Below are 72,089 nucleotides of genomic sequence, written 5' to 3' on the forward strand. Positions count from 1 at the left end.
ATCAAGGCTGTTTACACCTGTCACAAACTTTTCACATAGTCTGTCAGACAGCGTGTCTCCGAATTCACAGAATCTACTTAAATGACGTAAAGCAGCAACATATTCTGATATTGACTCGTTTGGTTGACGAGTCCTACTGTCAAATCTAGCTCGACATAGAAACTTTGATGGGGTAGGCGCATGGTGGTCTGTTAGCAATTTGCTCAGCTCGTTAAAGCTCTTGGTAGTTAGACTAGCTGGTGCGCATAAGTCCTTTAGTAGCCTAAATTGTTGAGGCCCTATGACTGTTAACAAAACAGCTCTCTTTTTGGCTTCTATCGTCACGTCGTTTGCTTCAAGGTAAAAGCTTAACCTATCTAGGTAATCCTGAATGATTTCATCATTCGAATCAAATTCTTTTATTTGGCCGTACAGCGCCATTATTCTAGAAATACTTAGCTAATATGCTCTAGCAAACCTCTTTTTGAATAATTAGGTGCTCTTTCTAGTGGATTATTTATCCTTCGTCGCCAATGTGATGGATTGGAATCACTGACGAGAAGCCACATTGGTTGTTAACAGTAGTTTATTCACACCATGAGGAAAGAGAGAGAGAGACGGAAGTGACGAGACACTTATATACATAACATGTAAGGGACATCACTCAAGATAACAATATAAATATAATACTAATACAGAAGAGTGAGTTCCCTTGACTTCACAAGTCTCACTATATTACAAAAACAAAATTGTTTTTCAAATAGCTTTGCATCCATTCTTTAGTAAAGTACGAAAATAACGGACACGATTTTAAAACCATATTAATTATAACTACGCAGCGAATGATTTTAAAAATTTTAATGGACCGATGGAATAACTTTGAGACTTTTCTCTCTTGGGTCCATTGATAGTCGTTTGATATTTTTTTTACTTTTTTTGCACAAAATAAATGTGTGAACTTGTGTGTCGCATGTTTGTCAGATTACATTAAACATTTAAAATTGCAAGTAGAAATATAATGATCGTAGATTTCTAAACCATTTATTGGCAAGTGGGTAGTGGCGTCGCTAGGTCACCCAGTGCGGCATATATATATATATATATATATATATATATATATATATATATATATATATATATATATATATATATATATATATATATATATATATACATGTGTGTATGGCTTTTTTTGTCGGCCTTCGTAGGCCCATATACACGTGCAATTTTATCTCGTCTATTAAAAATTTTAATCTATAGGAAATTGAGCTATATCGCGACCAAAGACTGGCAAAGATATTTTTGCAACGTTTGAATCCACTAGAAGCTATTTATATTTTATGGGTAAACTTTTAATGAAGTTAATACAAATTCAACCTATGCCATTATACCTAACAACAGTCAATGTTACTTAGAAATTCAAACGGATTAATTATCTATTATGCTATCAGAAAAAGATCTAATATTCTATGCCTTATGTCTAATTTTTGAGTAAATTCCGTATACCAGAAGTAGTACATTATACTATATCCGATTTCTCAAAAATCGCATATTAATTTATAAAGTACTAATATTGCTTTTTCAACGAGATTATATTCTATTTTAAAATGTTTAAATATTAAAAATTGATTAAAAATCATGTCTATATCTTGAGTTGCTATCCCCGTAGTGTTATATAAGAATGTTTGAGAAAGTTTAAGGGAGATCACTACCGCTTCATTTTACTGGTGTCGCAACAACCCACCCCCCCCCCCCCTCCACACACACACAACACACACAGGCTGTTTATTTGGAATTGAGTTTTGGTAGTTTTTTAGCAGTCACGCCCGAGCTTCAAACGATAAGTTGATTTTTAATTTTCTAATGCGGTGTCATCCCAATCCACTATGGTGGATGTTTTTTGTTCTTATCAGTTTGTACATATATCATGTTATTATTAATCGACCTATTTAATGGAGTGAAAAAAAAAACTTTTCATTTTGAATTATCAGATGTAGTGTCACCCCCACCCCGGTTGTTGATTATCGTATCAGATATTGAAAAAATTAAAAATAAACAATTTTCCCTTTGTAAATATTCGATGTAGCAACTCTAACCCTATAGTTAGCAAGTTTACCTCCTTGTGTCCTGCATTATCATAATTTAAAAAAAAAAGGATTTAATTTTATTCTTTTTAGTGCATGAATAAAATTGTATAACTAAATACATATGTTCAGGGTTTTTAAAATATATTAGCCGTTGGTCTACTTAATTGACAAATTCAAACATTTAATAAAAATTTTTAAAGTTATCTAACATAACTTTAACTGAAATGTTATATTTTAGCGTTTGACAATTTTACAACTCTTTTTTTTACTTCAACATCATTTGTATGATGCATGATGATATTTGAGCATTGGTTTTTTAATACTAATGTATGATTGTTGAAAACAAACATTTTTTTTTATTATATAACTTACTTTGTTTGCATCTATAGTATGACAGTACATTCAATTTGTTCAATTTTCATGCCATTTATAAATAAAATTATTCCTATTTGTTATCTAACTTTAAAGTAAAATTTTGTCCTGCTTTTATCAATATTATCACATTACTAATTGTAAAATGTAGATTAGAAGACGTAGGCCAATAATTGTATTTTTTTTTCATGTTCAGCTTAGCCTAATAAAAGATACGAAAAAATTATATGTAGATGCTGCTTTTTTTTTTTTTATCATGGCTGAGTAACAGTGACATCTCTTTTTTAGGAAAAGTAACTGGTTTCTGAAGTATTTATTGTTCTTGTATCATGCGGAAATTAAGTCACACATCTCGCTTTCTTCTTTGTTCTATATTGTAATGTTGGACGTGATGTCATTTAAAACAAATAAATATTACGTATCAACTTATTATGCGTCGTACAGGTTGTTGCTTCCGAATTCCGAATTATATTAACACGTCTAGATAAACAAGAGTTCGCGTATTTTACAGCAAAACTAATTAAACAGGAGATAACACAAAAATATATATGGTAGCCACAACGAAATATACCAATAGCTTAGACAAAACAATTGAATTAATAAAAAAAAAATTTAAAAAAATCCATAGCTTAGACGCGTACGCGATCGATTCCAGATATTTGTTTGGTTAAACTGCTCTTAGATTACAATAATTTGTTGTCTTCAAACACTTTATTGTTAGAGCCTTATGTAATCAGAAACAATTGGAATACTTTGGACAGAAACCGCATTGCATGTGTCAAGAAACTGATAAGGCTGGAGCTTTCTCTTCGAAAAAGCTATGGATGGATGATTTTAAAATGGCGATAAATTACGACTACAAAGACAATGTGGTTGAATGCATTAAGTTCATGAACGAGCTTACGGGAAGTTTGAATACATGTATCCTTAATAGTGTACCGCATTTTTTTGAAAGAACATAGGCGCCCTAGTGCTCACGCGAAAGCAGGGGCGAAAAATTTTACCCTGTCAAGGCAACACCCTTTAGAAAATTTTAAAAACCTTTCACAGCATCATTCTCAATAGTTCTAAATTTGATGGCGATTGGATGAAAAGTGTAGAAATGCAGAAAAGAACATACAGGCACACTATTACTTACATTTTTACAAGCTTTTATTTAACTTGCTTCCTAAAAACAATTAAAGTGCTAAAAATGAATTACAAACGTTTTAATAACAAGTTTTTTATGTAAAAATACACCAAAAAGGAGAAAATAAACGAGTTTCTTTAAATATATTATTTACTATTTATATATATTATATACTATTTAAATTACTATAAAGAAAATATAAAGAAAATCGTGGGTTTGATAACGCACTGCAGCAACCACTTCGTGTCTTTATGGACTAAAGTTTGCGTGTGAATGTGTTAGTCTGGGGTATATTATTGGCCAACTGCCAGGGATTTCGAGAGAATTTGCATTGGGTTTTCTGTTGTGTCAAACGTCTAGATAATTATAATCACTTTACTTTCATTCTTATCATTACAATACTTAAAACAAATATACTCATACTGCCACTACTAAAATTGAGTCGATTTGATCTTTAGATAAAGAATATAGATGCAAATACTTTACACACTTGGTGTTTCTATTTTAAAAATTCAAATATGAATTTTATCAATACAAATATAGCTGTTTTTGTATTAGGCCTTCATATTTAAAATAGCTTGCAAAAAAATGGTTTGGCATTTGTGCGTTTAAGGCTTTTTAACATACAGTTTCAAGTATTTATCATTCACACAAATACACACAGACGCACATATACACACACAAATATGATGAATTTAAAAAGAGCAGCAAATTATTGAATGAAAAAGACTAAACAAAAATATGCTACTGATAAATATTGAATAATATTAATAAATAAATTGTACATGTGATTTATAATTCTAGTTATTTTAACACAGAATTAAAACGAAAAAAAATGTGAATATTTTTGTTGGCCATTTCAAATGCCTGAAAATATTTTAATCAGATTGCACATATACTTCTAATGAGGTCTTTTGTCGTTCAACAAAATTCTATTTTCTGACTAAGCCCCAGAGCCAAACGCACACTCTAATGACGTCTCCAATCAAAATTAAGCCCAGGACCAGAGTGACCAGGGCCACGCCCAAAACACCCAGCCCAGCAGAACTAGGTCGGGCGTCCATCACACTTATCAACTTTCTCTGGTTGGCGGACACGTTTTTCACATCCATGGCCAAGCCCTGTTTCACCTTATCAGCAATGACCTTGACCTCGTTCACCGTTAAGTTTTCAATGGACTTCAGAAAGGTCACTCTCTCCAAACATTTTTGGATCATCTCCCCTTGCTCTGTTGGGCGTGATGTTGATTCTGTGTAGTTATTTACAGTAGGTGTACTGGATGTTGTCGATGAAGTGTTGGCTGTTGTCATCTCTTGTTCTACCATAGAACAGTTCATCTTGATCAAAGCTGGCATGCTGATCTGACTCGATAGGGGAGGTATCGTGGTGTTCTGGTTTATAATGTTTGTATCAATTGGGGGCTTGTCAAAGATTGAAAAGTTTCCTCCCTAAAATGAAAATACATTTTTTCTTAAAAGATATAAACAAGTAATTCGTTTTATAGTTTCATTTACATTAAGACGATATAAACTACATTTTTTTTGTAAAATATATTTTGTTCTAAAATGAAATTTAAATGATGCCTTGGGGCTCATAAAGTTTTCGCTGAAAGATTTTTAAAAATATTTTAACAATTATTTTCAAATTCTTTAAAATATATGTTCTTAAACATCTGGGTATAGTTACTTTTATTACGCGACATTTGGCGAATACAATAACCTGTTTTAGTTATTATCTATTAGGTTCTAGTTCATCTAACAACAACTTACAACGTGGGCTATGTCCACTGCAGTACAGAACATCCCATTATCCTTAACCACGTAAATCTCTAGATAGAAATTCATTGCGCTTTTTGTAGAGACCGTATGCATACCAACCGTAAGATTTCTGAAGAGATTTTAAGTAAAATAGTTTAAAATGTAAGTTTATTGCTTTAATATATCAAGGTTGTTATAATTATCAGCTGTTCGGTTGACACAACTTAATTCAAAATGCTATGTACAATTCTAATTGGTAATAAATCGAAACTGGCTTAATATTTTCAAGTAGTTTATGAAGGAAATTAGTTCTTAATTTACCAGCAGTTTATGAATTTAATGTTAGAGTAAACGGTTTATCATATGTGAACCAATGAGCTATACCAATGGGAGCAAATATTTCATGTTACCCCTGGTGACACCATCTAAGCTGTAAGTCTTGCTAGTATGGTATTTTGATAGTTTTGTTCTTATGTGTATATTGGGGCACGGGTTAAATATATCTGTTTATTTATTAGTTTTGTTACGTTAATTATGTAGAAATTCGAGTAATAGGGGTGGGGGTGTTGGAAACCTAAACTAAGAGTACACTTCTTAGAGACAGCACTGTATGTACATCCGTAAACAAAGTACTTGTACCTATATCTGATTTTGTAGGTAACGATAGTTTAAAGTCTTAAATTTAAAAAAACACGCGATAAAAAAATCGAAATGTTGTAGTGAGAACTCACTCTTTCGTCAGCACTATGTAATCACTCTTGCAGTCAACATCCTGTGCGTTATCTTCTTGAAAGGTATTTCGATTTAACTTCAAATAGCTTTTGTACCCCTGGAGAAATATATGTATATATATATATATATATATATATATATATATATATATATATATATATATATATATATATATATATATATGTATATCTGCCTATAAATATATATATATGCCTATAATATATATATATATATATATATATATATATATATATATATATATATATATATATATATATATATATGTATATCTGCCTATAAATATATATATATGCCTATATAATATATATATATATATATATATATATATATATATATATATATATATATATATATATATATATATATATATATATATATATATGATACTATTATAATTTACGAGCCGAGCCGCGGCGTAAAGTACGCCGCTATTTATTTTGTTTTATTTTCTACTTTTCAGTAATTTGTGAATTCGACACTAACACTGCTGTGGCTGTAAATATTTTGCTTTAAAACACTATCACTAGCTCGTGAAAGACGAGCCCCGTTGAAAATAACCGTCCCTGACGACAGTTTACAGACGACAATGAAAAAATCAAGCAGAACATGTTACCTCCCCTTAGTTTTAAATCGTGTATAAACTAAATTATCTGCCGCTAATAGCCGTCACTAATTCGTCCCGGCATTCCAATTGTAAACATTCGGCGTGAACCACAGCTCACCAAAATGTAAGCGGTAGGGGTGATAACGAATTGGTCTGATGCGCATGCCTTGAAAGCGGGATAGGGCTGGAGGATAGTTAGAAATACGGCGTGCGTGTTGGTGGTGTCGCGCAGGGTTGGGCGACGTAGAGCAGTGGCGTAGGCAGGGGGGGGGTTAGGGTGGTCATAACCCCCTACCATAGACTCTCGGTGTATATATAAAAAGTATGAGTGAGGGTGCAAATCGAAAGTTTGAGGGGGGGGGTGCAAATTGAAAGTTTGAGGGGGGGGGTGCAAATCGAAAGTTTGAGGGGGGGGGTGCAAATCGAAAGTTTGAGGGGGGGGGGGGTGCCAATCAGAAAGTTTGAGGGGGGGGGGGGGGTGCGCATCGGAAGTTTGTCCCCGGGTAAAAATTGGAACCCCCCCCCCTTGAGACGATCCTGGCTACGCCACTGACGTAGAGAATTATTTAAATAGATAGACTTGATTACTACCTACTGCACATACCTTTAGTATCGTAACTGTAATTTTGTTGTTCAAAAACGGCTGACTGATCTGCAAGATGTACGCGGCTCGCCACAAACTGGGGTGAGGGACGGTGGAGGCACAAGCCACGGTCCTGTTTAACATAGTTATGCCTCTTAGAAACTTCAAGAAGGAGATGGCTTTGGTGTTGTTGATGACCACGTTGTTTAACAACGTGAAGAACGTCGAGTCGCCGGCCTTGTTGAAAACTGCGTACGAGTTCTTTTTGTTCCCAATCTATTGATACGAAATAGTTTGTAATTTATTCAAGTTTTGTAATTGCTCAATGAAAAAAGGATACAAAATAATACTTATTATCACATTAAAAATATTTCTATTTTATTTTCGTACCCTTATAATAACTGTTTATATGTATGTTTATTTATTTTTGGGATAAATCTAAAATTAACGTTGTTTTTATTTTTTTACGTAAGTAAAGTAGTTTCCCTTTCAAACCTGACGGTCTATGGGGCAAGTGAAGTAGAGTTCACTTGTTTCTGTGACCTCGGCATATGAAGAGATAGTGTGGTCAGCACTATGCCCAGCCGCCTTTACTTTCCCTAACGTGAGTTAGGTACCCATCAGAGTTGGGTCACGCAGGGACGGTCTACTGACTTGAACCCGGATTCGAACTCGAGACTTACGGGTTAGCAGTCCAGCTCTCTACGGCTAGACCACTCCGTCCCTTATTTTTTTTACGTATTACTCGTTAAAGGCTTGTTTAGCGTCATTGATCATCAGATGAGGATTCCTGATTTCATTTATTCTTGTTAAATTGACATTGATAATAAAGATATCAAATGATGCATCGTTACAATAAATAGAAAATTTTAAAATTTTCGGCTTTAATTTTCGATCATTAATTTAATATTTATAACGAGCCGACCCGCTGCGTATCATACACCGCTATTTAGTTGTTCTATTTTCTATTTTTCAATTACTCATAATTTGTGAATTCGACAGTACCAATGCTGCCACTGAAAATATTTGCTTCAAAACACTATCAGTAGGTCGTTAAGGACGATACCTCACCCTCCTTTTCCCAACCCCTACGCTACCATCCCCCCCCCCGTGAAATCAGCCTCCTCTTAGTTACCTCCCCTAAGTTTAAAATCGTTTCAAACTAAATTATCTGCCCCTAATATGCCGTCACTAAACCCGGCTCTACGATTGTAAACATTTAGCGTGAACCACAGCTCACCAGACCATGTAGGGGTGAGGGGGCATGGGATATGCTTTGAGAGAAAGAGAGGGGGCTGCTAGGAGGCGCGCTTACAGCTTCATGTTTTCTAGGGTATCCAAGAAGAGAATTATATATATAGATTAAATTACAGTTTACGATCATCTTAGAATCCACTATTCTCTCGAGGCTCCATTTAAAAATATTCCTGTGTTTAGATGAATTACTGTGATCCCACTTTTAAGTACCAATTGCCAAATGTAGAACCTACCCATAAAACATTTGCATCATAAATGCTGGCCACAACATAGACAGCGTCTAATCTCCCTGTTAAACCAGACAAACTAACTCCTTGTGTCCACACGTTTAGCGGGTCCCACTGGTTGCTAGCGGGTAGCAGTTGTTCAAAGGAAATGTCGTTTTTCAACTGGTGTTGGATACATTTTTTTTTACATTAAATTACAATATAGGTTTACTAAAGAATATATTTTTAATTAAAATTTAATTTAATAGGCTAAACCTGAGCTGAAAATTTCAATCCGAAAGTTGACTCGGCTTTTGATTCAGCTTCGCGGCTTTGGTATCTCTCATTAGCCGATTGGCTGTAGTAAAATTCTTTACAAATTGAGCTATAATGTTATACCCATATTTTAGATACAACATTAATTTCAATGTTAAGAATCCTTAATCACATTATATTTAAAAAAATAAACGTAAAATGTTCTTCAGACATTACCCTATGAAGAAAAGTTGTATTTTGAAAACGATGATCGGTTTTTTTATATTTCATTATTTCTTGAATGGTAGTATTATTATTTACGAATATTGGATTTCTACAATTAGGTCAGGTGGGTTTATAAGCAAAAGTGTTATTTTTCTTTAAATAGACTACTTGAATTCATTGAATTGCCAAAATTGATTTTCTAATATTTTTTTTTGGGTCAAACTTTTAAATATGTTTTAAAAGGAAATATGATTAACCATTAGTACTGAATTTCATTTTTTTTTTCTTTTTAGAAAATTTAAGTGAGAAATCAATGTTTTACCTCATACATACTCACGAACACCGCAACTTTGTACAATGCCATGACCTTTGAACCGGTCAGGTCACCAGAGGTTTCCAGAAAGAAAACCTCTGATTGGTCCAATGTGAAACTAATCGCTTCAGGGGCGATAACTCTCGTCCCGTTGATGATAAACGCTACGGGCTGAGAACTTTCACGGATCGCAAATCTGGAACAAAAAATTTCATCTCGACACCTTTGTATTGCTGGTTTTGATTGAGCAGTAAAGTATGAAAATAAATAGTAAAGAATTTCTTGTTATGAAATGACTTATGCATGCGAAATAAGTACAAGTATAAAAAAAACAATTTTTATAAAATGCATATATATATATATATATATGCATATATATATATATATATATATATATATATATATATATATATATATATATATATATATATATATATATATATAATTATAATTATATATATATATATATATATATATATATATATATATATATATATATATATATATAATTGTCTATTTATCACCAAGTAGAAAATATCTTTCTACGACCTCAATTTGCAATTCTAAAATGTAGCAAATTTTAAGATGAGAATAAAGAGGGTGTGAAAAAAAAATATTTTCATATGTTTATATAAAAGAGTTTTACACTGGTCCATTATCGCATATATATATAGCTTGAACTTTTACAAGTCCATCCTCCCCCTTCCTCCCAACACACCCTTCCTAGAAAAATAACTTCTTATTATGTAAACATACTTTATGTTAAACCAAAACACCAACAGTAACGTTAAACCTTACTATATACATCTAGTTATGTAAAAGCTAACATGAAACACTCCGATCAGTTTAATTTACAACAATATGAATATAACTGTTGTCTTAATCATTCAAATCAATTAATATTGTTTAGAGCAGGTTTGAGTAAAAACAATAAGTTGGGCATTATTGTAGTTTAAAGAATAGCAGAAAGCGTTGATGAAACCACTGGTGCTAGATGGATACACTCTAGTAGCTTTTGATTGTTTTATACGTGTTTCTGATGTCTGACCTTCATGCTCGAGTTATCTTGACAGACATAATCATTGGCATTTATTTTTGAATGGAACTCGGTGCATTATATTTGTGTTCAACATAGAGGTTAGAATAGACATTCAAAGGGTACGTAAATGTATCCTGTAGGCTATATAGTATGTACTGAGGTTAATATGAAATTTTAAAAAAATGCACCGTGTTTCAATTATTTGGTAATGTTAGAATAAAGCCAATCAAATTTAACCTGAAAATGCACCGTGTTCATTTTATACAGCAGGTTAGAAAAGACAATAAAAATAACATTTAAATGCATTGTGTTTCTGCTGTATAGTAAAATAAGAATAATACACAAAGTGAACCTAAAATTTACTAGTACATGATGAGGTTAGAATAGACATTGAAAAGGAACGTTAAATTTGCTATAATATTGTGATTTTATAATAGACAAATAAACTGAACCTTAACTTTATAATATTCTGATGTTATAGTTGACAATGAAACTGAACCTTACATTCACTGTAACATTATTATGTTATAATAGACAATTAAACTAAACCTTAACTTTAGTACATTGTGATGTTATAATAGACAATTAAACTAAACCTTAACTTTATTACATTGTGATGTTATAATAGACAATTAAACTAAACCTTAACTTTATTACATTGTGATGTTATAATAGACAATTAATCTAAACGTTAACTTATCACATTGTGATGTTTAATAGACAATTAAACTAAACCTTAACTGTATTACATTGTGATGTTAAATAGACAATTAAACTAAACCTTAACTTTATTACATTGTGATGTTAAATAGACAGTTAAACTAAAACTTAACTGTATTACATTGTGATGTTAAATAGACAATTAAACTAAACCTTAACTTTATTACATTGTGATGTTGTAATAGACAATTAAATTAAACCTTAACTTTATTACATTGTGATGTTATAGTTGACAATTAAACTGAACCTTAAATTGACTATGTTTTTGTCCTGTATTGACACTACAATCAGTCTAGACGTCCTGTCCTTGTCCTCTGTGTGATGTGTGACAATCATGTACTCTACGTGAAGGACAAAGGACGGGAGGATGTTGGACGCTGATAGACTTTCTATAAGCCCTGTAAAGAAAACAATCGAATGTTAAACAATCATTAGCCAGTGTCATTTCACTACCTTTGTAAAAATGATTTGAGCAATACAGAAATGCAATAGGGCTTGTAAGTAGGTCACAAGTGTCTCGTTTATCACTTGCCAGCTAGTATTTTTAAAGCCAAATGTGAATATTTTTATTAATTTTTTTTTTAATTTGAAGAGTTCAAAACAGATTAATTTAGTTCGAAAATTTATATCTCTACCTGGCTAACGTGAACTTTGAATTTTAAGCGAGAGAGAATGAGACTTACAAGCACTATACTTCAAATTTTGAACATTCATTTTGGACAGAGTTTGTAAAATGTTGACACGTTTTTTTAAAAGTTGTTTTACATTATAATTGTTAATTATTTTTTAACTGAAAACACATGTTAATTACATATTTTTCGTGTAACTTCTAGATACACACTCTAAAAATATCAGTAACAAATCATGCAAGCCAGGCAAACACGTACAATTTTTTTACTTTTATGGACGATGTTTTCAAGTGTGTATGGCCCATCTTATTATAAAAAGAAGTACCAATACTAATTGATGTGTTAATGAAAAGTAATTAGTGCGCACTTTTTTTCAAAGATTAATTTGTCTGTGGAGTCAATTGAAAAATTCGCTTGTTGCGCTTTTAAATTCTCCTTGGGGGACGAGCGAATCTAGTTATAATATATATTTTCTTTAGAGATTCTTCACTTTTTCCTATTTATCTTGGTGAGGAGTGCCATTATATGTCTGAAATAGTCTCCAATCAGTACCAATCACCACATTTAAACTAACAAAAAAAAGAAATTCATGTATCTTCAGCTAATTAAACGCGTGAAACTAAGTTTGTTATAGTTAGGAAACGCTTTATTTTTTCTTCTCAGCAAGATATAGATCTACTTTTATGTAATACTTGAACACATTATAAGGAGTGAGTATAATGTAGTACTACCAAAAGATCCAATCATTTTGCCTGTTCATGAGAAAACCATAATCCAACTAGGTTGGTCAATATTTTATCATGGTATTAATTAACTATGAAGCTTTTGACATTTACTTAATTAAATATTGTTTTTTTTTAATTAAAGGTTGTGGACAATTGAATTTATATCGATTTTTAAATGTTAATTAAATTAATATAAACTATTTGTCGTTATTTTAAACTTTAACCAGGCGTATTTATTTAAATTTGAAAGTTACAAAAATATACTAAACAGGATGAATGTGTTTTGAATAGGTTGACATTATAGATTTTATTTCCTCTAACAAGTACTGGCCTAGACAACTGGTCGCTTACTGTTACCTCGATTGATTAGTTGCTTGATTGCTTTATCAATATTTTTTTTAAATGAATGTCAATGTAAATTTAATAGAACTAACTCCCTTTATATTTACATTTTCTTGGCAGTTTTTAAACTGTCTAAACTGTCGAGGGGCACATTAGTTCAAGAAAGATCGATGGAAAATTTAAAAATCAATACTGATGAAGTATAAAGAGTGTTTTTACTCGAATCCTTTCATTTGTGTCAATTACATAGATTTATCAAAGCCAATAGAAAAAGAAAATTGTAATTACGTCTTTTATCAAATATTATTAATCATCAATCGGATTCATTGCCATAAAAACAGTTTTTTTTAATCTCTTCTTTAGACGAAAATATAATATTATGACGTTTGAATTGTCCGTGCCTTCATCGGTCTGCTGTTCAACACAAACCAATATCCCACTACTTTTAAAGCATTTTGTCCCATACTAATCACTCTTGTTAGACCTGACTTAACATCTAGATGTTTGGGGCATTCATTTAAGACGTCCAATTGGGATTTTGGGGGGGAGGAGTTGCAGGGTGGTGTGAGGGGTGAGGGAGGGTTGCATAATGGGTGGGGGTCGGTTCTAAGGTAGTCGAATTTTGTGGACTTTTGGAGAATGGGGGTTGGAATCACGTTAGCTTAGGGGTAACTTCCCTTCATAAAAAAAAATTCGCATACTATTGTGAATAATAAAAAACCCAAAATATATAATTTAATTAGCAAAACGCCAAATTAGATTAGTTAACAAGCTAACTGATATATTACTTAAGATATTTCAGTTTTTAAAAATCCAAATTCAGTTATTTATTTATTTTTAAGTTCTAAACACCTTTTTAATCGTTTTTACCGACCGACAAAATATGATTTATTAAAGGTCAGTACCTTTGTCAGTAGATAATATAAAAAATAAAAACATAAACTAAGAAGGTCTGTCCAACGTGTCCTATTAAAAATTTCTTGAGCCTTATTGTAATAAGAAATGAAGAAATGAATAAATCAGCAAAATTTACGTCTAAGAAATAAATTAAAATAAATAATTTTAAAATAATTAAAATGACTATGTGGGTTTTGTTCTAGCAACCCGAGTGACAGCTCAGGACTACAAATGTTATTGGAGTAAAAATGTATCTTATTACTCACTGCAAGGCAGGCCACTTTAAATAGTAAAGAAAATTACGTCAAATATTTATTTTAAATGAAATTATATTCTAATTTAAATTATAAATGTGCTAAGAAACAAAGACGTATGTGAAATAATTTAAGTCCTGAAATATTTTTAGTAATATAACTCAATCATTCAAAGTGTTTTTCTGATTGTATTTAACTAATTAGTTTTTTGTAGTTGTTTTGTCTCTTAGTTTATTTCGAGTTTAAAGTTCATCAGAAAATTTTCTTTTCATATTCTCGAATTCGAAGATCTGTTAAGCGTATCCTATTGAAAATTCTAAGTAGTGTGTCAGCCAATAAAAAATAAACCAAAGTCATATCATTAAAGCAATAGCCAACATAAAATGCTGCTTTATAATGCATTAAACTTTTCAATCGGTAACAAAGTCAATTTATATAGACGCCATGTTATGAAAATAAAATAATGTACTCTCTAGTTGTATAATTAAATGTGTATTTTAAATATAAATATATATCAACACTATAACGTTTTTTTAAATAGATCTGTGTATAAGATATGCTATTTTTGTCTATAAATATACGTGCGTATAACCTAAAATAAAAAAGAAAGTTTTTCTCTAAATAAATACATTTTAAAAAAAAAAGTCACACAGTGCTGATGCTCTGGTCAAGCAAGAATGTCAAACATTAAACAAAACAAATTTAAATACAAAGACTTCTCAATGATCGTGAGTTTTAGAAGTATATTGATAGCAAAATTAAAATTTTGATTGTTTTTTTCAGCAGGTCCCTTAAATGGAAGCCTAACAATCTACCGCTATAGTGTTAACTGCAGCTGCCATCACTTCTTTTATTTTACTAACCGGCTAGTTTTAATCTTAAATCATAACTATTTTCTTTAAATAGCCTCTTACCGTTGTTTTGTGTGAGTATAGTGTACAGTGTGACTTGAACACAGTACACAGCATCGATCTTGACTCCACGTTTAGAACGTCCAGTGTCCACGTGAGTCAGAGAAGAGGTGAGATAGAACCTTTGGAATGCGCTGTAGTTTACAATGAGTGTATACGTGGAGAGTTTAGGATGCTGGACAGTTATGTTGACCTCTGTGTTTGTTGACGTTTCTCCTCTTATTTCAAGGTAGGCGGTCAGGTTGGCATTGGGGTAGATGGAGAGGTCATTTGTTGTATGGGGGAGGGCGAGGTAATACGTGTGGAAAGAGAATGGTGGTGGGGTGGGCGCTGCAATTGGACTCGGGGTTGTTGAGTTATGTGTTGCCAATGTTGTTGTAGGGCTCTGTGTTTTAGAAGCAGTTGTTGAGCTTTGTGTTGTTGAAGTAGTTATTGGAATTTGAGTTGTCGATGTTGTTGAGATTTTTGTTGTTGTAGCTGTTGTTAGACTTTGTGTTCCCGATGTAGTTGTCGTGCTTTGTGGTGTTGAAGTAGTTGTTGGGCTTTGTGGTGTTGAAGTAGTTGCTGGGCTATGTGTTCCCGATGTAGTTGTCGTGCTTTGTGGTGCTGAAGTAGTTGTTGGGCTTTGTGGTGTTGAAGTAGTTGTTGGGCTATGTGTTGTTGAAGAGGTTGCAGGGGGTTGTGTTGCTGATATAGTTGTTGGGCTTTTTGTTCCCGATGTAGTTGTCGTGCTTTGTAGTGTTGAAGTAGTTGTTGGGGTTTGTGGTGTTGAAGTAGTTGTTGGGCTATGTGTTGTTGAAGAGGTTGCAGGGGGTTGTGTTGCTGATATAGTTGTTGGGCTTTTTGTTGTTGAAGTAGTTGTTAGGATTTGTGTTGTTGTAGTAGTTGTTGTGATTTGAGTTGTCGATGTTGATGGGCTTTGTGATGTTGAAGTAGTTGTTGAGCTTTGTGGTGTTGAAGTAGATGTTGGGATTTGAGTTGCTGAAGTAGTCGTTGGGTTATGGGTTGTAGGTGCAAAAGTGGTGCTTTGAGTAGTAAGCCAAGGAATGGGGTTATAGTTATCTGATTGAGCTCTACTTTGGGAAGTTATGAGAAACACCAACACCATCATCCGTCGCATCATTTCTGTTGTAAATTATAATATGAATAAGTGTAACAAAAATTGATAATATACCTAAATTTGAAATATCGTCAACCTAACTGAAATCGTACTTAAGTTACCTGTCTACATACAAACAGATAGACGGGAAGTATTACAAAAGTAAGTTTTATCCACCCGTGGAAAGTTAATAAACTACACATTTGTCGATTTAGATTTTTGGCCGATGTCAATTCATCCTTAATACTCCGTATACGATAAAGTGTGCGAGGTGTTAAACAGTGCATACTGTCAAAATATGTATTTATTCAGCACTATTACAATTTCTCCTCTCTACTCTATATTAGAAAATATAGAAAAAATAAGCTTGACTTACCTGTACAGAGAGAGAGAGAGATGTCAAATACACACAATCACTATGTAAATGTGAGCTTCGATATAGAAGCTATTAGACAGCAAAATGAGTTCTTGCTCTGTTTTAACTTGTCAATAGCATTGTTTCTTATTTTGCCCAATCGATTTGTCGATTAAAATATGACTTTGTTTCATACTCTCAACAAAAATGTCAATTAATACAAATTTTTTCAATGCCGCTGCTGCGGACAATATTGTACAGCCAACGAAAATAAAATCAATATAATTGAAAGTCAGCTTTAATTTAATTGTTAGATATAAACATTTTGTTTGGTCATGCAGATCTAACTACTGTACTCTCATTTCAGTGAGTGCAAAAGTTAATGAACACATTGACTGAACTTCGCCATCAAATTCTGCCACATCTCTGCTGATCACATCCCAACTTTCTGATCAATCTTCTTCTTCTTCGTTCTTAATGTTAAGGTTGGAAGGGATCCCCCCTTTAACACAATTAAGTGTACTAGTTATGCACCATAGTGGCTATTGACTCCAATTTCAACCTGCTTTTCTTTTTGGATTTGGTTCCATAGCCTTTGTCAAACCAAGAACGAACAATAAGGCAGCAGTTGTTTGATTTTAGAGTTGTCTCTCCTAGAAGGGTAGTTGTCTTAAGCGTCATCTGCCCCTGTATTTGAACTCGAAATTTTTCGGTTTAGCAGCCATGAGCTTTACCGACACGTCCACGCCGACCTAATCAATAAAACGTTTCCATCTATAGTCTACCTTCTAGAGCACGTAGGGGACGTGTGGGTAATTCGTATCCAAATAGAAAACAACATTAATAAATAAAACTTCAAGTCAGAAGCTATTTGTTTAAGCTTAACAGGAATCTTTATAAAAATCCGAACAAGAAAGTCACGATTTTCATTGTGTTATATTTAATTGAAAGACATTGTAATTGAGACAAAAAATATTAGAATTGTACTAACTAAAACACTAAAAGAATGTTTCAATAGCACTTTCATGAGATATTGTTGTAAGTTGTTGTCTAAGTTTAACACATTATTAGACTTACAAAAAATTTAGAAACGTATAGTGTGTTGCACTGCATGTTATTTGTAAGAACTTCAGAGCAGCCAGTACAGTGAGCGGCCGTGTAATGGGAGGTACACTACAACAAAATATCGCTAATTTAATCAGAAACTATGCTTTCTCCTCCAGTTAGACATGTGATTAAAAACAATGGACTACCACCGTAAGCTTGAATATGTGAATCAAAAGACATGAACCTTAACACATAAGTCAAAAGAAATTAAATTAGAGCAGGTTTTACATGATAACTATTGACAACCAATCTGCAAATTAAAACTGTATGTTTTTGTTTTTGTTTAATTTCCTTCTGGTGTTCGCTGTAGACGTACTTAGGGTGGTCGAGCAATGTCTCAAGGTAACTCCTATTGTTTGAAACATAGATTTACAATCAAATAAATGTATTCGCTATTATAACAGCAAAATTCATTTTAGAAATTTAATAACATTTTCCAATCTTTTTCTCAAAAATAAATCCTTAGCTGAATTGACTACTTTGTTATTAAAAAATCAAATTAAGATTCCATCAATAATTACAGAAAACCTAATATTTTATTTATCTAGCAATTTCAATAATAAATAATGCGAAGACACATTTTTAAAATTAAAACGTGTTGAAAGGGAGATTGAAATTTATTTCTGATGAAAGTGAAGATGAGAGAGAAAAAAGTTTTGTTTTTGTGGCTTTTCGTACATTGGAAATTATAATTTAATTTGCTTCTCTCAAAGTGTCACAACACAATACACGGCATTATGTACGACCTCTAAAATCATGTGTTGTATTTTATTCGCTGATACCCCTCAGCCACACGTACAGTCTAATAACGACACCCACTACCATGCTACCAAACACAAGACTGACCAGGGCCACGCCCAGAAGACCAAGCCCAGCAGAACTAGGTCGGGCGTCCATCACACTGATCAACTTTCTCTGGTTGGCGGACACGTTTTTCACGTCCATAGCCAGCTCTTGTTTTAACTTGTCAGAAATGATCTTCACGTCGTCCATGGTTATGTTTTCAATGGATTTTAATGGGTTAAATACATGAGTCAAAAGAAATTAAATTAGAGCAAGTTGTAAATGAAAACTATTTACCATAAAATTTCAAATTTATGCTTTTTAGTTGTTTTTTTTCCGACTAGTTGTTGTTGGTAGACGCAGTTCGGTAGTGGAGAGATGTCTAAAGGTAAATTACATTGTTTGAAACATATATTTTCTTATCGATTTCCTGGGTCTTTGGGAAAAATAATATTTACAATCATATAAATGTATTCGCTATATAGCAGCAAAATTAATTTTAGAAATTTAATAACATTTTCCAATCTTTTTCTCAAAAATAAATCCTAAGCTGAATTGACTACTTTGTAATTAAAAAATCAAATTGAGATTCCATCAATAATCCCAGAAAACCTAATTTTTTTTGTTCATCTAGTCATTTTAAAAACAAATAATGTAAAGACACATGTTTGAAATTGGAGCGTGTTAAGGGGATTGGAATTTATTCTGATGAAAGTGAAGATAGGTTAGAAAAGGGTTTTTTTGTGGCTTTTCGTACATCGGATATTATAATTAATGTTCTGCTCTGAAATTGTCACGATACTCGAGATTTTGTATGACATCTAAAATATTGTGTTGTATTTTATTCCCTGATACCCCTCAGCCACACGTACAGTCTAATAACGTCACCCACAACCACGCTACCAAAGACCAGAGTGACCAGGACCACGCCCAAAAGACCAAGCCCAGCAGAACTAGGTCGGGCGTCCATCACGCTGATCAACTTTCTCTGGTTGGCGGACACGTTTTTCACGTCCATAGCCAGCTCTTGTTTTATTTTGTCAAAAATGATCTTCACATCGTCCTTGGTTAAGTTTTCAATGGATTTTAGAAAGATAACTCTCTCTAGACATTTTTGGTTCGCCTCCCCTTGCTCAGTAGGGTGCAGTGTGGTTTTCATGTAATCGTATAATGCTGGTGTACTGGTTGTTATCAATGTAGTACTTGATGTTGTTGTTTCCGACCCTTCAGAACGGTTTACAATCACCTCTGACGAGCTGGTCAGATTTGACAGGGGAGATACCGTGGTAGTTTGGTACAAAATGTTGATATCAATTGGGGGCTTGTTAAATATTGAAATATTTTGTGCCTGAAAGAATTTAAAAAAAAAAAGGTTAACTACAGTTAAACTGTAAAATAGTTACATTTTTAAACAGAATGAAATGTTCATGTTTTGAAAATAAAGTACACACTTTTAAAATATAGTAATTTATTATTTTTAGGCCTACTAGGCAACATGTGTTAAACTTGTCCTCAAGTTTTAGCTTAAAATGCTATTTAAGTTACACAGGATTGTCTAAGTGATATTTATAACATTATTTAAAATTATTCGTATGCATGTTGTTGTTCTTTTTTCTCTGACCACAGGTGGTTTGACCGTGTAGGCTTTGACAATATGTGGTTAGTCCACATTTAATTTTGTAATAAAAATAAAATATAAATTTATGAAAAAATTTTAATAAAGTAAAAGCATTTTTTTAAAAAATAATGTGACTGGTAAAAGTTTCACAATTAAATACTGTAGTTCTGCTTAAAAATAAAAAGCATATTAGTAAAAAAAAACAAATTAGTAATATAAAACACGCCCATAATATAGTTAAAAAAGTATTACTTTTATGGTTTTTATCTAAATAACTGATGTGAAATTTTGTAAAAATCGATTGCATCAAGTTTTGATTATATCCATTGCTGCATTTTGATCAAGTTAATCTGTGCCCTGTATGGACAAAAACAGATGATCAAAACCCCTTCGTGGAAATAACTTACTATTTTCAAAGCCCATATAGGTCAAAGCCAAGCTGAGCTCAAACCACATATAGTCCAACCCCTTATGGACAAACACATGTGGCCAAATGCCCTCGTAACTTGCTAGTAACTAACTGTATTTGTAGCCTAATAAGCAACATTTACATTTTCTTTTAAATGTTGATAGAAATTAAAATTCTGCTATCAGCCATCATGGTTAAAGTAGTGTTAATGCTGTGCTATTCGGCCAAAACAAATAGATTATATAAGCCTTGAATTATTTGGTTTTAGTACATCTCACCAATACTTACACTGTGTTGTACGTTAACTGTTGTACAGAACATCGCGTTATCCATCAACCCAAAAATCTGCATATGGAAATTCATCATATAGGAATTGGTCTTGATCGTATGCATACCAGCCGTAATATTTCTACAGAAGTTCAGACTTTTAAAAACCAAAGCTAAGTATTGTTATTGAAAGTTTCAAGTAAATAATTGTTTAGTCAACAAACATTCATATGAAATAAAACATTTACATACTTTAAATTTAAATAAAACTTTGAAAAAAGGTTTGGATTTTTGAATGGTTAATAGTGGAAATAAATCATATACCCCATATCAATGTCACACGATAGTTTCGCAACTAGCATTATAAGTCACGTATTCATTGTTTAAGATAGTATCTGTTTGTCTTACATTTTGGTGAGCACAGTGTAACCACTTGCAGATTCTACATCCTCCATTTCGTCTTCTTGAAATAATGCTCCATTTAACTTTAAAAAGTCTTTGAACTCCTGCCGTTGCATATATATATATATATATATATATATATATATATATATATATATATATATATACATATATCTGTAACCGCATTAATAACACAGGGTTAGATTACTATTACAGAATAGATAAGCACCGACTTATCAATCCACATACCTTCAGTATTGTGATTGTAATTTTATTGTTTAAAAACGGCTGAGTGATCTGGCAGATGTATGAGTTTCTCCACAAACTGGGGTGAGGGACGGAGGCGATACAAGCCACGGTCCTGTTGGGTGTTGTTTGACCTCTCAGAAACTTCAAGACTGACGTCGCTTTGGTGCTGTTGATGACGACGTGATTTAACACTTCAAAGAATTTAGAGTCGCTGGACTTGTTGAAGGTGTAAGAGTTGTTCTTGTTCCCAATCTAGAGACAACATTATTTTTTTTATTTATTAGGATATTCTAGGTCTTGAAGTTCAAAATTACAAAGAAAAATAGAATACAATGTTTACTGTGTTTTTGTATTTGTTTATTATATTTTATTTTTCTTACTTTTTATTTATTGCTTATAATAATTATAATTTTTACAAAATGCATAAATAGTGTTTTAATAGCTAAAAAGGAGAAAATAAATGATTTTCGTTTATTATATAATAATACACTACTATATGAATATTATTTAGAAAATTTATCAGTCATCCTATTAAGTGAAATTTGATGTCAGATTGCATTGTCTTTGGGTCTTGACCAACTTGCCAATTTTGAAACAAGTCGGTGAGTTAGAAATGCTCGAAATTTTGCTTGCCCGTTTCGATCTGTGACGATATGCATACAAAAAGCACGACAAAAAAAACAGACAGAGGTAGTAAATTAAAATAAAAGTTTTTAAATATGGTTGTGTTTTGTTATTTACTTCCCTCGTGCAAATGCATATTTACTTCACGACAATATAAAACAGCATGTATTCACTTGTGAAATTGTATCCTAGGAATTGACATAGACAACTGGGAATCTTACAAATAATAAGTTGTAAAACAAAATTGTGAATATCATGCAGTAGACTATCCAGCTATTTTATATATAGAAGGCGCCAAATTAAAACTTCGCCCCGGGCGCGGAATCAGGTGGCGGGGCCTCCAAACTTACGTAACATACTTCCAAATTTAGAACCTACCCATAAAACATTTGCATCATAAATGCTGGCCACAACATAGACAGCGTCTGTCCTCCCTGTTAAACCAGACAAACTAACTCCTTGTGTCCACACGTTTAGCGGGTCCCACTGGTTGCTGGCGGGTAGCAGTTGTTCAAATGAAATGTCGTTTTTCAGCTGGTGATGGATGCATTTCGAGAATAATTAAAATATCATAAAAATGTGTTTTGAAAAATAAATGCAAAGTTGAAATTATTAGTAACCAATTAAATTTCAGCGGAAGTTTTTTTAAGCAGCGCATTGACTCTTTATTTTTAAACCAGTTTTTGTATTTTTTAAAACGAATATCGTTTAATTAGACATCTTTCTTAGTTTGATGATGATGTTTTATTGCATGAACCTCAACAGTGCACCTGCATTGTAATCACTTTTTAATAAAAAGTGTTGTTTTTTTAAGAAACGATTAAAATATATCGAAATGTCAAATTTTCTTTATTGGAATTTTGTTATTTGTCTCTATTTTTAAATACCAAAACATCTGAAATATGATTTACCCTGATGGTTTTATTTACTTTTATAAAAATGTAATAAAGAGATTACTTGCTGACCTCATTCATACTAACGAACACAGCAACTCTGTACGTTGCCATGACCTTTGAACCCGTCAGGTCGCCCGGAGTCTCCAGAAAGAAAACCTCTGATTTGTCCAATGTGACGCTGATTGTTTCAGGGGCAACAACTCTCGTGCCGTTGATAATAAATTCTACGGGCCGAGATCTTTCATGAATCGCAAATCTGAAACGAAATTCTACTGATACAGTTTTAATGTTGGCCTTGTTTGGGTGATAATTTCTAAAACAATTAAATACAAGGGGGTCCCATACTTATACTAAAATAATTTAAATTCAATACATCAAAGTGAACTTACTTATTTAGCTTTTATAAACTTAATCTTAACTACCTAGTTATATTAAACCTAACCCTTAGGTATCTAGTAATGTTAATTTTAACTTTAGGCATCTATTTACTCGATATCGAAACTTTAACAAAGACGTCATTTTCAAATATAACATTGAATAAGTATCACTGGAGACTTAAACAATAAATTCCTTTTCTTAAAGTCAGTCTAGACTAGAAACAATAAAATACAATTTTCAATCGATTTTTTAAAATTAAAGAACAGCAGTAGCGTTGATTGATTTAATATTGACTGGAAAGATTAATTGAATGTGCACACAATAGCTGCACTTAGATTTTTAAAACTATAATTCAAACGTCATTCTGCTTCATGCTCGATTGGCGTTTTTTTAAATATTAATTGGCATTGATTTTTTTTTAAATACAGCCCTGTCTGTTTTATTTCTATTCAATATAACGGTTACATAGACATTGACAATATTCTATTCAATATAACGGTTACATAGACATTGACATTGTAACTTAAAGTGCTGTTGCCTAGTGGATAATGATGTTAAAATAAATCAGTCAAATTAACTGAAACTTACATGCGTTCTGTCTCTAAAATACAGAACCGATACAATATATATATAATCAAATGTAATCGTTGACCCCCAAGGGTTTTATTAAAAACGAATACAAAAAAACATTTAAAAGAAAACTTCATTTCAATCTGTTTTAGATAGATAGGTTAGATTAGACAATAAAAAAACACTTAATTGCGTTTTTATTACACCGAATCTAGAACGGACAATTAGTGTAAAACTTAAATTCATTATGCTTATATTATATAGTGGCCTAAAAATAGACAAATAACTCTTTATTTATCATGTTTCTACTACATATTAAAGTTTTAACAGACAACCTAACTGAACCTTAAATTCACGGTGTTTCTGTCCTGTATTGACACGATAATCAGTCTAGCTGTCCTGTCCTTGTCCTCTGTGTGATGTGTGACAATCATGTACTCATTGTGAAGCATAAAAGAGGGGTAAATGTAGGAGGCTGTGGCGCTTTCTGTTTGCCCTGTAGAAAAGCAAAAGTATAATACTTTGAACATGTATAATTTTGTATGTGAAACGTGCTAGATACGTTCTAGGCTATAACATGAAGCGGATAAAGAGATGGGGGCTCATTATTTTTAGGTTGTCACAGATTGTCAACAATATTAATATTTATTGACCTAAAATGTTCATAGTGTTTACTATTTAAAAATTGTAAACATCGTAAACTCATTTATTAAAAATTAAGCATAAAAGAATGCGACTTCTGTTTCTTGTAGTTGTAGCTAATGTGTACTGAAACGGTGACAACAAATGTTAAATCTTTTAACCAATTGTCTTTCAGGCTAGTTTGAAAGAAATATTAATTTATTGTTTTAAAAATAGCCTCTTACCGTTGTTTTGTGTGAGTATAGTGTACAGTGTGACTTGTACACAGTACACGGCATTGACCTTGACCCCACGTTTGGAGCGTCCGGTGACCTCGTGAGTCAGGGAAGAATCGAGATAGACTTTTTGGAAAGCGCTGGAGTTTACAATGAGTGTATACGTGGAGAGTTTAGGATGCTGGACAGTTATGTTGACCTCTGTGTTTGTTGACGTTTCTCCTCTTATTTCAAGGTAGGCGGTCAGTTTTGCATTGGGGTAGGTGTTCAAGTCGTTGGCTGTATGGGGGAGGGCGAGGTAATACGTATGGAAAGAGAATAGTGGTAGAGTAGTCCCAGCCGTTGGGCTTGAAGTTGTTGACATCCGTGATAGGCTAAATTCTGTAGGTGTAGTTGTTGGGCTTTGAGTTGTTGATAGAGTTATTATGTTTTCATCTGCAGTTGAAGTTGTTGGGCTTTCAGTTGTTAAACTAGTTGTTGAAATTAGATTTGCTGATGTAGTTATTTTGTTTTCAGTTGTAGATGTAGTTGTTGGGCTTTTCTTTGTTAAACTAGTCGTTGGTGTTAGATTCTCTAAAGTAGTTACTTTGTTTTCATCTGCAGTTGAAGTTGTTGGGCTATAGGTTGTTACACTATTTGTTGGTGTTAGATTTGTTGATGTAGTTATTTGGTTTTCAGATGTAGATGTAGTTGTTGGGCCTTGAGACGCTGACATAGTTGTTGGGCTTTGATTTGTTAAACTTGATGTTGGTGTTAGAGTTTCTAATGTAGTTACTTTGTTTTCATCTGCAGTTGAAGTTGTTGGGTTATGGGTTGTTACACTATTTGTTGGTGTTAGATTGGTTGATGTGGTTATTTGGTTTTCAGATGTAGATATAGTTGTTGTGCCTTGAGACTCTGACATAGTTGTTGGGCTTTGAGTAGTTAAACTAGTGGTTGAGGTTAGATTTGTTGATGTAGTTATTTGGTTTTCAGATGAAGATGTGGTTGCTGGGCCTTGAGACGCTGACATATTAGTAGGGCTTTGAGTTGTTAAACCAGTTGTTAGTGTTACATTTTCTAAGGCAGTTAATTTATTTTTATCTGCAGTTGAACCTGTTGGGCTTTCATAGGCTGACATAGTTGTTGGACTTCGGGTAAGCGACGACAAATTAGGGTAGTTATATTGATTTGTGTGTGAGAAATTTATAAGAAACACAAACGACACTAGCAGCAGCATCTTGGCTGTGGAAATAAAATCATTTAAGGTATAAAAAAAAGTTTACATGTTGCAAATAAGACTATATTAAAACTGTTTTGCAATTACTTTCGTTTTATTTCTATTGACGCTTTATCGTTTCATACTTCAGGACTTCTTAAAAGAAGAACTGTCATTCCAAAAAACTGTAATGGAAATTAAAAAAAAATGTTATACCAGTTTCCTATGGTTCTTGATTCAATCAAATCATTGAAGGTTAGTTGTTTAAGATTTCTTCTTTGACACATCAGTACCAAATACCACTTAAATTCACCGTGTTTTCAAGAAAAAAAATTAAACAAATGGGCAATCGTTTTTAGCCGTCATCATATTTTTTTAAATTCCTTAAAGGGGATATTAATGTCTTCCGAATAACGTTTTTTTCCGATTGATATTGATTTTATTTGCCTAATATTTTTATCATTTGTGTACAAATTTTAACATATATTTGTTTTTCTAAATCTATATTTTCGTTAACAGCAAGTTTCTAAGTTTCTAAGCGTAAATTGTGTACGTGCACAATATACTTTGAGCTGCAGACTTGCGTGTTTTTATAGATATATTACACTTTATCAACTCCTGTAATTTTTTTCTTACAGTGGTTTTAGCCATGTTTACTGTTTGCAACTAGATACAGTATGTGTTGTAATTGTTTGCTTCCATAGAGAATAAATCACAAAATACACAAGTTTTTTTTTTTTTTTACTTTTTACTGTACAACTAGAACCTAAATGTGTGCGGCTTTTGCTCGAAGTTACAGTAAAATAGCAGTAAAATAAATATACAAAATAATTTTTGAAAAAAACAAACACGACTAACCTGTTTAGTTATATAACAAAGTCCCAAGCTAAATGTGTCCCAACTATATCTGCTGTTTGGTTGGCTATGTGTTCGTGTTCTCAGTGATATCTCAACGTATCGATATTACATTGATTTATTTTTTAACTAAAGTCTTACTGTGTTGTAAATTCACAATCAAACGATAATTAATTCAAGCTTTTTAAGTGCTGCTGCGGTGGTAATATTAATATTTAATTAGTGCACAGACGGAAAACAGAAAATCAATAATTTTAAAGTCAACTTGAATTGAAGGCAAAGATTTTAATCGCAGCCCATCTGGCTTCCAGGGGGGGGGGGGAACTACAGTGCCGCCAGACCCCGCAATGCGGGAGGCCCAGGCCGTTTAGGGGCCCACAGCCGACCATAATCAATTATTTATAGTTAAAAAAATTATTTTCTAGTAGAAAAAAAGATCTAATACAGTAGTGATGTGCTACAGTAGCTAATACATGCTGTTTCGTAAAGGAAAAAAAAATAGGATACATGACTTGCAGTGTGAAAGATAGGCAAACGTTCAAACCACATCCATGAATTATTTCCCTTTTTAAAATAGTCAAATATGTGTGCTCTTAAGAAACTTTAAATAAATTTGCACTACGCAAATTAAAAAGCAATTACTTCTCTCAATTATTATTTAAAAAAATACATAATAAAGAATTACATAGTATTAAAAGGAAATGTATTAAAAACTAATAATTTAAATGCTAAAAAACATAAAAATATACATAAGACGAGAAACCATTACACATACAAAGCTTTCATACTTCATATTCTTTTGACCTCGGTGGCAATCTGTCGGACATTAAAACAAAGAACTTCGAAACAGACCAATTTCACCATGGCTCAGAAGAGAATAAAAAAGGAGTTGCCTGATTTAGGCAAAGATCCACCCACTTTTGTCCATCTGCTCGCTGCTCACAGATCCAAATCCTGATGACCCTTTAGTGCCAGAGATTGCTCGCATCTACAAAACTGACAGAGACAAATATTATAAAGTGGCCAGAGAGAGGACACAGAAGTATGCGCAGTGACCAAAAGCAGTTATGAAGTTGTATGAAGATTTGATCAAGTACTAGACTGCATGATTATTTCTGAAACCTTTCACTGATGTATCCAACTGTTACTCTTTGACACACGCATGTAGAAATTATAAAAGTCATAGTTACCCGTATGTAGTTGAATGTTTTGGCCTAATGCTCACTTTAAAAATTTCTAATAAAATTCTTTATTTGATCATACATTTTGTACAGGTGTATCAGTACAGGCCTAGACTTGTTTTACCTTCAGTTTTGAAAAAACTCTTGTTATCAAGCAATAAATGTTTTTTCCTGTAAGTTAAAAAAAATGTTTGGGACGAAAGTCATGAGCATGACAAGTGTGGTCTGTCCATGTCTGGTCATAAGTGTATGTGGAGACTTGTAAATACAACTATGTATTATCAATGTAAAATAAACACTTCAAGAATCTAATAAAAAAAAAAAAAAGAAACAGACCAATGTAGGATAAAAAAAAAAGAAACAGACCATTAGCACTCACACAAATAATGTGTTACATTTTTGAAATTAAAAATAAAACCTAAGAATTGTTTTAAAAATTATTAAAATTTTGATATAGCCCGTAAAGAGTATTCTATGTGCTTATTTCGTATTTTCGTTTATAGGGTCCCATTATATATATATATATATACATATATATATATATATATATATATATATATATATATATATATATATATATATATATATATATATATATATATATATATATATATATATATATATATATATATATTGGGCCCACAATTTTTTTTTTGCGGGGTGGCCCCTTTTTTCTAGTTCCGCCACTGCTGGCTTTGGATGTAATTAAAACGGAACAATAATACATCTGCATGGAAAATAGGAGGCAGACCTTATTTAGTTTAATAGAAGGCTCAATATACAAATATAGGAGAAAAATTCTCGTAGATCAATTTTGGATTTTATCTTGTATAAGTTACTGTATTTTATGACAAAGAAATAAAACTAAAATTCACAAAGAGATAAATGTATCTATAAATTTAAATACATTATTTTTTTTTATTATCAGGTGACGAAACAGAAGCTGTTGTAATAAAAAAAATAGAACAGTTTTTGTTGTTAACTTCTATAGATAAGAAAGCGTGTGCAAAAAACAATTATTAGTAATAAAGAATATAATTTTAAACATGACAATCATAATTGTAATTATTAAAGTAATTATAATAAATTGGTTGTATTTACGAGTATTTGATAACAACAGATTTTTAAAATTGTACAACTGAAAACATTAGCACGTCATTAATGCATCACATCCTGGCTAGGCCCCAGAGCCAAACGCAAACTTTAATCACATCACCAATCACAATGAAAACAAAGACTACCGTGATCAAGGCCACGCCCAAAGCACCAAGCCCAGCGGAACTGGGTCTGGCGTCCACAACGCTCATCAACTTCCGTTGGTTTGCGGATACGTTTTTCACGTCTACAGTCAATTCGTGCTTCACCTTGTCAGCAATAATCTTCACATCGTCCACGGTTAGGTTTTCAATGGTCTTTAAAAAGGTAACTCTCTCTAAACATTTCTGGCTCATCTCCTCTTGTTCTGATGGGTGAGATGCGGTTTCCGTGTGATCATAGACAACAGTTGAGCTGAATGTGGATATTGTAGTGTTTACTGGTTTCGTCAACTTAGTTTCTTCAGTAACGTTCACCCTCATTTCTGGCGTGTTGTTGAGCTTTGATTGGGGAAATACTGTGGTGCTCTGGTACGCAAAGTTAATATCAATTGGGGGCTTGTCAAAGATTGAAATATTTCCTGGCTGAAAAAGGAAGATTTGTTTAAAGAAAAATAGCTGCAGTTAAATTTTACGATTAAAGAGACAAAAAATGTATTTGTTTTCAAAATATACAATACTTGATTTAAAATTTATTTTCCGTCACATGCTGTGCTAAATAAATATCTATACATCTTGTACTTTATTAAAGGCCAACTATGCAAAGCAACTCAAGTTCTAACTATTTACAAAATAATTTTGTTGTTAGCTTTACGTTTTCTCTCCAATTTCTTATACACAATAATATTTTACTATCAATCATATAGGTTAAAGTCTTATGTATAAGACCAAAAATAAATTAATTTAAAAAAAATTGTTTTAGTCTAACTAATGATGACTTACAATGTGGTCAAAGTAAACGGTGGTACAGAACATTCCATTGCCCGACGCCACATAAATCTGTAGGTGAAACTTCATTGAAGCGTTGTTTGTCCTGATTGTATGTAAACCAACTGTGACATTTCTATAGAAATTCAGAGAACTTTACATTATAATAAATAAATTCAGATTTTATTTTACAAAATACACTGACATCGAGTTAAAAGAAATATTTCAAGCAAAGGTAAGACATAGACTGGGAACTCTCACTTAACTAAAAAAAATTGAAATGTTTTTTTATAGGAAAACAATAAATAAACAATTGCACATGAAAGATAACTAAATTTGTCTTAGTGAGGTAGTCACTCCTGTTTACTTGATTAAGCAAGTGAGATGTATAAATTTTAGTGTTGTAAGGGATTCCCCTCTAACACAATTATTAAGCAATTTTTGTCATCTTGTTATGAGCCGTACAGAGTTTCTTCCAGGCATCTCTTCGGGGGGGCTAAGCCCCCCCCCCCCCCCCCGAAAATTTTTTACCGCTTCCCGAACGAAATGAAATTTATATAGAAAATATATACTTTTAACAGTGTCCGCCCCCCCCCCGAAGAAAGTTTACCGCCAACCCGAAAATTTCAAGTGCCCCCCCCCCCCCCCCCGGAGAAAAAAGTCTGGAAGAAACACTGGAGCCGTAAAGCCTGCTTTTCTTTTTTAGATTTGCTCCCACAGCCTTTATCCAAACAAGAACCTAATATACCCTTTAAGATATATGCAAAATGTGTTTACAGTGCATGGAGTATATCATATCACAACCCAACACCATGGGAACTTTATTCTTTCAAGATTAACATCATAGGCCTCTTATTTTGTTTTTGATATAATGATGTGAGGACTTACGTTTTGGTAAGCACAATGTAGTCACTTGCAGAATCGACGTCCTGCTTTTCGTCTTCTAGAAAAGCTGTTCCATTTAACTTTATAAAGCTTTTGTACACCTGAAATTATATATATATATATATATATATATATATATATATATATATATATATATATATATATATATATATATATATATATATATATATATACACTAGCTGCATCCCGTGCTCCGCCACGGTAAATCTTTTTTAAATGTACCAGCTTGGGAACAGGACAAAATTAAACACAACACAAACGAACGCAAAAAAAAAACACAAACAAAAAAACAAACACAACACTCATAACATAAACACAATTTAAATGCAATCATAAAGGCATATTGCTCACAGTCTAGCCCGTAGCGCCAAATCGCGCCCTTTCCGAGCGCCGCCGAACGCGTCTGACACAGTGATAAATACGAAACAGAGGCGTAGCGACCGTTTCCGGCGCCCGGGGAAAAACTTTCGATTTGACTCCCCCCCCTCAAACTTACGATTTGCACCCCCTCTCCTCAAAATTTCAATTTCCACCCCAACCCCTTAAACTTTCGATTTTCACCCCCCCCCCCCCCCCCGTTCAGACCTTCGATTTGCACCACTTTTGTTTGAAATTCCCCCCGCTCAAACTGTTGATTTGCACCCCCCTCAAACTTTCTATTTGCACCCTCCCACCGCCCTCAAACTTTCGATTTCCACCCCCCCCCCCCCCCGTAATTTTTTTCAAACCCACTTTGGCGCCCCCTTAGGTCGGCAACCGGGGACATATGTTCCCCCCCCCCTCTCTACGCCTCTCCTATAAAACCCCCAGCAGTATTTAAAATATCCGTGTTTTACCTACCATATTATATCACTTTATCAATTCACGCATTTTTTTCCCCAGTACTTTAAAATTTTTAAAATTTACAATAGAGTTTCATAACTAAAACCATTGCGCACCCGATGAACGTAATGACGCGTTTATAATAGTGCTTAATAGTTGCTTAAAAATTATAAGTAGTAAACATTACATTCAGTGAATAAAATAAATAAAAGACAGCCTTTTATCAATCAATGCTAATTATAATATTCCAACAATAATGTACTCTTACACGTCAGCATAATTTGCATTCACATTTTGCTAATTATAATATTCCAACAATTATTCCGTCTTGTAGATTCTGCATTCACATTTTTAGCGTGAGTTCAATTTATTTTTAAAATACCTCCCTTGGCAAAATTACTAAACAGTTTAATTAGATTTTTCTACCGTACTGTTATTATGTTATTAATATGTATCAACTTTTTCTGGGAATATTAACGAAAACGATATTTGACATTGATCCTTTTAATATTTTTTAGCAATGTGCGTGTATTTAATATTCTCTTTACGTTATGCAAAATTAAACAAACAGTGGAAATTATAAAATAGCTCTATGCCGTTATATAAACAAACCCAACTCTTTTACTTATAATAAGACACTGCGGTGCACTGAAAAGCACAACATGGTGCGATGTTTACTTTTATAGTTCCAAAATCTATAGCGATGACAGAAGGAAGGACTGACACACGCTCAGCCCGCTTATATTATAGATATATATATAATCAATTGTTAAGGGTTTCATTCTAGCTGCAGAAATATAGTATTGGCAAAAACGCTGTTATAGAACTCTATTATAGACTAGATAGAAGTCTACTGCTGAGTACACATACCTTTAGTATCGTAACTGTAATTTTATTGTTTAAAAACGGCTGAGTGATCTGCCAGATGTATGAGGTTCTCCACAAACTGGGGTGAGGGACGGAGGAGACACAAGCCACGGTCATGTTGGGTGTTGTTTGACCTCTCAGAAACTTCAAGACTGACGTCGGTTTAGTGGGGTTGATGACGACAGGGTTTAACACTCTGAAGGAGTTTGAGTCGCCGGACTTGTTGAAGGTGTACGAGTTGTTCTTGTTCCCAATCTATTGACATATTAAAGAATATTTTTTATTCCCTGAATTTTAGATTTGCACAAAATTGCAAAGAAATACACATTTTTATCATGTAGGATAATTGGCATTCGTTTGCGTGCACAGTTTGTTTTAATTTTTTAATTATTATAAATTCATATGAAACTTATTTTCTCAAAATACAAAGATTTTTTAAGAATATATTTCATTCTAAATTTCGAAACGAATATCTATTATTCTATTATTAAATTATAGTTCGCCAACAACTTAAAATCTTACCTCTCGCTGGTGTATCTTTACGTCACGATTATCTACAATATTACGGTGATCTCCCTTTAACTTCTATACTGCTAAAATTATGACCTACCCATAAAACATTTGCATCATAAACGCTGGCCACAACATAGACAGCGTCTAATCTCCCTGTTAAACCAGACAAACTAACTCCTTGTGTCCACACGTTTAGCGGTTCCCAGTGGTTGGTGGCGGGTAGCAGTTGTTCAAAGGAAATGTCGTTGTTTAGCTGGTATTGGGTACATTTTAGTAACTTTAAATTATTCGGATACAGTAGTTTTGTACTAAAAAAAATAAATATGAAATGTAAATAATTTATTACTAATAAAATTCTAAATAGAAACACTTAAACAGAGGCGTAGCGGGGGGCGGGGGTACATATGTCCCCGGGCGCCGACCTTAGGGGGCGCCAAAATGGGTTTGAAAAATAAATTGAAAGCTTGAAGGGGTGCAAATCGATAATTTGAGGGTGGTGCAAATCGAAAGTTTGTCTCCGGACGCCGGGAAGGGTCGCAACGCCTCTGCACTTAAATATATATTTCAGTCGGCTTTTCTTACATAACATTTTTTTTCGAAAATACTGTATAATAACAATGGCTAGACAAAAACATACATAATCAAACTTGTAGTGTTATCAATACAGTCTTTGGTCATTTAATGTTTTTATTATATAAGCTAGAATTCTACATTGAGTCAATGTTAATTATTTTATTTAAAACAAAATTGCAAGCATTGTCATTTCACGATTTAATGCATTTAGTAAAAAAAATCTAACTACTTTGCTTGGTTTCTAGTAAAATAATGGGATGATTAAGAATATGTAAAAAAGTTTTTTAAAGCAAAAGAATGTTTTTTTTTTCTTTTAATAAACAAGCATAATACACGGTATTGCCGAATTTGCTTTTTATGATTTTTTTCAATTTGTAAAAAGTACACACATAAATTTAAAGCATTAGTCATTTTTTGCGACTTCTTAAAAAAATGTTCTTTAAATTAACTAGGAGATTAAGGTTTTACCTCATTCAAACTCACGAACACCGCAACTTTATACGTCGAGATAACCTTTGAACCCGTAAGGTCACCCAAAGTCTCCAGAAAGAAAACACCTGATTGGTCCAATGTGACTCTGATGGAGTCAGGGGCAACAACCCTCGTCCCGTTGATGACAAAATTTATGGGCTGAATACTTTCACGGCTCGCAAATCTGAAACAGAAATTCATTTCCGTCATTATTATATTGCTGGAATTGTTTGGATTTCAATTCTTTGAAAAAAATGTGGCCCTTATGTTAACATAATAAATATTCTACACAGGGAGAATGGCTTTATAAAAAAAAAAAACGCATCATATAAAGTAATAACGGATAGTATTTATTTAGAGTGTATATTTATACACGAAGTAGCAAAAATATTTAACTTTTAATCAAGCAACCACTATTAAACAAAACTTTTACAATTAATTTAATTACCACGACTAGACAAAGAACAAAAGAGGTAAATAGGTAGCAACGGGTAGTTATAGAATAACTGTATTTGTTAACAAAGAATAATATGAATCGGCGTGGTAAACATTTTACTGACATATACAAGAAATATTTAAAGCAAAATTAAGACAGACTGAGAACTATTAAAATTATTTTTAAAAAAGAGGTCGTATTTTTCTGTCTATGGGTCACCACAATTTCAACTTTTGGCTTTACTTTCGAGGACGGGTTAATAGTAAAATAAGCCGTCAAAAGAAACATAAGTGCATCTTTAATTTTATCTCATTTTATTTCTTCATTTAACTATAATATTTATAGGTTGAAGCTATAGAATATATACAAAATAACTTATTTTTAAAATTGTTCTAAATTAGCAAAATGATGTTCGATTACTGCTATGAGTATTTAGCTGTTTGAAAAGGAAGATTTTCCCATTTTATTCTACATATTATTTATGCTGTTCATAGTATTATAATCCCAAAAGTATTTTCTTTTAATCCCAAATGTATTTCAGCTCCACTGATAAGCGTGTACCTTGAAACCAATACCCCAAAAATGTACTTTAATTTTGTTATTTAAATATGTTTTTTTTATTTTTTTTTTTAAAAACTCTTCGTCATAACAATACTTTTTTCATCGATTTTGCTTGCTGAACAGCTATTGATGCGTTGGTGAATGCAACTATTGATGCCAGACGTGCACACCACGACAAGTTTATATTTTTTTACATCTTGACTTTAATGCAGAGGCGTAGATAGTTCAGGTCGGGTGGTGGGGCGGTTGTCCCTATGGACGCCAAACAGAAGGTAAAGACAATTAAAATTTTGTTCGGAGCCGTTTTATTGATTTATACACATTCCAAGTCAAGAAAATATATTGCTAACCTGCGTTGATTGGTATTTCAATTGTATTCATGAATTGTTTGCTACAAAAAAAAAGCAGTTTAGCGAGAACGACATGTAATTTTTAGCGCAATTTCCATACGGACAATTGCGATTATTAACTCATCATTTCTGGATGGATGGATGTATGGATGGATGTATGGATGGATGTATGGATAGATACTTGGATGGATGGATGGATGTGTGTCCGCAGCTTTAAGTGGTATCTCCTCCTCAACGAAGCAATATCGAGGACTAGTTCTAAAAGCAAAAATGTTAAGCAAGCTTCAAGGATGATTGTGGGCCAAAACAATTCCCGGAATTTCTTCCAGGATTCCCCGGAAAAGCCAAAAAACCTCGAACAAATGCAGTTTTTGCTCCATATCTCGGCAACCAGACAACGTAGCGACTTGAAACATTTACCAATCGATTTCTGCCATAATTTAGACCAATATTGCCGAAGAAATTTTTCGAAAATATCCTTTCGTTCGGTCACAAAAAATTAATTAAGAACATTTAAACTGAGCGTCGTGTAGGTTTTTAGCGCAAAGCTGAGGTTCGAAAGGATTTTACCATAGCGAATGAGCGGAGGTTCGAAAGGATTTTTTAAAAATCTCGTTAATAAATATTTTTTTCTATTTTGTTTTGAATTATTAAAACTACTTGTGTTGCATTATTTATTTGCTGAATATATGATTTATCTCGATTTAATTTACTTATTAATTCAAACGTTATTTTTGTACCCTATTAATAAGCTGAGGGTCGAAACGATTTTACCATAGCGAATGAGCGGAGGTTCGAAAGGATTTTTTAAAAATCTCGTTAATAAATATTTTTTCTATTTTTTCTATTTTGTTTTGAATTATTAAAACTACTTGTGTTGCATTATTTATTTGCTGAATATATGATATATCTCGATTTAAAATTGTTATGGATAACATAAGGAAATTGCGCTTAAATTGTCACTAGACTTTTTAATAACTTGTTTTAAACAAAATGAATAGCGTTGAATATATACGTGGTTGTGCGCAATATTGATAGTTTGCCCCTAGCGACAGAACAGGTCGCTACGCCTCTGTTCTAAAGTCATTCTGTTTCAAGCTTGATTGGCGTTTTAACGAAAATAATCATTAGCTTTAAATTTTTAAAGACGCTCCAGTACGTTGTGTTTCTATACGATATAGAGATTAAAAAAGATATTTAAATGGAACCTGAAAGACATTAGTTTCGATTATATAGGCTGTCTAGAATAGACATAAAAAAAGAACCATATATAAACCTTTTTTTTATAGTGATGATAGATTTAGGATAGATAGTAAATATTAACCTTAAATTGACTATGTTTCTGTCCTGTATTGACACGACAATCAGTCTAGCTGTCCTGTCCTTGTCATCTGTGTGATGTGTGACAATCATGTACTCATTGTGAAGCATAAAAGAGGGGTAAGATGTAGGAGGCTGTGGCACTTTCTGTTTGCCCTGTAGAAAAAAACAAAAAAACCAACACATAACTATTGCAAAAAATAAATATCCAGATCAATAGCAGCGGAGTGATTTTCTGAAATTTTCGGTTTATCAACTATGAACTATATAGACCGAAACACAATCAGACTTATTTCAAAAGATTATTTTTTTAAATTATTACCGTTATCCTGAGTGAGTATAGTGTACAGTGTGACGTGTACACAGTACACAGCATTGACCTTGACTCCACGTTTAGAACGTCCAGTGCCCTCGTGAGTCAGAGAAGAGTTGAGATAGAACCTTTGGAATGCGCTGTAGTTTACAATGAGTGTATGGGTGTAGAGTGTAGGATACTGGACAGTTATGTTGAGCTCTGTGTTTGATGCCGTTTCTCCTCTTATTTCAAGGTAGGCGGTCAGTTTCGCATTGGGGTAGGTGTTCAAGTCGTTGGCTGTATCGGGTAGGGCGAGGTAATATGTATGGATAGAAAACGGTGGTGGAGCAGTCCCAGCCTGTGTGCTTTGGGTTGCTGGGCTCTGTGTGGTTGACAACGCTGTTGAACTGCGTGTATTATACGTAGCTGTTGGGGTTTGGGTTTTGGACGAAGTAACTGTGTTTTGGACGGTAGACGTAGTGGTTGAACTTTGAGTTGCCGACGCAACATTTAAGATGTGACAGGAGTAATTTAGAAAGATACTCCAGTGTACAGCGTTGAAAAAATGTGTAACAAACACAAACGCCATGTTAAACCTCATCTTCAGTTCTGTAAATTTAAAATTAAGAGTATACAAAAATGTTTACAAGTTGTTAACATGTCAATTATAAATTCACTTTTTTTTGTTTTTGTTACATTCTACAAATGCCATTTCTTACTTTTGTATTAATCAAACAAAAAAATTAACATTCCCAGAAACTTAACTTGGTCAAACTGAGGTATTTTAGACTATTCTGCAATGTAAAATTTATATTGTTTCATGATTCATTCATGTCTGCTGTAAACTTGGTGGAAGTTTTTTTTCCGCTCAAAATTACTCTCATAGAGTACACTCATTCTAGACAAAATGGCTACTCGGCTTTAGCGGTCAACATTTATCTTTCACAAAGGTTCGTATTTTTCTTTAAGATGTCAATTTTGATGACTAAAGTTATTTTCTATAATCTTTGTAGCAATTAGGCTATTGTAGATTTTGTCGTCAAATGTGTTCGAAAGATCGCTTGCTTTATCTTAAAATGTGATACAAATGTGTTGATGGTTTATACTGTTTCAATTTCTTTATCATCTTTTCCCCTTTCCTACCCAAGACACAGGTGGCAGATGATTCAATGACCTCGGCAAGTGATTGGATAGTGTTGTCAGCACTATGCCCAGCCGCCTTTGCTTTCCCTAGCGTTAGGTACACATCAGAGCTATGTTGACGTTCTACTGACTTCAACCCGGATTCAAACTTGAACACTTTCGGGGGTAGCAGTCAAGAATTTATGACGCTAGGCTAAGCCGTCTTATGTCTTTAAGAGAGCTGCTTAAATTTAAAACATCCACAATTTACTTTGAGTTGCAGTTTTAGATGTGATTGTAAATATCTTATAAGTTGTCAACTCGAGCTAACTTTAATTTTTTCATCACATAATTACGCGATTCTTACCCATGCTTACTGTTTATATTTTATGAAAGAACCATATGGCAATATTAATGTCTTTAGATTTGCATATACTTATGTAAACAAGTCAAAAAATTTTATTGTTGTATTTAATTACAAATGCACACATTGTTTTGTTTTTTTAAATATACAGTAACAGTAAACACATATACAAATAAATTAAAATAAAATACGGCTTACCTGTAGAATTGTTGAACTTTAACGCAAGGTAAATGGTACATTGGATGCCTAATATACCTGCTAAACGTTCGATGAGTGGATGTCTGCTATGTATTTGTTTCCTCCTTAACATAGCCAAGTATTGATACCCCATCGATTTTTTAAAAAGATAAGATGTAAATGTGTGTCAGTTCTACACCAAAACCATAAATAATGCAAGCTTTTTACAATATTTTAAAGGGCGCTGTAACTGAGATATTATAAATTAAATAGGGTTCAGCCGTTTAAAAAAATCAATTGGAGCTGCGCACACTTCTTGGTAGGTCATGCATAACTCACTACTGAACTATTTCTTTCAAGCAGGTCTACGAGAAAAAACATTAAAGGTTTAACGCTGGTGACGTAGAGAGAAATTTTGGTTAGGAGAGCTTTGATATATTGTTGGATACAAAGACATTACTATGGTTTATTTTATATACCGCGTGATCACAATCAAAGTGAATGATCAAACACGATTTTCATCCACTAGTCGACCTAATGTACAGCAAACCAACACACCAATTGGTCAATCTACACGTCTATCTAATGAACCACACACCGACCCAATACATTGCTACAGTCTCACACTGACATAATGTCGGTCAGTTTACAAGTTTATCTAATGGACCACACTAAATGGCCGATCTACTCTACTCTACCTACACACCGACCCAATACATTGCTACCCCTACACCTTATGGACCACACCAAAACATCAATCGCCCAATCTACTACTCTATCTAATGGATCACACACCATACGCTAAAGGATCGATGTACTCTACCTACAGGATCAAACGCGTAAAAGCGTTCAGTTATTAACCCTTTACTATGAGATAACTAAGAAAGTGGTAATTTTCCAGGTGCCTACGTATCAACATCGCATCTGCAAGTGGTCGATCTAATTCAAGCACTTTAAAAATATATAGAAGATATATAGTCTATAATCTATATAAGGCCTCGGTCTCTCTAGGTCAGTTTTCAATCACTTTAATCTCAATTATTGCGAAGACTCATATTTTCCCGTTATATTGAATTTGAATCGGCCACTTTGTCAAGAATAATGTATTTGATACTAGCCTGCAAATACACGATCTGATTCAGGTGTGAATAACAAACAAACCCAACTTTTCTTTTAAATATATATAGATAGATATATCAAAAAACAAGATAAACTAGTTACTTTTCTATTGCAAAATGATTTATTTATCGTTCGATTAGCTAGATTATATTAACTTAAGAATTGGAAAATTTCACAAACAAATTTTAAGCAAAAGAATTCATCACATTTTCTTTTGCTTTATATAGGCCTAACTCTAAAATTCTAAGCAGCACCGCCCTTGACGCTTTATTCCTGTAATAAATATAACTTAATTTTACACATTTTACACATTAGCATTTTACACATAGCGTATCAACAGGATGTGACAGGATGTGACAAGATTTGTAATACGGCTATATTAAATAAGATATTAAATAAAATATAAATAAAACATTAAATGTATTTTGTTAATATTTTTTTTAACTATCAGTAGATTAAACAGAAAATGCCATATTATTAATGAAAACCATTTAAATTCAACAACTATATTATTTTTTTTAAGTGTAATGTAAAATAAGAATAATTTGCAAGAAAATATTAATGATCAATACGTCAACCATATTTATAATATTTATATCGGTAATGATATACGTTACTCAAATTTTAAATGTCAGCTAGTTATACCCTACTTCAATCTATCTTGTATTGGTATTCACTTCCATGCTAAGCCCCACAGCCAAACACACAACCTAGTCACGTCCCCAACCACAAGTAAACCCAGCACTAAAGCGATCACGGCCACGCCCAAAGCACCAAGCCCAGCAGAACTAGGCCGAGCGTCTGCCACGCTTATCAACTTCCTATGATTGGTGGACATGTTTTTCACGTCCACTGTCAGTTCGCGTCTCAACTTGTCAGCAATGATTTTCATCTCATCCACGGTTAAGTTTTCAAAGGTCTTTAAAAAGTGTATTCTCTCCATACATTTTAGGGCCAGCTCCTCTTCCTCAGTTGTAGTTTCCGTGTAGTTATATATAGGAGGTGTACTGGTTGTAATCAATGAAGTGGTTACTGCTGTACTCTTGGCCTCTTTAGAACTGTTAGCAATTAACACTGGCATGCTGGTCAAATTTGATAGGGAAAATACTGTGGTAGTTTGGTACAACGTGCTTGTATCATTTGGGGGCTTGTCAAAGATTGAAATTTTGGCTGACTGAAACGGTTTAATTTTTAAATATGTATATTTGAATTAGAACAACACAAAATATTATTCTTTCACTTTAGAATTATTATTTTATAATATGTTTCAGTGTAAAATCTATAACTAATATTAGACAGTATTAAAAGCATAACGTGCTTAGCTATTGATCAAAACCCTCGTTGTACATTAATAACATTTTTTAAAATCATTAATGCTCTTGTTTTATTTAGGATCAGATAACTAACTCAACGTATTAGCAATTTCACAATGAAATTTTCTGTTAAATTTCAGATTAAAATCATGATTTCAGGCATCATGGTTGTAGTTGTATTTATTTTATGCTAGTTGACCAAATGTATAAGCTATATTTAAGCAATAATTAATTTTATTATAGAAGCAAATGTATTAGCTATATTTAAACAATATTTAATTTGGTTCTAGTACATCTGTTCAAGACTTACACTGTGCTCTAGGCTAATCATGGTGCAGAATATTGCATTACCGATCAACACATGCATCTGCAGATAAAACTTCATTGATATGTAGTAGGTCTTTATCGTATGTAAACCAACTTCAATGTTTCTGAAGAAATTCAGAAAAAAATAAAAGGAAACAACAATAATACCCATCCACATTTCAAAGTATACTTCATCGGACATAGAGATAGAAAAATCTAAAACGAACTAAAACATTTTGTTAGTCGGAATAAATCAAGGATACTCGCTTCAGATTTTCCACTGTTTGCTTTCTCAGTGATTTATCAAAAACATTATTGGCGTCATTACGTCACTTGACACCCAATTTTGTTCCCCAGAGAGTCGCCGTCTCCACCAACCACTACATCTCTCTCCTCTCTCTCTCTCTCTCTCTCTCTCTCTCTCTCTCTCTCTCTCTATATATATATATATATATATATATATATATATATATATATATGTGTATATATAGATATATATATATAGATATATATATATATATATAGATAGATAGATTGTGTCCCCAATGTCTAATGATGTGTTTTTAATTTTTAAAGTTACTAAATTTACTAGAACACAGCTTTATATTTAGTTTTGGTGTCAACTCTTTGTATGGTATCTTTTAATGAGGTTGTATTAACTCGCCTTGAGAAGCCTTTAAAATCAATTAATTTTAGAGTCGACTAAACAGACATTTTGTTTTATCAAACGTAGAACAATGAGCAATAAGAGTTTGAGGGGGGGGGGTGAGGCTGCTGACCGCAACTTATCACACCATCTTGGAAGTAACACTAATCTAACATTTAAATGATTTAATAAAAATATTTTCTAACAATATTTTGCTTTGTTACATATTGTTCATTATATATTTACAAGGTCAATAGCTCGGGGTTGCATGAGACACGATTAGTTATGGTACATATATAGCCGGTTACATTCGTTGGTTTATCACTTATGGGTGGCAGACTGCTTCTGTACATTTCTGACAAACAAATAGTGTAAGGCGTGCAAGCGCTCATTATCTCATACTCTATCGTTGAAAGCCTATCATTATAGACTACTCATGCAATGTTGGAGACTTTATCGTACTGACTTACGTTTTGGTAAGCACAATATATTCACTTGCATTGCCTACATCCTGAATTTCGTCTTCTTGAAAGGTTGTTCCATTTAACAATAAATAGCTTCTATACACCTGCAGTGGCATATATATATATATATATCGCATATATATATATCACATATATATATATATATATATATATATATATATATATATATATATATATATATATACTTATATGTATGTGTGTATGGATGTGTGTATGGATGTATATACGTATGTTAATATAACTAAATTATGTTTACATTTTGAGATATATATGTATATATATCTATTTATTTATATCGGCTATACTATATATGTATATACATTAACATATGTAACTTTTCTTTAAATTCGTAGCAATATATTCGTTGCAATAATACTTGTATAGATCATATAAGCACTAACTTACCCTTGGTATTGTGATTGTTATTTTATTGTTCACAGACTGCTGGGTCACCTGAAAGACGTATGAACTTCTCCACACTTTGGGGTGAGGGACGGGCGAGAAACAAGCCACAGTCCTGTTGAGCGGTGTTTTGCCTCGCAAAAACTTCGACACGGAAATCGCTTTGGTGTTGTTCATGACGACATAGTTTAACACGCTGAAGACGTTAGAGTCGCCGGACTTGTTGAAGGTGTAAGAGTTGTTCTTGTTCCCAATCTAGTGACAAAATGTGAGCCCTAATTTTTTTTACTTCTAAAATTAGGTTTGTACTAAAATAAAACAAGAAGAATACATGATTATAATGTGGGGTTTTTTTTGTTGTTTTTTTTTTCCAAATTTGTATCTGTTTATCATAGCACACAATAGATTTTAATAAAAATTATCAAAAACAAACGCTGCGATTTCGCTTTGTTGCTTATTACTTTAAAGGGAATGTTTATTATTTTCATAGCATTCACCTAAAGCAGCAAATTTCTTTGCTTTTCACAATGAAAAGTATTTTTTTAGATCTCGAATGAAGATGAAAAAAAAACTACGTTCAATCTTTCAATTTGTAAGTTTCTTATTATAACTGCGCAAAAGTTTTTTTAAAAAAGAAATTATGTGGCTTTAATGTTTGCGATTAATATCTATCATTTCTTCAAAAATTTAGTTTATGATCTACATAAAATGTAATTTTCTCTTGTGCACTTTTCTGTCGAGCCTTTGCTTTTTAGCAGATTGAGAGAACTGTCCCATCTAGTATTATACCTCAAAATTTAGAACCTACCCATAAAACATTTGCATCGTAAACGCTGGCCACAACATAGACAGCGTCTAATCTCCCTGTTAAACCAGACAAACTAACTCCTTGTGTCCACACGTTTAGCGGTTCCCAGTAGCTTGTAGCGGGTAGCAGTTGTTCAAATGAATTGTCGTTGTTTAGCTGGTTTTTGGCATATTTAAGGTAAAGTGAAATTATAATTAAAAAATGCACATTAACAAATAATTGCGAAATTATTATTATTTATAAGTAATGAAATCTAAGAAGATAGTTTGTAAATATTAAATCGTCTTTTCTTACCAATATATACTTTGTGTAGTTAGAAAACAAATATCGGTTAATAAGAATTCTTTCTTTGTTTGATTGTGGATAAGTTAGGCCTGAATGTCCACATCTGCGATTACCGGTAACCGGATATATTACTTAGTCTACTTCCGGTTTCTCCAAAGCCAACAAGTTGAGTACCGTTGAAGTTAGGTAGAAGAAAATTCAAATATGAGTATGAAATTATATGTCCATACTTCTGTCAAGATGTGAACGGTTTTTGAAACAGGAAAATGTTTACTTTACTCTATTTCCATGTAAACTTTGGTATTGTTTCAGTTAAGTTGACGAAATTTCTTATACTTGAATACTTTTACATTTTGAGTGACCTCTGATAAAGGGGAGTGGTACTTTACCTAATTCTTGTTTCTAAAAAGTAGTTTTGTTTAAGTCGACGAAATTTTAAACCAAGGCGTAAGATACTATTCCCTTGATTCTCTCACAATTTGAGCGGTTCTTGGCAGAGGCGTAGCGATGGGGGAGGGGGGGGCCGGGGGGGGGGCAGGGGGGGTACATATGAATCATTTTAGCTGCATTTTTTAATTAAAAATAGTTTGAGGGGGGGGGTGCAAATCAAAAGTTTGAGGGGGTGGGGGTGCAAATTAAACTTTTAAAACATTAATTAATATATCTTAATTTCTTAAATTCCCGCTTTATTTTGCACATATTGTTTATCCTCCCTTATGTTTGGTGGACACTTCTTTTTCTATTCTATTTTTAAAAAAATGTAATATACAAAAACGTTTAGGGGAGATCACTCCCACTTTCATTTTAGAATTTCATTTTTTCTAATAGTTAACATAAAAACGTGTCACAAGTATTTTGAAACTTTGTAATCAAATTTATTTTATAAAATATAATTATGAGATCACTTGCTTACCTCATTCATACTAACGAACACCGCAACTCTGTACGTTGCCATGACCTTTGAACCCGTCAGGTCGCCCGGAGTCTCCAGAAAGAAAACCTCTGATTGGTCCAATGTGACGCTGATTGTTTCAGGGGCGACAACTCTCGCGCCGTTAATGATAAATTCTACGGGCTGAGAACTTTCGTGGATCGCAAATCTGAAAAGAAAAATTCATTTTATAATTCAGTTTATAAGTTCTATTAGTTTAACACATAGAGTCCTTACATTAAATAAATTTAATTTCTTCATGTTGATGTGGTCTTAATTATATAGTTACGATCAAGCTAAGCTTTGATACCAAGTTAAGTTTAGTCTAACCAATCATATGTCTAGATACGGTAAGACTTAAGCTAGCCAACATTTTTTTAGTACTTGAAATTTTGTAATCCAATAGAGTTGCTTGACTGAAAACAACGGGACGCTAAATGTTCTCGGTATCAGAAATTAATAAAGGATCAAATTATACAAATTTAATATCAGATTGCATTGTCATCGGGTCTTGAACAATGTGCCAGAAGCGTAGCGATGGGGGGCAGGGGGTTACATATGTCCCCGGGCGCCGACCTTAGGGGGCGCCAAAATGGGTTGTAAAAAAAATTAAATTATCATTTTAGCTGCATATTGGTCCCGAAGGGGGGGGGGGGCGCCAAGTTGAAAGTTTGTCCCCGGCGCCGGGAAGGGTCGCTACGCCTCTGCAATGTGCTAAGTTTCAGAGAAATGTGTAAGTTAGAACCGTTCGATATTTCTCTCGCCAATTTTGATCGATAACGAACGACAAACAAAAATCTGAGAGACAGACAGAGGAAGCAAGTTAAATAAAAGCTTGTCAAAAGACACTCAAATGGTACCTTAAATCAACAACGTTTTGGTCCTTTGTTGACACGACAATCAGTCGGGCTGTCCTGTTACTGTCCCCTGAGTAATGTGTGACAATCATGTATTGATAATGAATGATAAATGATGGGTAAATGTAGGACGCTGTGGCGCTTTCAACTTGCCCTGTGAGAAAAACAAAGAAAACTTCGATCAATAATTAACAGCGCCTGCAAAGGTGGAGTCATTTTACTACTTTAATAAATACAGTTTAGATTTTTTTTAAAAACATTTGAGAAAAAAAACGGAAATGCTACGGTTTCTAGCAATATATTTTTAGTAGTAAATTATATCCTATTTTAAAATGTAATTAGTGTATTCAGCGTTTAAAAAAATTTCTCGATTGCGTTTTCTTTGCGTTTCTTTTGTTATTCACTCAATGAAATAGTACATCTAGCAAATGGATACAACTCTATGGACAATATTCTCCAATGCAATAGCTCTGTCTTATTATGAAAATTTGGGCCAAAATTTAATTTTGTGTGAAAGAAAAGTAAAAATTACCATTGGGGAAGGCGTGAATGAGTGATAGCTAGCAAAACGAGCTTTAATCTGTAGTACATCCCTGTGTCCACCCACCTTAGGTAGTGTTAACTGACTCATGTTAGGGAAAGAAGAGCTGTTGGCCATAGTACTGACCACAATACCCTCTTGTATTTCGAGGCCATTGAGACTTGTGAAAGCTATTTCATCTGCGTCATATTTCTATAGTGTTAATAGCAGCTGTCATCACTTCTTACCCGATTAGTTACCACAGGGGTCTCCAAGATACGGCCCGCGGGCCGAATGCGGCCCGCGAAGTCCTTGCATCCGACCAGCGGAGATTTATTTGTCCAAGGAAAAATCGTTAGTTGGTGATGGCTGAGGAACTTTGCCCAGAAAAATCAGACATGCCTGGAAGAAACTGGCCCCTGAACTGAAATTTGATAGTTAATGCGGCCATCGGACTGAAAAGTTTGGAGACCCCTGAGTTACAGGATGTTAAAGAACTTAATTAAGATTAATATTTAAAACAAAATGCTCACCGTTGTATTGCGTCAGTAAAGTATAGAGCGTAACATGTAAACAGTACAAAGCATCGATCTTGACGCCACGTTTAGAACGTCCAGTGTCCTCGTGAATCAGGGAAGAGTCGAGATAGAACTTTTGGAAAGCGCTGGAGTTTAGAATGAGTGGATACGTGTAGAGAGTAGGATGCTGGACAGTTATGTTGATCTCTGTGGTTACTGGTGCATCTGTTCTTATTTCAATGTAGGCGGTCAGCGTGGCGTTGGGATAGATGGACATGTCCTTTGTTGTATGGGGGAGGGCGAGGTAATACGTGTGATAAGAAAATGGAAGTGGGGGAGTCTCAGTCGTTGGGGTTTGAGTTGTTGACTTCGTTGCTGGGCTGAGTATTGTAGTTCTTGTTGTTGGGGTTTTGGTTGTTAGACTTGTTGTTGGGGTTAGATTTCTTGACGTAGATATTTGGATTTGAGAGGCATCTGTACTTGTTGGACCTTGAGGTGCGGACATAGTCGTTGGGATTTGTGTAGTTGACGCGGAATCGGTGGAGTTACCCAGTTGTAATGAATTTGAGAAAGTTGTAAGAAACACAAAGGACACCAGCAGCCACATCATGACTGTAAGTTAAAACAATGTTAGAGTATGAATTTACACGTCGTAAATAAGACAGTACTACACCACTGCAACTATTTTGTTATATCTCTGTTGAACGGTAGACGTATCTAACATCAGTTTTTGTTAAATAAATAATTGTCATTCCCAAAAACTGAACACGGTCGCTGTAAATTTTTTGGTAGTTCGGTTTGTTACAGTTTTCTTCTCTCATAGGTCTAGTCTCAAGTAACACCTCATCTAGTCGTGTTGTCAGAAATTTCTAGACCATCTTTTTTAAAAAAATGTAGTTTACTACATGTGGTCAAGGTGATAGCTATATTTTTTATATATTCTTTTTAACCAGTGATTTATGTCTTTTCCCAATTTCGTTGGACGGACGGTTTGATATTGTACTTTTTTTTTAAATATTTAATGCTAATTACATCAAAGTAACTTTGCTCGTGATTTTTATCGATGTTATTAGTCAAGAAAATGTTATAAGTCGTATACAATTTGTAATGTTACAATATCATCTCTTTTATATTCAGTACGTTTTTAAGAGTAAATTATAAATGTATGAAACATACCCTGATTTTCATGCGTGTTTATATAATTTTTATACATAGTTCACTCTAGCAAACTTTTTCATTACCCAATTTAGCGCTTTAAGCTATGTTTAATTTTTATAGACTTTGAAAGAATGATTTAGCATTTTTTATATGTCCACATTTGCCTATAATAATGTAAACGAATTAAGGATTGATTGCTATTGTAACAGTTCATTAATATACAGATTGTTTATGTATGCGTTCCTACTTAAAATTTAAGAGAAGGCAGGTATTAGATTTTTTACTTACTCGTGAAATTTCATTTATTTATCTGAAATAGTACTCAAGTTATAGGCTTTTGAAAAATTGAAAGTAGAGTAAGTTCCACTTCCGGTTACCGAAAATCTCTGAAAAGTTGAAAAATCCTATAAATTTGATATAATACTTATATATGAAATTTCATCAACCTAACTGTAACGATACTTTAAGTTATTGTGTTTAAATATATACAAACACTAACACACACACATACACACACAGAAAAACGGACAAAATTGCAAAACTATGTTTTTCCGACTCAGAGAGATGTAAAACGCCGAGATTTCTAAAACTCTCGATTTTTTTTTTGCACTATTACAATACTTCCTCTATAGACCTACTTCGTTTACGAAAAAGTAATAAACGTGCGTGCGTGTGTTCATGCCCGCATTCAAACACTATACAAAAAATAAAAATATATACATATAAAAATTCGAAGCACTACTTACGTGTAAGGTTATTATACGCAGTCCCAAACAAAATGAGAGACTGTATACCAAATACAACAGTAAAATTGCTGCGTAAGGGTACATCAGTGATTTTTAAAAACTGTGATTCATTTGATGAATCAAATTATAAATAATGCACGCTTTTAAAATACTGTTGTAAATGTAATATTAATTATTAATTAGTGAGCGGTTGAAGAACAAAACAATTCAATACCATTAAAGTAAACTTGATTTGAACGCGTAAATATTAAATGTGTGCTAAGTCATGCAAAATTCAACATTAAACACATTCCCATGAAGCTGAAGACGTCAAAAAATGACGCAGAGCACAATTATCATATTTGATGTGACATTTCAAGGTGCACTTTGCTGAAAATCCTTGACATACAACAAATTAACAGGGACCAACTTTCTGATTTGACAAACATTTCTTCAACTCGTTTACTTTATAGACCAGCCGACTAATAGACACGTAGAAACTACTATTCTTAAAACAGAATTAAGTGGAAGTGAGCCACCCTTACCTTTCTCGTATATAATTTCTATAATATAAACATGCTAGGTAGTGTGTCATTCCTTCCGTCTTTCGTTATCGGTATAGCAATTATGTGTTTGTTTTTTAAAGCTGGATAAATGTGTCTTTTTCTCATGGAAATCTCATCATTAGTTGTTCCAAATCAATCAACTGTAATCGCTAAGTTACAATTTATTAGTACTATACAGGTAGCTAATTAATAAAAAAATGCCACATATTGCTCGCAGCGCATTTTTATTACAAATTAAAATTTCTGGTCTATTATGTAATGCCTCAATTTTTATGATTGTCGTGAAAGTGTCTTTCCTTATGCATTCGTCAACCAATGCGTTTAGAGCATGTTTAGACGTGTGGACTTTCTGTGGTTTGCTGCGGGGTGTCGTTCACGGTGCAGTGCCGTGTAAGGTGGTGTGCGCTATGATGTGAAGCTATGTAGTGTGGGTGTTTTTATCTACCATTTGTTGTATTTTGTTTGTGTATGATTTGGTGTATCTCTTCCTAAACATTCATACTGTTATACATAAGAGGTAGTTACCCTGAAAGTAAGTCCGTTTTCCAGTCTCGGAGTTAGGCGTCGCGCAAACAATGATTATCGTCTAATGTCGCTGTTTAATTCGCGTTCTTAGTTGCAAGGTGTTGTGTTACAGTTCATAAAGTCGATCTCCAGTCTTTGTTGTATAATCAATTTAAAAATAGAAGCCAACTATTTCACTGTTAAATATAAAATTATAATTGCTAAAGTAATAGAGCAATCATAAAAACCTTTAAGATTTTAATGCACACAAAGTTTAATCTTTTTTTACCTTCTCATAGACAGGGTAAAATAGGGGATGAATTGTAATGTGTTTTTTTTTGTCTGTGTCAGTGTGTTTATTTATCAAAGTGTCTCTGTGTCTGTTTGTAAGGCTTTAATTAGTTTGGTGCTGCGCATATTAATTATACGCAATAAAATATTACGAAATTTTTTTTAGAACTTTATATTGACTTCCGTGTTATTTTATTCAATTCAGTTTTTTTTTTCAATTTTATCCATTAATGGTAACAATATTAGGCACGGAGGCCTTTTTTTTACATTGGCCGTTTTAAAATAAACAAATAAAAAAGCAATTTAAGAACAGCATTTAAAAAAGCAAATGCGTGTTAATTTGTTTCTTATTAAAACAAACCCGAGAAACGAACATTAAACTGTGGACATCAGTGTGCTAGTAGTTTAATTGTTACAATTAAAATTACTTGACTGTAAACAGCTAATGACAACCATGCAATAAGCGTAGACTGGTTTTTGAAACAGTAAAAGTAAAATCAATAATAACTATTAAATGAAAGCAATGTTAATCATTTTTTTAATAATCAGCCCATGAAAAAAAAGTTTTATTATGATGTCAATACAACATTCAGTATACCAAATATTAATTGTAAAGATACATAAAGATACAAACACAAATGTTAATTAGATAATAGTAATATTTAATAAACCGGGAGTGATCTCCCCTAGACTTTCTTTAATATTCATAATATAAAACTACGAGGGATGGCAACTCAGGATATAGACAATATTTGTAATCCATTTTTAATTACTAAAACTTTTTATAATAGAATAGAATCTCGTAAAAAAAAGAATTGCACACCAAGTGAACGCATAATAAAATGTGCATAATAGTGTGGGATATTATTAGTACTTTATAAATTAACGTGTGTTTTTTGAGTAATCGGAAATAGCGTAAATTAGTATTTCCGATCAACGGAAATTACTCAAAGTTTGACAGAGGATAGATAATTAGATCTTTTACGTACAAGTGAAATTTCATTTATCTATCTGAAATAGTACTCAAGTTATAGGCGTTTGAAAAATTCAAAGTAGAAAAAGTACCACTTCCGATAATCGGAAATCACTCAAAAGTTTATACGGATCTACGATTTTGATATAATACTTATATATGAAATTTCATCAACCTAGCTGTAACGGTACTCAAGTTATCGTGTTTACACACGGACACACAGACAAAGGACAGAATTGCAAGTCCAGTTTTTACGACTCGATAACGCATAAAACGCCAAAATGTTTATATATTTGTATTTATAATTTTTGCCTGATTAAAATAAGTCCTCTATACTCCGGATGTGATGAAGGACTGGGGAGTAAAACGGTGAAAACTGTCAAAATTTCATGTTATTTTTTAACACGATTACAATACTTTCTCTATACTTCGTATATACGGGAAAGTAAAAATGAATTGAGAATAGTAATAATGGCATTATCTATATACATTTTAGATATTTTCATGGTACAAATCGTAGAACAACACTATGAATATAAACAGTCAACTTTATGCATTATATTTTATTTTAAATTAACGTTCGATAGCCTAGGCTGAAGCAACATCTGGAATATTTTACACTGTCTTTGTTGACAGTACGCGTGCAGAAAAAAAATGAAACAAGGAAGGCAAATGGAAATGTAAAAGCGCACTTCAGAAAAACTTTTTTTTAAAAAGATGATTATTTTGGGGGACTGCCAAGTAAACTGCATTGAACCGGGAAGTAAATAAAGTGCTTAATGAAGCGATCTCTTTGTCTAAGGCCAAAAAGCGAAAATATGTCGATGATCGAGTAATATTTTTTTTAATAAAAATCAAAATAATAGTAACTAATATGTTAATGATAATACAAGTGTATTTTTTCACTTAAATGTTGATTATGTCTATATATAAAAAGTAAATACAGTGACAATTATGAATACATGTATTCGCAGTTGATTGGCATAGTGCTAACTAAATTATATATTCAAATGCCGATGTCTATGAAACCGATGAACTCTAATTCGTCCGCCCTATGTCTCCTGGTACTAACGGGAAATGATGATATTCGTTACGGTGATAGAAAACCGCTTATATGCATTGCCAAATACGTTAAAACCATTTCAAAATTATACAATATGTCCAATACAAATTTGTTATGTGTGTTATAAGTAGCTTTGTGATCTATTTTAAAAGATTCAGACATTTAATTAACCAGTTTGTGACCAACAGGCCAGTAGTAGAGTAATGGTCTAGGACATGGTAAAGTCTCGTACTGTACTGGGTCAAAACAAAGAGGTATTTTAGACCAGTCTTCTACAGGTAATCTTGATATAGGTTCTTGAAACATCAATGTTCGCTGCAATCTTGGTGGGAGTTTGGTCTGTTTTAGTTTTTCTTCTCTCATAGGTCCAGTCCCAAGTAAGGTGGAGACTTCAATAAAAGCTAGTTTGACCAGTGGCCAGGGTTGTTGGATTGCTAATTGTAATTCAGGTGGAATATTTAGGGTTGTTGAGTTAACTGAATCGTTTTCTTTAAACTTTCGCAACATTTGAAAGTCAGACTTGAATATCATTCCTGTGGCGAAAAGGTATTTGACAAATACTAAACTGTTAAAAGACATAAAGTGAGGAAGTTGTAGGGCTTTATCTATTCCCCAGAGGTTAAAAGCCTTCAATAAAATGCATCCATTCACAAGACAAAACTGAAACAATCGTCGAGACACTTCACTGGTTGTTCTCCCGTATTCTTTATGTTTTTCAATTTTTTTACTAATTTTTTTGACTAAATACCCGTACTCATTATCAACTACTAAATCTGCGCCTAGTTTTAGTATTTCTAAAATACAATTCCATTTGTTTGTATCAAAGTTTAACAAAATGTGAACTAGAACAGATCTATTTTTATTGTCCACCTTATTTAAATCAGCCCCATATGCTACAAGTTTGGGTAAAACTTCCAAAAAATTGTCGGCGGCATGTTTGTTTACGGCTATCATACAAGCGGTCTGGCCTGTGGCGTCACTTGCATTCACAACTGCTCCATGTTCTAAAAGTATATTTAAAAAATCAGTGTTATATTTTCTAAATCTCATTCTTTTGACGGCATAATTCTCAATGGCAAGCATCAAAGCATTTTTTCCATTATTATCTTGCGCGTTTACATTAGCACCGCGTGCTAATAAAAATTCAGCCAATCGAAATTCACCCGCAACTGTGGCACATATTAGTGCTGTCCGTCCATTTTGTGAACAAGCCTCCATATCTGCTCCCATTTCTAATAATGCTCGTGCTACATCGTCATTAAAGGCGTGGTGTAAAGCTGTTTCACCTAAATTATTTTGTATTTTTAGGTCAGTTCTATCATCAAACTAGAAATGAATTAATTTATCTTTTGTCATAAGAAAAAGTGGTGTGTTTCCTTCGTTGTTTTAATCGTTTACATTTGCCCCATGTTTTATCAAAACACTTATGGAATGCTCGAGATTTAACTTTACAGTCAAATGTAAGGCTGTGTTACCTTGTCCATTACGGGCGTTGATGTTTGCATTGTTTTCTATTAAATGTGTAATAGTACATGGTAGCATTTCTAAAATCACATTCTGATAGCGCGACATTTCTTTTGCTTTAAGAGTCGTGTGGTGCAAGGCTGTATCCTTGTTTACATCCACCAACGTCACATCGGCTTCAACAGAGAGAAGGTACCTGACAGCCTTAACATTAACACGACAACACGCCATCATTAACGGCGTCTCGCCTTTTACGTTCTGGACATTGACGTCAGCTTTGTGGGCTACAAACAACTCCAAGACATTCACGTCGCCCAACTCAGCCGCTGCGTGTAGACAAGTGTTACCTTCATCATCCATGGCTGAAATATTGGCGCCATTGTTTAAAAATGATTCAGCTACAAGTTTTAAGTTATCTATCCAGATTTTTTTTATATTAAAGTCAATTTCAGCTCCCACGGGTGTAGCGAAAATATAATCATCAAAATACAGTGCAAGTTTTATGGCTATCGTTAAGGCTGGTTCCTTTTTAGTATCTCGCATATTAGCATTAGCTCCATGTTCTAATAAAGCAATAGTCATTTCAACGCTTCTATTTTCAAGAGCAACTAATATTTCAGAATATTCGCCCATATCCAAATTCGCGCCATATTGAATCAACAAGTTTACAAGCTCCGTGTCGTTATTTAAAACAGCAACAAATAAAGGCGAGCATAGAGAATCACATATCAAGTTTACATCAGCTCCACATTCAAGCAGATATTTAGATGCATCTTTTTTTTCGAACAGCAAAGCAATAAATAATGGGGAGTTTCCATAATTGTCTACAGCATTTATATTTGCACCAAATTGGCACAAAGATTGCAAGATCTTCAAATTACACGCAGTAGCTGCGATATGTAAAGGTGTTCTACCATGTTCATCAACAGCTTGAGTATTAGCTCCAGCTTTTAACAGTAAGTTCACTATTTCGTTGCTGCCGTCTCTCGAAGTCCCAGCTAAATGTAGTGGTGAGTTTTTACTTCTTGAACATTTTTCTACAACGCTTTGTATTTTGCTTAAGAACTTATTTTTACCTATTGCATACAATTCTCCTTGACAGTTCGAGGCGATGTTAACATCAGCTCCAGCTTGTATCAACTTGGCTACCATCTGTACATTAAGCCTCATCACCGCATAAGCTAATGCTGTCGTCTGATTTCGGTCAAAAAAGTTGACCTCAGGCTTTAAGTTAAGCAAACGATCAAAGACTTTTTCGTTATTTGTTTTAGCTGCCCACATCAAGGCTGTCATTCCGTCTATGTCAACATTTGAAATATCAGCTCCGTGTTCTAGCAAAAATTGTGTGAGAGCAAACTTACTTTCCATAATGGAGTTTATGAGAGGTGTTCGTTGATAAGTATCTACACAATTTATATCCGAGCTTGCCTTGATAAGAAGCTCCATCATTTCTCTATTTGAAGTCTTACATGCCTCAGAGAAAGGTGTATAACTTTCATTATTAAAAACCTCAATTTTAGCTCCAGCGTTCACAAGTAATTTTACTATTTCCAGACTATTTGACCTGCAGGCATAATGAAGAGCTGTACTCTGAGAATCATCTGCTTGGTCGATATTTACAGATTTTTCTAAAAGAAATTTGACAATTTCCATTTGTTTTGACTGAACAGCTTTTATAAGTAAACTACTGCCGTCTTCGTCAACCAAGTTTACATCCGCGCCGGATGATACAAGCAATTTAACGATTTCAATGTAAGAACAACTAAACTCTTGCATTTTAGCCCCAACCAACAACACATTTATTAGCTCAACTCTATCACCACTGCAAGCAACTTGAAGAGCTTTATTTTTGGAGAAATTCTCAATATTAAAATTAGAGTATTTTTCAATTAGAATTCTTATAATCGATATGTCTTGCAATTGTACGGCTTGTGTAAGTAGTGACTCTAAATTTCTTACCACTCCTCTACGAATCCATAGTTGTGAAAAATGAAGCTTGTTTATCAGAGCTACTTTTTCTGATAATTTCTCACGAGTTAATGATTTTAAATTGAATGAAACCCCCGCGTTTATTAAATCTGCTAGCAAATCAAAACATCTATTAATAAAAGCCACATAAAAGGCGGTCCCCGATTGATTTGAGTCATCTTTAAGATATTTTTTCATAACCTTCTCTCCTTCGGCAACTGTATTCAAATAGCCATACTTCAGCTCCTTTAAAGCATCCAATCCTCGATCACAATTAAAGAAACATCCAGCCTTGACCAGTGCTATTACACATCCTAAGCTGTATTTGTACATAGCTAAGGTTAGTGCTGTGACAATTCTGCGATGTTGTCCACGACAGGTACAAGGCATAGATGTTTGTACATTTGGGTCAGCACCCGCTTTTAGTAGCAATGTTATTGCCTCCAAATTGTTGGCTTCAGCAGCTAACATTAGAGCGGTCATGCCCTTACTATTTTTACAATTAATTGAAGCAGGGTCCAAGCCTTCGATATTTCCCAATTTAGCAGCCGTAAAAATGTCAGTTGTCCCGTTAGACATGTTTGCATGTTTGTGAAATTTAAAAAACGTAGGCCTATCTTCTGTGTTGTAACCCTGAAATCCAAAAAGAAACAATAGTTTAGTTTAAGTTTTACAGAAAGAAAAAAATCAGTTTCGATAACATTTCACCACATAATTTTTTCCTAATTTTATACTTTTCTTCTCTCAAGTTTTTTATGTGGTAAACACGGATTGTTTTTATTAAATATATTTTGGAAATGTATTGTATGTTACCTTATAAATTAATCCAATAGTACAGCAACACTTTCTTAATGAGTCTTTGAAATATATATTATTACATCATTACATAATATGGTATTACTTTTCGGCTAGGTTCTTCTCTTTGCATTTTTAATAAAGATGCATAAAAAGTCTTGAATATTTTCAAAAACAAAATAGCCCTCCGCACCGAGAACAACCCATCATAGCTAGGTGATTGCTATTCAAGAACCTCCCGCTGAAGAGTCCTATGGTTCATCTAATGAGCAAAATGACGAGTTGACCTGTTCGATGAACGTACAACAACCATGCATTTAACCAAGTTTGTGTGTTATCATCATCATCTTTTCCCGTTCTTGGCCAAAACACATGGGACAAATAAAGTAGATTTCTTGTTTCAGATACCTCGGCATAATAATAGTGTGGCTGACACTACACACCGCCGTTTTTTTCTCTAACATTTTGCATTTTTCTGTGGCGCAAATTTCTGTTTGCGCTTTTTTCCGTTGCGCATCTTCCTTGGAACCGATGGTCTGATAGTTAATTGTAGGACAGTTAATGGTAAGGTGATGGTCCGACAGCTGATGGTTGATAGACAGTTAATGGTAAGATGATGGTCAGGCAACTGACGATAAGACAGTTGATGTTCAGATGATGAGCAGACAGTAGATGCTCAGATAATGGTCAGACAGTTAATGGTCAGAAATGTTCTTGTAAATGCTAATATTGATTATAATTAGTTTGATAACACGCGTTATTTATAATCAAGTTACCAATCATAATTATTAAACGAATGTATACGTTTATTTTTTAACTCATTACAAACTTTTCAAACCACATCGTTCACTTTCAAAATGGAATTGTTTATATTTCCTATATCATAATTTTAATTAATACAAACGTAAAAATGTGTGAACTTTCTATTTTTTAACAGCGTGACGTTGAATTTTATATATAATTTTAAAATTTGACTTGGGTCGTCATTTTTTTTCTTTTTTTTTTATTCCTATGAGTTTTTTAAAAGTAGGTATTTTTTATTATTATATTTTACTTTCATTTAAAAACTACTAACCATGTTCGTCTAGCCTTCCTTGTATTTCAAACTCTTGATCATTATAATAATAATTATAAAACTACATATCGAGCTGGTGTAATACATAAATTGGAAGAACATTACTTGTTATTGCATGTGCGAACAAAAATATACATTGGAATAAGTCTTGTTTTGTTTTAAAGATATATTTAAATATTTTGCTATTTCATATCAACTATAATTGAGCTACATACAAAAAAGTTTAGGTCTAGATTTAAGAGTGTCTTAAAGAAAACATTTGCACGTTAGTCTAATCAAATCGTGGCAATCAAAGTTAAAATTGCTTTTACCTCATACTCGTCATACGTTTCTTGAAGCTTTCTTTTTCTTTCATGATTCGTCATGGTTCGAAAATACCAAGTGAAATTTCTACCACTTCCAACCGACCAATTTATTTGAAACTTGGAACGTAGGTCAAGATTATGCAATCTGAAATCAAATTTGTTTAGACGCTTAATTAGTTAAGTATGATGTAAGTAATATAATCGTATAAATTTTAGTTCTAAAATTTATAGCTCTATTATATGCATATCACAAGATTTTATTTAACTTGCTTGCTCTGTCTGTTGAAACGCTCTAGCGTAATTTCGGGCACTTCTAACAGACAGATTGATTTTAAAGTTGGCACGTCAAATTTAACTTAATTTATTCATTTTCTCCTATTTGTTGCACTGTTATATAAAAGCTTGTTATTAGATGATTTCTTAGGTAATTTCTTTTTGACTTTAGTGCATAATTGTTTTAAGTCATGCAAATCTATCGTATTAAATATGTTAAAGTACTTTAAATACTTATTCATTCTTAAATATTTAAAGAATTGCATTTATTTTCTTCTTTTTATTGCAAGTGGAAAATAAAATAAATATAAACTATTTTATAATAAGAAGCATTCAAATGTAACTAATTAACTAAATTTAACAAAAAACATGCTCTCTTTAATTAAACGTTTTAACATCAAAATAATTTATAGATTAAATAAGCTATCATTTTTTTAATATTAAAGAAAGCAAGTTTGTCTTATTTCAAGTGCATTTAAAAATCTTGTTTTTATAAAGAATGTATTTGTTTATTTTACTCATTTTTGGGGTTCCATGTGGAGGGAGAGGGGGGATTCATAACTCCTTACCCTAGCCACGTCAATGCTAACCTAATAAAAAAATTAAGGTAGCCTATTTAATAATTTAATAGTGCTTTTTTGCGTAGTATAACATAGAAACTACATCCTAAATACTGAGTGATCAGTGCAAGCAATTCGTCAGACATTTGTCTATTTCTTTTTTGGGTGTTTCTAACCCACTAAACATCTCAGCTATATATATATATATATATATATATATATATATATATATATATATATATATATATATATATATATATATATATATATATATATATATATATATATATATATATATATATATATATATATATATATATATATATATATATATATATATATATATATATATATATATATATATATATATATATATATATATATATATATGAACATTCAGATACATTTTAAACAAGGTGAACTGACAGCAAGTACTTCTAGCAAGATGGCGTCCGTAACACGGAAGTTTTTTCCAAGCACACAGATAAACTGCTTTCGTTCAAGTAGCAAGCAACATATTGATAAGCCCTACTGTTTAAAATAATAAAAATAGGTACAAAATTCAACATATACTTACATTATTTCTTTTAAGACACTTTTGTAAACTGGTTATGCTCTTTATCGATTAGTTTACTAAAGGAATTTAGACTACCTGTCAAAAATCATAGTTCCATTCTAGGAAGTATAAAACTTGGAATTTCCATATTTCGACATGGCTAATGCAATCCACTTCCGCACAAACAAGGCTTGTTGTGCTTGCCTTAGTTTTATAACACGATACAACGATATAATTTAACAAATATAGAATGAAGGCAATATTAATACTACGTATTAATTTCATTTTTTTAATAATCGATCATTAAAAAACCCTAATAATAATTATAATTAATACTCTTATTGTACTAAATATAAATATAATATAGACATTTTCTATTTAGTAATAAGGCTAATTAAGTATTGTAATGATAACGTTAATAATTATAAATAAGAAGATACATTTTTAATTATAACATTAAAACTAATAATAACATATAATAACAATAAAAACAATAAAACGACATGTATATTTTGTCGCTTGAACCTTGGTTATGTCTGTGCGCAAACATCCACATTCACTCACACTTATGAAAATATACAATCATGGCAAAAGTTACAAAAAAAAGTTCAAATTTATTTAAAGATAATTTCAAAATTATTCAATATGTTCTCTTCAAATCGGAATTGATTTTTTTGTTAGAGGTAGCCCTGATAAATAGCCTAACTATTCTGGTATCTTTTTAACAGAATTAATAACACCCAGTTAACCAGTTTTAAACATGGTGGTGGATTTAGCATAGAGTGCGGTTTATGTGTTGTGAGGGTTGGGTGTGGAGCGGTGTGGAGCGGTGTAGTGTGGGGTTTAGGGCGGGTGGGTTGGGGTTCGGTCTACTGTATGTTGTGAGTTATCTGTATGTAGTGAAGCAGACTATGGTGTGTTGAAAAGCGTGTTGGATAAATGATTGAGTGTTGTTCGTGTGAATAGTGGTGTGAGGTATGGGTTGTTCTGTGTGAGGTTTGGGTTGTATTTTGTGAGTTGTGGGTTGTGTTGTGTGAGGTATGGGTTGTTCTGTGTGAGGTGTGGGTTGTTCTGTGTGAAGTGTGGATTGTTCTGTGCGAGGTGTGGGTTGTTCAATGTGAGGAGTGGCTTGTTCTGTATGGTTTGTGGGTTGTTTTGTGTGTGGTGAGGGTTGTTCTGTGTGGTTTGTGGGTTGTTCTGTGTGAGGTGAGGGTTGTTCAGTGTGAGGTGTTGGTTGTTCAATGTGAGGTGTGGGTTGTTCTGTGTGGTTGTGGGTTGTTCAATGTGAGGTGTGGGTTGTTCTGTGTGGTTTGTGGGATGATCTGTGTGGTTTGTGGGTTGTTCTGTGTGTGGTGTGGCTTGTTCTGTGTGAGGTGTGGGTTGTTCTGTGTGAGGTGTGGGTTGTTCTGTGTGAGGTGTGGGTTGTTCTGTGTGAGGTGTGAGGTGTGGGTTGTTCTGTGTGAGGTGTGGGTTGTTCTGTGTGAGGTGTGGGTTGTTCTGTGTGAGGTGTGAGGTGTGGGTTGTTCTGTGTGAGGTGTGAGGTGTGGGTTGTTCTGTGTGAGGTGTGGGTTGTTCTGTGTGAGGTGTGGGTTGTTCTGTGTGAGGTGTGAGGTGTGGGTTGTTCTGTGTGAGGTGTGGGTTGTTCTGTGTGAGGTGTGGGTTGTTCTGTGTGAGGTGTGAGGTGTGGGTTGTTCTGTGTGAGGTGTGAGGTGTGGGTTGTTCTGTGTGAGGTGTGGGTTGTTCTGTGTGAGGTGTGGGTTGTTCTGTGTGAGGTGTGAGGTGTGGGTTGTTCTGTGTGAGGTGTGAGGTGTGGGTTGTTCTGTGTGAGGTGTGAGGTGTGGGTTGTTCTGTGTGAGGTGTGGGTTGTTCTGTGTGAGGTGTGGGTTGTTCTGTGTGAGGTGTGGGTTGTTCTGTGTGAGGTGTGGGTTGTTCTGTGTGAGGTGTGGGTTGTTCTGTGTGAGGTGTGGGTTGTTCTGTGTGAGGTGTGGGTTGTTCTGTGTGGTTTATGGGTTATGTGTGAGGTGTGAAGTAAAGGAATGCGGTTCGTAAATTGTAGGTATAAATGTATATATTACAGTGTGACGTGTATTTTTATTTATTTGTTTTTTAGGGGTGGAATGTGTTCTTTTGTTTAGTTTTTTTTGCGTCGCGTTTGGAGCATGTTTAAATGTGTGAACTTTATGGGGTTAGTTTCGGGGTGTCGTTCACGGTGTCGTGCTGTGTGAGGTGGTGTGTGAGGTGGTGTGTGAGGTGTTGTGTGAGGTGGTGTGTGAGGTGGTGTGTGAGGTGGTGTGTGAGGTTGTAAGTGAGGTGGTGTGTGAGGTGATGTGTGAGGTGGTGTGTGAGGTGGCGTATGAGGTGGTGTGCGCTATGGTGTGAAACGAGGTAGTGTGGGTTTTTTTATCTACCCCGCGATGTATTTTGTGTGTGTATGGTTTGGTGTATCTCATCCTAAACATTCATATTTTGATATATAAGAGGTGGTTACACTGAAAGTCCGTTTTCCAGTCTCTTTCAATGATTATCGTCTAATGCTGCTATGTTTAGTTCGCGTTCTTGTCATAGCTGCAAGGTGTTGTGTTACGGTTCATTAAGTGGATTCCAAGTCTTTGTTGTATAATCAATTTAAAAATAGGAGCGAATTATTTCGCTGTTAAAAATAAAATTATAATTGATAAAGTAATAGAGCAATCATATAAACCTTTATCTAAGATTTTAATGCACACAAAGTTTTTTTTTTTACCTTCTTTTAGAGTGGGTAAAATAGGGGATGAATTTTAATGTGTGTTTGTGTTTGTGTCTATTTCAGTGTGTTTATTTATCAAAGTGTCTCTGGGTCTGTCTGTAAGGCTTTAATTAGTTTGGTGCTCCGCATATTAATTATATTCAATAAAATATTCCGAATTTTTTTTAGAAATTAAAATTTACTTCCGAGTTAATTTTGTTTCTTATTGAAACACACCCGAGAAACGAACATTAAAACATGGACAGCACTGTGCTAGTAGTTTAATTGTTATAATTCATATTACTTTACTGTCAACAGCTTATAACAATAATGTCAACAAGGTACATCAGGCTTTTTGATACAGCAAAAAAAATGAATAAACATTGAATTAAATCAATATTAATTATATTCTATTTATTTTTACAAATTTATTTAAAAAAATAATTATTATGATGACAGTACAACATTTAGTAGACCAATTATTATTTATAAAGATACATACACATGTGTTAATTAGATAATAATAATATCAATACAAAAATTAAAAATTATAATAATGGCATTATCTATTTACATTTTAGATTTTTTTTTATGGTACAAATCGTAGAGCAACATTAAGAATACAAGCAGTCAACTTTATGCATTATATTTGATTTTAAATTGGCGTATAATAGCCTAGACATGAGCAGCCTCTGGAATATCTTACAGTGTCAAGGTTAACAGTACGCCTGCAGAAAAAAAAAAGAAACAGGGAAGGTCAAGGGAAATGTGGAGGCGCAATGAAGAAAAATAATTTTCTTTAAAAGAAGATTATTTTGGTGGGCTGCCAAGTAAACTACTTAGAACTGGTAAGTTTATAAAGAGCTTTATGAAGCAGTCCCGTTGTCTTAAGAACTAAAGCGAAAATATGGCGATAATCGAGAAATAATTTTTTATATAAAATCAAAATAATAGTAACTAATATACTTTTCATAATAATTCTCGTATATTTTGTCACTTGAATGTTATGTCTGTATATATATATATATATATATATATATATATATATAAGTAAATACAGTGACAATTATGAATACAAATATTCGTAGTTGCTTGGCATAGTGCTAACTACACTAGCCATTCATATGCCGAGATCTATGAAACCGATGAATTCTTCTTTGTCTGCACCTTCAATACTAGGCATATAGGGGATATGATATTCGTAGTTACGGTGATAGAATTCTCTTATATGCACTGGCATTTAAAATTATTTCAAAATCATACAATATGTCCAATGCAAATCGAAATTATATTTGATGTGGTTTAGAGGTAACTTTGTCGTCTGTTTTCAAAGATTTAGCTATTTAAATAACCAGCCTATGCCCAACAGGCCAGTAGTAGAGTAAAGGTCTAGGACAGGGTAAAGTATCGTACTGTACTGGGTCAAAACAAAGAGGTATTTTAGACCAGTCTTCTACAGGTAATCTAGATATTGGTTCTTGAAACATCAACGCTCGCTGTAATCTTGGTGGGAGTTTGGTCTGTTTTAGTTTTTCTTCTCTCATAGGTCCAGTCCCAAGTAAGGTGGAGACTTCAATAAAAGCTAGTTTGACCAGTGGCCAGGGTTGGTGGATTGCTAATTGTAATTCAGGTGGAATATTTAGCGTTGTTGAGTTAACCGAATCGTTTTCTTTAAACTTTCGCAACATTTGAAAGTCAGACTTGAATATCATTCCTGTGGCGAAAAGATATTTGACAAATATTAAACTGTTATAAGACATGAAGCGAGGAATGTTTAGTGCTTGATCTATTCCCCAGAGGTTAAATGCCTGTAATAAAATGCATCCATTCACAAGACAAAACTGAAACAATCGTTGAGACACTTCACTGGTTGTTATCACGTATTCTTTATGATTTTCAATTTTTTTACTAATTTTTTGGACTAAATACCGGTACTCATTATCTACTACTAAATCTGCACCTAGTTTTAGTATATTTGAAATACAGTACAACTTGTTTGTATCAATCTTTAATAAAATATGAACGAGTGCAGTTCTGTTTTTACTGTCCACCTTATTCATATCAGCCCCATATGCTAAGAGTTTGGGTAAAACTTCAAAACAATAATCAGTGCAATCTTTGTTTACGGCTATCATACAAGCGGTCTGGCCTGTGGCATCACTTGCATTCACATCTGCTCCATGTTCTAAAAGTATATTTAAAAAATCACTTTTGATGGCATAATTCTCAATGGCAAGCATCAAAGCATTTTTTCCATTATTATCTTGCACGTTTACACTAGCACCTTGTTCTACTAATAATTGAGCCAATGAATATTTACTTGCTTCTGTGGCATACATCAGAGCTGACCGCCCCTCATTTGTGAGAATTTCCTTATCTGCACCCATTTCTAATAATACACGTGCAACATCAACACTAAAGGCATGGTGTAAAAGTGTTTCTCCTAATTTATTTTGTAAATTTATGTCAGTTCCAAAATCAATCAAGTAATTAATTAATTTATGTTTCTTCATAAGGAAAAGTGGTGTGTTTCCTTCGTTGTTTTGATCATTTACATTTACTCCATGTTTTATCAAAGCACTTATGGAAGCGTCGACTTCGAATTTTGCAGCCAAATGTAGTTTTGTGTTACCATGTCCATTACGGGCGTGGATGTTTGCATTGTTTTTTATTAAATGTTTAATAGTAATTGGAAGCAATTCTAAAATCACTTTCTCATAGCGACACAATAATTCATCTCCTTTGAGCATCGTGTGGTGCAAGGTTGTATTCTTGTTTTCGTCAACTAACATTACATCAGCTCCGACAGTGAGAAGGTACCTGACAGCCTCAAGATTACCACAATGACGACACGCCATTATAAACGGCGTCTCACCTTTTGCGTTCTGGACATTGACGTCAGCTTTGTGGTCTACAAACAACTCCAAAACATCCACGTCGCCCAACTCAGCTGCTGCATGTAGACATGTGTTACCTTCATTATCGGTGGTTGAAACATTGGCGCAATTGTTTAAAAATGATTCAGCTACAAGCTTTATTTTATCTCTCCAATTTTGTATTCTATCATGTGAGTTTGTTCTTACTAAGGATGTGTGGAATATATAACCACCAATAGCCTGTTTTATGGCTATCGTGAGCGCTGGTGTCTTTTTAGTGTCTCGCACATTGGCGTCAGCTCCATTGTTTAATAAAGCTATCGACATCTCAACATTTCTATGTTCAAGAGCAATCATTAGCTCGGAATACTTGCCCATATCTAACATCGCGCCATGTTGAATCAACAAATTTAAAAGCTCTGAGTCATTATTTAAAACAGCGACGATTGTTGGAGTGCATAGAGACTCGCATATCACGTTTACATCAGCTCTACACTCTAAAAACATATTTGGTATTTTACATATTTTATAACAGTTTACTTGATGACTGAAAGTGATGTTAACATCAGCTCCAGCTTGTATCAACTTGGCTACCATCTGTACGTTACTGTTGATCACCGCATAAGCTAATGCTGTCATCTGTTTTAGGTCAACACAATTGACTTCAGGCTTAAGGTCAAGCAAAAGATTAAAGACTTGTTCGTTATTTGTTTTAGCTGCCCACGTCAAGGCTGTCATTCCGTCTATGTCCACTTTTGAAATATCAGCTCCATGTTCTAACAAAAATTGTGTGGTGGCAAGATTACGTTCTATAATCGAGTTCATCAGAGGCGTTCTTTGATATTTATCTACACAATTTATATCCGAGCCTGCCTTGATAAGAAGCTCCATCATGTCTATTTGCGATATCTTACATGCCTCAGAGAAAGGTGTATAACTTTCATTATTATAGCCCTCAACTTTAGCTCCAGCGTTCACAATTAATTTTACTATTTCCAGATTATTTGACCTGCAGGCATAATGAAGAGCTGTACTCCGAGAATCATCTGCTTGGTCGATATTTACTTTCTTTTCTATAAGAAAGTTGACAATCTTCATTTGTTTTGACAGAACAGCTTTTATAAGTAAACTACTGCCGTCTTCGTCAACCAAGTTAACATCCGCGCCGGATGATACAAGCAGTTTAACGATTTCTATGTGACAGCAACTAACTGCTTCCATTTTAGCTCCAACCAACAACACATTTATTAGCTCAACTCTATCACCACTACAAGCGATTTGAAGAGCTTTATTTTTGGAGAAATGCACAATATTAAAATCAGAGTATTTTTCAATTAGAATTCTGATAATCGATATATCTTTCACTTGTACGGCTTGTGTAAGTAGTGACTCTAAATGTCTTACCATTCCACTACGCTTCCCTTGTGGTGAAATAAGAAGATTGTTAATCAGAGCTAACTTTTCCGATAAATTTTCACCCGTTAATGATTTTAAATTGATGGAAACCCCCGCGTCTATTAATTCATATAGCAAATCAATACGTTCATTAATAAAAGCCACATAAAATGCGGTCCCACTTTGGTCCGAGTCATCTTTAAGATATTTCTGCATAGCTTTCTCGCCTTCGGCAACAGCTGCCATAAAGTGTTCATTCTTTGACATCTCTAAAGCCTCCAATCCTCGATCACAATTAAAGAAACATCCAGCCCTGATCAGCTCTTCTACACATTCTATGTCGCGAACTTCCACAGCAATGGTTAGTGCTGTGACAAGAAGATCAGGTTTTCTATAAAAGGAATATGCCAGCAAATTCTTGTCTTCAGCAGCTACCATAAGCGCAGTCAAGCCACTACTAGTTTTGCAATTAATTGAGGCAGTGTCCACGCCTTCAATATTCCCCAATTTAGCAGCAGTAAAAATGTTTGATGGAGTTACATTCTTGCCGTTAGACATGTTTGCAGTAAAGTCTAAACGTGGAAAGCTACGAAACTCTTCTTCAGTGCTGTACAGCTAAAATAAAAAAAAATATTTTAAATAATTAGTTAAAGTTTGACAGAAAAAATAAATCAGTTTTGATAACAGTAAACCACGTATTGTTTTCCTGATTCTAAACAAGGCTCAAGATTTTAGAATAGTATATATTTTGCAAAATTTATTGTTTTTTTTTTCGTGAAAACGTATACAATAAAATAGCAACAATGCACTGTAGATTCTTTGAATTATACAGCAATACATATTATTGCATCCTGGACAAACGTGTAACTCAGATTATTTGGAGGACCAAGCTACCACAAAAATTGTTGCTATTTCTGCTAGGTTTTCCTTTTTGCATTTGAAAAAACTCTCACATAAAGTGTGGATTATTTTTTAAAAAAATGCCCGTCTGCATCGAGAACAACTCGTCATAGCTAGGTGGTTGCTACTCGAGAACCTACTGCGGAAAAGTTTTTGGTTCATCTAATGAGCAAAATAGTGAGTTGACCTGTTATAAGAACGTACAAAAATCAGGTATTTATCCGAGTTTGTGTGTTATCATTATCATCTTTCCCGTTCTAAGACACATGCGACAGATTAAGTAGAGTTAATTTGTTTTAGAGACACCGGCATAAGAATGAATTGTGTGGTCAGCACTATGTACAGCCGCTTTTGTTTTACCTAACAATAGTTAGGTACCCATCATAGCTTGGTGGACTGAGGGAAATTCTAATGACTTGAACACGAATTCGAACTCAAGACATTTGGGACAGCAGTCGTGATCTCTACCACTAGGCCACGCGCATGCGTTATACACACAAATAAAAAGACTCATAAAAGACGAGTGAGCTGGCTAGCACTTATGACGTAATCACACTTAAGAACAAGACTAAATAAGATCGACAGAATCTTCTAGAATAAGATAGAACAATTTTTTTTATAATAGCCACAATATTATTAACTTTCTAGCAGCTAGAGCCGTTCGTCAACCAGGAAATTAATCTCTTCTTCTGTTCCGATATTAGAAAACTCATGAATGTCTTAATAAAGATCATGTAAGATTCACTATATTCTTCGCACCAGGGTCCTAATGCAATGCTTTATAGCACTGACCATTGTCTTCACACTATTGTGGTATTAGTTTCGAGTTCGAATCCGGGTTCAAGTTAGTGGAACGTCCCTGAGTCCACCCAACATTGATGGATACATTACTCACGTTAGGAACAGTAAAGGCGGCTGGGCAAAGTGCTGAACACACTATCCCTTTATATGCAGAAGTAAAGAAACAATATGAAATCCATCTGCCCAATGGATTGTTAGATCTAAAAAGGATTCTTTAATTTTTTAACACAAATTATTGCATTTATGCGTAAACCAGTATATAGTTATTTCGATTGTGTTGGTCTGTTAATTCAGAGGCGTTGGGGGGGGGGCACTGGGGTACATATGTCCCCGGGCGCCGACCTTAGGGGGGCCCAAAATGGGTTGTAAAAACAAATTTAAATGTCATTTTAGCTGCATTTTTGCATTATAAATAGTTTGAGATGGGGGGGGGGGGTGCAAATCGAAAGTTTGAGGGGGGTGTAAATTGAACATTTGCTCCAGAGGGGGCGCCAAAATGAAAGTTTGTCCCCGGGCGCCTGGAAGGGTCGCTACGCCTCTGGATAAATTAACAATTATTACTTACAAGCTTACTTAGGAAGGAAAATTAGTCCCGTTCAACATTACAATTAAGAACGAAGAAGAAGGATTATTTCCCACTATAAACGAATTGTGTCTGTATAGTTAATACACAGACAGTTTATAATAGTATACCAGTTGGAGGTGGTGCGTCAGTTTGTGATGATAAGTTGGTGGGCGTCGGTTGGACTGCTGATGGTAGACAGCTGATAGTAAGAAAGGTTAATGGTTAGATGAAGGTCAGACAGTTTGTGGTAAGAAAGTTAATGGTCATACAGTTAATGGTCAGACAGTTAATGGCCAGACAGTTAATGGTCATACAGTTAATGGTCAGACAGTTAATGGTCAGATGATGGTCAGGCAGATGACGATAAGACAATTGATATTCAGACGATGAGCAGACAGTTAATGGTCAGAAATATTCTTTGCAAATGCCAATATTGATTAATTTGATAACACGCATTTTTTATAATCAATGTACCAATCATAATTATTAAACGAGTGTATACGTTTATTTTTCAACTCATTACAAACTTTTAAAACCGCATTGTTCATTTTCAAAATGTATATTTTTATATTTCTTGTATCCTTATTTCAACTAATACAAACGTGAAAATGTGTGAACTTTCTATTTTGGGAAGCCCTCAATAACACTTCCGCAGAGGCGCAGCGTAAGGCTGTTGGCTCTTTAAAAATAACAAAGTGCCAATGTGCTAACAGGATAACCCAGAGCGCCACATAGTCTCCAGAAACAATGATGCAGATTGCGTCATTCGCTAAAGTTACACAAATCAAAAGGGTTTTTTAACATGTATATTTTTTTTTGAAGTGTTATAAACATCAATGTGACTGATGCAATTTTTTAGCTTGCTAATGGTATATTATTAAAAGCTCGATCTCAATTTCTGATTGGATCGTCTAAAAATAGATGCTAATTGCATCATTCGCAAAGTGACGAAACTGTACAGCGGATTTACTCGCGTTACAAAGTTATTTTTAGAAGTGTGACTTTTTATTTTATATGATTTTCCCTTCCAAACTTAATTTTTTACGTAAATATTTACATTATTTTGAGAACTGTAGGCTTTGGAATTCTTTGGATATTTTACGGACAATAGGAAACAACCCAGTGTTAATAATCTAACCTTTGTTAATTTTCCTGATAAAAAAAAAACAACGTATTACAGGGCGCTCAGCAGCCCGCGTGAGCCTTTGGAGTCCAAAACTGAATTTTTTGTTTGCAGCCAGATCGCACCCTACCAGCGCGCCGGCTGACACGTCTGATTCAATTTAGTGAGCGACTGTAACGGCCCATCTTATCCATTATCTACCGCACTGTTTAGAACAAACGTAGGTGCCATTGCGCTCACGGAAAAGCACAGGGCGCCAAATTGAGCCCTGCAGGGGCGCCGAGTGACGCGCCTGGTTCGATATAGTCGATGATTATTGTTGCCCATCGTGTCTTTATTGTATAGCCTTTTTTAATAAACGTAAGCGCCATAGTGTTCGCAGGGGAGACCGGGGTTTTCGGGTCATGCAATCTACGGGGCGCAGACGGTTGCGCCTCTTGAAGTTTTAACGCTGAGTATAGTATTACTCCTTACCCGCTATGCAGGGCGCACGATTAGCGGATGCCACGTGCTAAGGTAGCCGCTCTGTAACTCTGGCGCCAAATTGTGTATTGACGAAAATCACACCCTTGTAGGCGCCACTCATATCATATTTTCATTATTATGTTCACAGAAACCTTCTTGGGAGTATTCTCATCAACTCCCCAAAGTTTCATGACACACGGATGAAAGGTGTCGAACCGCATCTGACTTTTATTATTTTTATATACCGTATATAGAGAAAAATTGCACCCTCCCGTGGCGCCGCCTTTGCGAAATTAAAACTGACTTTTTACAGAACCCTTCTAATGAACTCATCAAAGTTTCATGCCTATTAGACGTACGGTGTCAAACCAAAATCGACTTTTATTTTTATATACCGTAAATCGCAACCTCCCGTAGCGCCACCCTTGCGAAATGATTTTTTTACAGAACACTTCCTTAGAGTGTTCTAATCAACTCACTAACGTCTCATGGCTATCGGATGAACGCTGTCAAACCAAAAACGACTTTTATTTTTATATACCGTATATAGAGAAAAAACAAATCGCGCCCTGCCGGGGCGCCACCCCTGCGAAATTGAAATTTTTTTTTCGCAGAAACCTCCCCAAGAATATTCTCAACAACTTCCCAAAGTTTCACGGCGATGTAATAAGAGATGTGGTAATGCATAAAAGCCACACAGACACACACACACACACACACACACACATACATTGCTTTTTGTATATATAGATAGATTTTAAAATGTGACCTGTGTTGTCATTTTTGCTTTTATTTTCATTCTTAGGAGTTTTTAAAACTAGGTTATTATTATTAATATTATTTTTTACTTTCATTTAATCACAACTAACCATGTCCGTCCAGCCTTCCTTGTATTTTAAACTCTTGTTCATTACAAAAATAATTATAAAACTACATATCGAGCTAGTGTAATACATAAATTTGAAGAACATCACTTGTTATTGCATGTACAAGCAATAATATATAATGGAATAAGTTTTGTTTTCTTTTAAAGAAAGATTAAAATATTTTGCTGTTTCACATTAACTATAATTCAGCTACATACAAAAAAAGTTTAGGTCTAGATTTAAGAGTGTCTTAAAGAAAACATTTGCACGTTAGTCTAATTAAATCGTGGCAATTAAAGTTAAAATTGCTTTTACCTCATACTCGTCATACATTTCTTGAAGCTTTCTTTTTCTTTCATGATTCGTCATGGTTCGAAAATGTCAAGTGAAATTTCTACCACTTCTAACCGACCAATTTATTTGAAACTTGGAACGTAGGTCAAGATTATGCAATCTGAAATCAAATTTGTTTAGACGCTTAATTAGTTAAGTATGATGTAAGTAATATTTTCTTATAAATTTTAGGCTTACAATCTATAGCTCTATTATATGCATGTCACAATTCTTTTATTTAACTTGCCTGCTCTGTCTGTGGAAACGCTCTAGCGGAATTTCGGGCACTTCTAACTGAAAGATTGATTTTACAGTTGGCACGTCAAATTTGACTTAATTTATTCATTTTCTCATTTTTGTTGCACTGTTGTATAAAAGCTTGTTGTAAGATTATTTCTTAAGTAATCTGTTTTTGTCTTTAGTGCATAATTGTTTTAAGTCATGCAAATCTATCGTTTTAAATATGTTAAAGTACTTTAAATACTTATTCATGCTTAAATATTTAAAGAATTGCATTTATTTTCTTGTTTATTGCAAGTGGAAAATAAAATAAATATAAACTATTTTATAATAAAAAGCTTTCAAATATAACAAATTAACAAAATTTAACAAAAAAAAAAACATGCTGTCTTTAATCAAAAATTTTGACGTTAAAATATGCTAGAGATCAAATAAGCTACCATTTTTTTAAAGAAAGCAAGTTTGTCTTATTTCAAGTGCATTTAAACATCTTGTTTTTATGAAGAATGTATTTGTTTATTTTACTCCTTTTTGGGGGTCCATCGGGAGGGGAGGGGGGATTCACAACACCTTGCTCTAGCCACGACAAAGCTAACCTTATCAAAAAATTAAAGTATTTAATATTTTAATAGTGCCTTTTTGGCGTGGTAT

At 33.6% G+C, this 72,089-nt stretch overlaps 4 protein-coding genes across 4 annotated transcripts; all 4 read right to left on the reverse strand.

Annotated features, from left to right (window-relative positions):
* Positions 1-4,499: 4,499 nt before the first annotated feature.
* LOC131927593 (uncharacterized) lies at positions 4,500-18,591 on the reverse strand. The gene is made up of 6 exons (XM_059283300.1): positions 18,381-18,591; positions 15,067-16,162; positions 9,545-9,716; positions 8,755-8,910; positions 7,286-7,540; positions 4,500-5,015 (listed from the first exon to the last, which is right to left on the reverse strand). The coding sequence occupies exons 1-6, from the start codon at positions 18,589-18,591 to the stop codon at positions 4,500-4,502; spliced, it is 2,406 nt and encodes an 801-aa protein (XP_059139283.1).
* Positions 18,592-19,222: 631 nt separating this feature from the next.
* On the reverse strand, positions 19,223-25,771 carry LOC131927595 (uncharacterized). The gene is made up of 6 exons (XM_059283301.1): positions 24,661-25,771; positions 24,140-24,290; positions 22,916-23,159; positions 22,329-22,484; positions 21,327-21,578; positions 19,223-19,729 (listed from the first exon to the last, which is right to left on the reverse strand). The coding sequence occupies exons 1-6, from the start codon at positions 25,769-25,771 to the stop codon at positions 19,223-19,225; spliced, it is 2,421 nt and encodes an 806-aa protein (XP_059139284.1).
* Positions 25,772-52,315: 26,544 nt separating this feature from the next.
* LOC131927596 (serine/threonine-protein phosphatase 6 regulatory ankyrin repeat subunit B-like) lies at positions 52,316-56,164 on the reverse strand. Its single transcript, XM_059283302.1, has 2 exons — positions 53,606-56,164; positions 52,316-53,479 (listed from the first exon to the last, which is right to left on the reverse strand). The coding sequence occupies exons 1-2, from the start codon at positions 56,162-56,164 to the stop codon at positions 52,316-52,318; spliced, it is 3,723 nt and encodes a 1,240-aa protein (XP_059139285.1).
* A 7,053-nt stretch (positions 56,165-63,217) lies between these two features.
* On the reverse strand, positions 63,218-71,234 carry LOC131927597 (ankyrin-2-like). The gene is made up of 2 exons (XM_059283303.1): positions 71,181-71,234; positions 63,218-66,760 (listed from the first exon to the last, which is right to left on the reverse strand). Exons 1-2 carry the CDS (start codon positions 71,232-71,234, stop codon positions 63,218-63,220), a joined length of 3,597 nt encoding a protein of 1,198 aa, XP_059139286.1.
* Positions 71,235-72,089: the final 855 nt, after the last annotated feature.

This window comes from Physella acuta, unplaced genomic scaffold (assembly GCF_028476545.2).
Source record: "Physella acuta isolate Inbredline_101_S28 unplaced genomic scaffold, ASM2847654v3 ptg001422l, whole genome shotgun sequence".
Classification (NCBI taxonomy): Eukaryota; Metazoa; Mollusca; class Gastropoda; family Physidae; genus Physella; species Physella acuta.

Coding starts and splice junctions, on each gene's coding strand:
- LOC131927597 (XM_059283303.1), bottom strand. CDS start 71,234: ATGACGAATCATGAAAGAAAAAGAAAGCTTCAAGAAATGTATGACGAG. Junction 66,761..71,180: donor AAATGTATGACGAGTATGAG/GTAAAAGCAATT, acceptor TTTTTATTTTAG/CTGTACAGCACTGAAGAAGA.
- LOC131927593 (XM_059283300.1), bottom strand. CDS start 18,591: ATGGACGACGTGAAGATCATTTCTGACAAGTTAAAACAAGAGCTGGCT. Junction 8,911..9,544: donor TGTACAAAGTTGCGGTGTTC/GTGAGTATGTAT, acceptor ATCCAACACCAG/TTGAAAAACGACATTTCCTT. Junction 5,016..7,285: donor TTACAGTTACGATACTAAAG/GTATGTGCAGTA, acceptor TTTTCATTTTAG/GGAGGAAACTTTTCAATCTT.
- LOC131927595 (XM_059283301.1), bottom strand. CDS start 25,771: ATGTCAGCCTATGAAAGCCCAACAGGTTCAACTGCAGATAAAAATAAA. Junction 23,160..24,139: donor AGAAACACCGTGAATTTAAG/GTTCAGTTAGGT, acceptor TAATTGTTTTAG/AAATTATCACCCAAACAAGG. Junction 22,485..22,915: donor TGTTCGTTAGTATGAATGAG/GTCAGCAAGTAA, acceptor ATCCATCACCAG/CTGAAAAACGACATTTCATT.
- LOC131927596 (XM_059283302.1), bottom strand. CDS start 56,164: ATGTCTAACGGGACAACTGACATTTTTACGGCTGCTAAATTGGGAAAT. Junction 53,480..53,605: donor ACACAGCCTTACATTTGACT/GTAAAGTTAAAT, acceptor ATTCATTTCTAG/TTTGATGATAGAACTGACCT.